This window comes from Dreissena polymorpha, chromosome 12 (genome assembly GCF_020536995.1).
Source record: "Dreissena polymorpha isolate Duluth1 chromosome 12, UMN_Dpol_1.0, whole genome shotgun sequence".
Classification (NCBI taxonomy): Eukaryota; Metazoa; Mollusca; class Bivalvia; order Myida; family Dreissenidae; genus Dreissena; species Dreissena polymorpha.
In genome coordinates, this window is record NC_068366.1 from 45,447,696 (window position 1) to 45,519,784 (window position 72,089).

Consider the following 72,089-nt stretch of genomic DNA (forward strand, 5'->3'; position numbering starts at 1 on the left):
TCGTTAAAGTTACTGTCGCCAGTTCTTACACTTAAGCATTTATCTTTGTTAGGTTCGAAGTGTTAGAGTTGTGACAAAGTTTTGTGTGTTGTGTTTGCGATTAAAAAATACAAGTTAATATATATTTTACATTTTGAACATTGACTTTTGATTGGACAGTTTTAATTGGACGGTGAATAATTGGACGGTGAATAAAATTAACTTGTGTTATGTCTCCACCTTGAAAAATACCATTGTTGAAAATTGAAACATAAAATATCAAACCTTGTTTATTTGAACGGACATTATTTAATGTGTATGTTTAAACCATAACTGCCAAACGAAAATTATCAGCTAACTCAACACGTGCATCATGTCTGGTCATGGATATAATTGGCGGTATTTCCCTTCCATATAATATGCTTACATAAGATATGGCTTTGAAGTGTATAATTTTGCTTCTTTTTGTTCGTCATGTTTGAATAATAGCATTTCCTCGAGCGATTATAAAACGCCAAAAAGGGAAACGGCATCTTAACAGTGCACGTACCAACATTGTCACAGTAACCGAAAGATGTTTTTATTAACTTTCAAATGTATTGATACATCTAAAGTGATTGAGTTGATTTAATAACGTTGTATTTTTCAAATATGCATACATGTTTATTGTTAATGCAATACATATAGCATACGCGTATACAAGTCACAAACTCTAACACAAAAATACTGGCTATAACATTATGCTATGTTGCTAATATGTGTACCAAAGATAGACAAGTTGTTATATGTAAGATTAAATATTTAGACAGGAAAAACACATGAAATTACAGATATCGTAAACAACCACTGAACAATCGCGTACAACATTTAATGCTATTCCACACGCAAATGGTAAGTGCACATTATGACACAACTGCAAGGTTATCTGTTACATACATTGTTAGCAAAAGAGCACATGACCTGAATTTCTATATATTTATAGATTCTAAAGTCGTGTGTTCGATTGATTTCGGACGATTCTGGACACATATAAAATATAATCATGTACACATATGCATGTATTTTTCTGACAATATGTTTGCACAATATTTAATAGTTATGTCGAAACGATATTATGTTACCGATATAATATAAGTAACGCACATGAATTAAAAAATAACGTTATATGACTTTTTTCAATAAGAACCGTTTGAAAATACATGAAACAACAAAAATTTGAGTCAATCTTCTTCGTAGAATCTATACACATAACATCTAAAAATCAAAGGTTGGTATTGTCTTAAGTTTTACTCAAGATGACGTGTCCAACAAATTATTTCAATTTACAATAATACTTTTTTTATTGAACCCTGCTTTTATTTAATCTGGATGTTTTTACGCTACCAAACATAATTGCACATCATACGCAATTCCGTTAAAAGTATTATTTTCAAACAATATTCGCACCTAAATCAACGTATCTGCGAACTGTTATCTTGCTGATATTCATGAAATAACTGAAATCAGCTTTATCGCTAGGTAGTGGTTCCTTTTGTTTGAATATGTCTATTGTATGTAATTTTATTGTATTCGTTATCCGTTTTAATATTATGCCAATACTAACACAGCAATAAACATAGAGATCAACCCATACTTAATATGCCCACGTAACAACACAGAGTAACAATGAACTAATTTGTACATCGAGTCTATCTATTTCTGCCGGGCATTAAATATATGTTAATATATAGCTTTAAATATAAATGACATTATCTGCACTCTAACAACAATTTTACTCGAGTTACAAACACAACAATATAAATAATTGAAAAGGGTACCAAACAGCACACAACACAAGATTTTATGTTTAAACATGAGCAAAAAAAGAAAGCTTGATATGACTCAAACTGCACATTCAATTACACCCCCCCCCCACATTTAACACTTAAACAAAGTTAAGTTGTAGTTAACGGTTCCATTTTAGCTACGCTGTATAATGTCATTAGTAGAAGGTTTGTTAACTTATGTGAGTTATTTAAAAATGTCAACAAAACAATCGAATGAGGACCCATTTGATATAAGTATTCTTACGGATACTAACTCCGCATCAAAATCCGTGGTATTTGTGCCCACAAATTGTTGTCTTTTCAATTTTATTATTTTTTGGAAAACACGTCGCAGTAACGATTTCATCTGCTGAAGTGTGGTTGATCTGTGTGTCGTTTGCAGTTCAAGACAATGCAGATATATTATATCGCCGGTTATGTAACGCATAACCATACACATCGTCGTCAGAATGATCGCCATGGCTAAATATAAAATAAGTCAGATATATGTGAAGCAAATACACCAACATATTTACTAATGCAAATAAGTGTTAACTGAAAACCAATGTTAAACTATTTTTGACATTTAATTCTAATTTAGCCTTACATAACAATCGACAGCTTAGTCAAGTTTGGAATTTTAAAGAGAAGCATCGACGTAAACTGCACACGAACCTTAAGTTTGTCAATTTATGCGAATTCGAAAACTCTTTAAGCGTTGCTAAATTACGCTTTCTGACTACATACCATTGGTGTTGGCACGAGGTATCACCATTTATAAATAGCAAACAGTGCGGACAATGACATTGGAACATCAAGACAATATGTGTTAATTTTATATTTTGTCTGAATAAAATCCTATACATTTATCAAAACGAAACTTGCGTTCGTCTAAATCGCCCGCATACGGTGTTTTTGTTGCATATTACATGCCTAAAATGTAGTACAAAATTAGCACTACTTAGTTATTCGTGCTTGCCAATAGCGTAATAACTTCTTTACATCAATACATCACTCCTTTGGATCGAAATCCATGTCCACAATGTTAAAAGCCATGACCAGTCCATTATATTTGCCATAAGTGTGAACTATTTGCGTAAAGAAAAGAGATGTTCATAGATAATTATAAAAAATCATTACCCAAAGACCAGAGAAAATCCACTGAGGGTGCAATAATCTATGAAAACCACATTCAACCACCGAAACGTATAATACCATATTTGACAGTTTAGAACGAAAAGCATACACATTTAACATACACGTTTAAAAAATAAACATACTCATTAATTACATGCAGAAAATGTATCAATACAATTTCCAGCGCATTAACATAGCAAATAAGATTTTTTAAAATCAATTTCAGATACCAGAGATGATCATTAGTAGACTAGTTGTGTGTTGTTGTTTAATATTGCTTGAACAGGCAAAAATATATACAAGAAATAAACTTTACATTTTTAAACCAATATTAGCACAATTAGTTCATTTAATGTAACTTACAATTATCCAACTATTACACAATAGCAGTAAATAACACAATTAAAAACGTCAAGTAAAGACTAAACATACCTTCCTTATGCAAGTCTGTTAATGAAATTGTATAATATCGAGTACCGAAGAAATTTATATCGGTAAGCATATATTGGTTTTGACAAGCGTACTGTTATGTCCAATAACCTCGATGAATGTCATGAAGTAAAATACATAAATGGCAGAGTTTACAAAGATCAATAATTAAATATATGCATTATAAGGCCCATTCCCATGTCACAAATATATATTAATCTATTCATCCGCATCGACATACATTTCAAAAGCAACGTTATTATGTATGTTTCGAATGTATCCGTAGCTTCACATAATAAAAGTGGGGAGGGAATGCTTTCAATTGTTAGCAATAGAATTTCAAAAACCATCCAAATATTAAGTTTTGTATTAACATTTAAATAAAAATATAGCGTGTGTATTAACAAAGCATTTGAACCGATAGTACAACATGTATTCTAGTGGATATTGGCTTTCTGATGTAAACGACTTGAATTAATATGTTTATCGTTGTCGAACAATAAAAATCTGTTTTGGTTCAATTCACACGAAGTGAAGCACACATTAAAAGCCAATTAACGAGGTACATATAACAGAATCAAATTGAATGAAGACAAATATAATACTTAATGTCATCTTAACATGAAGCTATAAAGAAATTATTATATTATTGAAATGTGAATTACAAGCACATATCTCATTACCCAAAGAAGGATATAAATTATTGCTTACTGTTTTATTGTAAAAATACACCATCTTATCGTTTGAAATGATAAATATTTGAATATTATACTTTAAGAAGATAACGCATCCCTTGCGGCTCAGTTTGATGTATGAATACCTGTAAATTAAGATGATAAATACCGTGAATTATTGATGCGGATAATTGACTTGGACCTGTACTCGTGTATATGCACATGCACGGCGGTCATAACTCATTTATTCGACTGTCTAATGGCAACAATGCAGAGACAATATTATATGGCTGTCTTGTTCTTAACTCAAATTCGACAGTTCCTCAATATGGTAATGTTCCCATTCGATAATTAATTGTTCATTGATTGGAAGATTTGACACAAACCCTAGTGAGACGAGCATTCGTATATCGAGACCACATGCAGGAGTTGCATAATCACCATGATCATATATACATATGAATGCAAATTAGTAAATGTGTTACTAGTATCACCATAATATACATTGTAAAATATAAATAAAATACAATAAACAGATATAATAAGATTACAAATTAATGCATCAGATCTGTCACCAAGAGTAACAGACGTATTGTTAAAATAACCAAAACATAACAACACCAAACTCAAACAAAATAAACAACCGAATAATAAATCTGAGTCAAAACGATGACATAAGGTGGTAAATATGTTATCAAAACCTATACTGATCCGCTTGTGAGGTGTCTGATATGCAACTGTTTAGCGCCTTTACAGAAGCAAATCGTGTCATTGTTTGTCGTTATTTTTCATCCGGACATTGTCGAAAGATAAGCGAATATTAATGAGAACCATGATAAAACTATCATATAATAATCATCGAGCGAAATCGGAAAACATAATTTTTAAGCGCGTTAACGCTTATCATCCAAAATTAGGGTAAAACACAATGTTATCAATTACTTAAAATTAAAAATAACCGGGTATATCATCAGTCTGGGTGGTACAGTGGTAGCGAGCTAGGTGCCGGGTTCAAATGCCGTCGTAGGGCTGGTTAATTTTTCAAAAATGTTATCGTTTGCTTGTATATGCCGTCATTTTTCAAGATTAAAAAGTAAGTGAGTAAGTCGCTTCAATCAAAACATGTATTATATACTATCGAATTGAAGTAATCGACAATTATGAAAATCGGATATGCATTTTTTTATCGCTGATGTTTCGTTTTGAAATAAATTTATACTAAGGTAATTGCAATTCAAGGCAACTTCCTTATTGCACATCGTCATTTCATCCACTTGCACGTTTAATTAAAAACATTATTTAAAGTTCACGCAACATGGTATTATATACATGTACTATAAAAGCCATGCAAACTTAATTTGAGGAATGTACAAAACGCCATATATACATAGCTGGAGAAGCGCTTCGTAATTTTGTGTTTTTTACCGCTTTCACGTGTACCGAAGAGTTTATGCTAATTATTCAATGCCTTTACGTTTCATATGTACACGAATCCTGTCACATAATGCATAATGATTGCAAATACATAACGCAAAGTTTGCTGATTAATTGACAACTAACGTGTACTCTTATAATCGTTTCCTTGCATTACTTCTACACTTTGTTTCCTTTTTATTGAAAGTCCACATTATAATTTGCTTCGTTTCTACGTTGTTACCAAGTATAGAATCAATATGAAAACAAAACCAGTAAGTATTTTATGTCTGTTTTCTGTTTGCTTTAAAAATAAACCAAGTATAGGATCATACTTCATCATATCTTCACAGTTTCATAAAGATTGTTAACATACTATTAATTATAATACGTTTCATGATTTATATGAACGAATAAGAAGCAGTTGTAATATGCAGAATATAAGATTCAAATTAGTGAATAATAAACGCAATCCTGGCTATAAACTTTCACATCCACTGCATTTACCGAAGCTACCGATGCTCTAATTCTGGATGATTCATAAAGATTTGTAAATTGTTAATTATATAAATCCTATTTTTGTCAGCGTAACTCGCTGATCAATGTTTACCTTTTTCTGAAACACACTCGAGTTGTGGTGCGGTAGTCGTGTGGTAACACTCCGGTCTACCATTCCAGAGGTCCCCGGTTCAATTCCTTGCCGGGGAACTGGAAATTTCAGAAATGCTTCAAGTGTTTCCCACCCAACTAGAGATGTACTGGTATGAAACCCAGGTAATTCTCGCGTGTATCGGTGCTATACATTGAGCACGTACAAGAACCAATGGATCTATCGGCAAAGGGCAAGGGTATCGCACCCGGATTCCTTGTATCTTAATACTGTCTCTTCTGCTTGCTGTCTCTTCAGGAAAACCAAAGGATCCAATTAGAAATAAGTGCTTCTCTTTTATGGGTTATCCTTGACTGCAAGGTCGAAAGAAATACATGCATACATACATAAACTATTTAAATGGTTTATTTTACCTTATTCCTTGATTTTTTGTATATTTTATATACGTAATTACGTCATTGTACGTCCTTTGAAAATATAGTGTTTAATTATATGGTTTAATCGTTTTGACAATTTATTAACGCTCCCTGAGACTGAGTAAAAATCCAATTATTTTTTGTCGAAAGTTTCATTTATTTGAGCCTGTTTGAAAGATCAACAACGGCGGAAAGAAATTAAAAGAAAATAATTAAATTTAAGGCCAGAAATAATGTACATGAAGAAGTTCAGACTGATATTTGCGTTTTCGTTTATTGAAGTTATTGACAAAAAGCGAATCTCATTATGTACAGCTTGATGTTCAGACATTACTATGACTATACTATGTAGGTAAGCAAATAACACGCGCTTCAATCTTATCGTAATTAAGAAACACACAACCTAAAACCGATTTGCAAAGGATTATTGTTTGATTAGGAATATTCATGTATGTATTAATGCTCAGTCTGTTTAAACACATATTATTAAAATGCATGATATTTCGTGTTTAAATAGTTTGCATTCACACTGTTTATGACTCTTTCGTCTTATTCGCCGCAATTAAAACAATAATTCCATTTACAGATGTTCTGGTTCAGGTACCTTGTTCGATTGTTAAACGTGCATGTTTCCAGTTCTTTATCTGTTGTTTTGATGTAAGAGGTTGTATTTTCTGGGAGTTTATGATACAATTTATAATGAGCAATAATATGTTTCAATAAAATGAATAATTTGCTTTTACTTCGTGGACTTTTTAAGTAATTTCATTTAATAAAAAATAATGTTTTACTGTAATTGTTCCAGCTGCCATTAAGTAAGTGTAGCCGTGTTAAGAATGGTATGATTTTGCGTTCAGTGAATGGACTGGAATTGGATCACTCACTCACCAAATCACTTACTCACTCACTTTTTAACTCCCGCACTCACAAACCCGCTTAAATTAGTTTAAACATAAATCGTTTGCATAAGACGGATAATTTTCTTCTTTTCATCGCAGATTGCGTAGTATAAACAATTACCCTGCTGGTAATATGGCCATTTCCGTGGTTAAATTGTTTTTCTAAGATTTGACCTGATTATTCAGTGTTTAGACACGCCTAACCGTATTCAAACTTAATACGTCGTGAGCGTTTGCGGTTTTAATAAATCATACTATTACAAAGACACGAATTGAAATTCTAGATAAACATCAGGACACATCAGATCAAGATTAGATTGATGACTGCCCGATCGCCGCACGTTCGGTGAGATGTTGAATATTTATTTACGACGACCATGAACATATTCCATTACAGCCAACGGCAACTGAAAGAGTTCACTTAATTGTTTGAAAAAAACTGCTTGTTTTGAACATTCAACATAGAATAATTGTGCATATGGGGAACTTGGAACAACACCCTTGATAATTAAAAGAGCCATTAATGTAATTCTTTATTGGTTGAAAATTATACAGTTAGAAGATCATAAGTGTGTTTATGGTATTTATAGCCAAATTTGTAAGGATTTAATAATTAAACCAAATACACATTTTGGGCAAAATCTGTTTGTAATCTGTTGCAGACCTTAGGCTTTCAAAATGCATGGCTCGACCAATGTGTAGGTGATGAAAAGTGTTTTCTTATCCTTGGTAAAGTCTAGATTTAATGATACAATTATCCAATATTGGATGTCAGAACTTATTTTTCAAGCGCAAAAAGTTTCAGGCAGTTTTGAAAATTTGAATTGCAACCTTCCTTAAAAGGATGGCATATACCTGAAGCCACATATTTTTAAGATATAAAATGTCAACATTGCAATGTTCTTAAGGGTGAACATCACCTTTTTTTGAAATTTCCTTATTTGATGATATAAGAAATTGTATATAAATAAATATTACTAGAAAAGACAGAACATGAAAAAAATATTGAAATAATGCAATCGGATAATACAAGTGCCAACAGGAACTTATTATGTATGTACATAAAGCAGTTCGTCAAAGAAACCTGTATGAATATTATTATGATTAATTGTATATAATTCAATACTCAAACTTGACTTTTCGCCGTCTTGTAGATTCTTCTTCGTTGTGTTTGATGTTACCGTTACAGCATTAATTGTTAAATAGATTCTAAATGTTGTAATCCAAAGAACATCATGCATTGATACTTTTTTTAACAACTTACGAAAGTTTATACTGATCGCATGTCATGCCTTTTTAAACCATAGTTAAACCATCACACGCGTATAGTAACTATATTGGCACATATACAAGCCATTGTTAGTCGAAGGTCATCGACTAAGTTCCAACCGCATTAAAAAACTAAACCTATGGTTGATCAACCCAGTACAAAGAATCATTGTCTTAGACACAAACAATTGTCCACGAATCGTTACCGACTGCATGGCGTGTGCTTGATGATTGGCGTTAAATGACTGACGACGGGTGGGCACGTGATTTGCTTATTTAAGGAGATTGATGGGCGTTTAATAAGGGTGTAAATGGCGACAGGTAAGCCAGTGATTGGCGACTGGTGAGCCAATTATTGACGACAAGTTGGAGAGTAATTGACGTTCGTTAGTCGAGGCGAGGGTTTGACCTCCCTTAGTGGATTGATAGACGGCTGGTAGGCAAGTTATTGGCGACATAATGAGGATGGTTATATATCAATCTTCGATTGACTTCCGACCATCATAAATCATGCATGACAAGCTTGCAACTAGATGTCGCATAGCCGACTATTTTATTATTTTTAAATGGTATACTTTTATTTTATTATAAAGACTTTTTATAGTATATGTTTTACAGATGTTCTACAGAAGAAGAGAATGAGTGAGTGAATGGCGGCTTTCGAAAACTTGATTGGCATATTTATGAAGCATTACCCGGATAGTTACCAGAGAGTGAAACCGAGATATCGGTAAGTATCCCGGGTTTTTAAAAACAGCCACCTTAAACACTTTGCAAACCCGAAAAAAATTAGCATGTTCAAATATAGTGTTTCTTTTAGATATGCGTATTTAAGATACATAAAGTGGGAAAGACATTGAAAAAACAAGACGTCCTATGGAAAAACAATAATCGAAAAATTAAACAAGCCCATGTTTACATTTTGAACATACGTGTGATACTGAAAACAAATGCATTTTTAAGCCGAAAAAATCAATTATTGTTCCAAAATAAGCAATGTAACACATACTTTTATCGAACAACATTTCAAAGAAACATCGTACTTAACTTTGCGACAATGCGGTCGTTTAAATTAAATTCGAATTATTATGATCTCTGTTGATTGATGATTGGATGGTGTGTTGCCACGGTTGGTAGGTGATCACAATAAGTGTTATTGTCGATGGTCAGTAATCGATCGACGACCATTGCTTCATATATCATGCGGCGCACAAAGATTTTATTGAGTCTGAGCGTAGTTGTCACCCTATGGTGCTGATGGTCTTTAAGTATTGTTCATATCACAACATGATTAAATAGTTAGCTTCTACTTTCAACATATTAAACTGATCTTTTTAAAATTGAATAAGAGACAGTTACACACCGATACACAAGACAAGACATGAACGGATTTTCCATCATATGAATTACGTATTTTTTGTTAACATCGGATTTTCTATGAATTTGGTGATATCTTTATTTGCAAAATGTTTATGTGACAACAAGTAATACATAAGGGTATATAACGGCAAGGAATATATAGGCATAAACACTGGTTAAATTATTAAAAGCTTTGTAATCAGGTCATGCATTAGTATCTAAGTATATAACATACAAAGTAAGCGTGCATGCCTTTTAGCGTATATAATTACATCATGCGTGTATGTAAAAAAACGTCTTAGTTAAATCTCTCAATTGCATGAAATGGACAACTAAATTCCACACGCTTCGAAGCTGCACTTGCTGGCTTACGTTATATTTGGCTTACGTGAATATTTCATAAGAAATACTTGTTAAATCCAACTTGATAAAGTTATGCATTTTGTTACCCAGCAATCGATGCAAAGTAAAATGTTTCTTTCTTTTTCAACCAATAACGTGTCATAACATATATAGATTATTGTTAAAGTATGTTGCGTGTTTAAGTAAGTACATGTATGTTTCTTTTATGTTATTGGACATTGTATTGTAAAGGTAGTTCTTTTCCAATTAGATAGTCGGTAAATTTAGGCAAGTTTATTAAAAATATAAATAACTGTGTTAGTGTTTTGTTGATCGATAAACGGTCGTAACAACTGAACTTCTATAAAATAAAACCCCGCGTAGTTTGACTCGTTTATAAAAATACTAGAACATAACACTACAGGTATATCATAGACATTTATTAAACACACTTCCATTAGGTAAAACATAGTATTGAATGGTTTTTATGTTTTACGCACAGGCACTCGGCATTAGATTCCTAAACCCTGACTGCTACCCTCTAGCTGTTACCAACTCCCCTCACCAATTGTCCATTTGTGATACTTAATAAGGAACGAAAACACTTTAGTCGAATAAATTATAACAAAGTATGTCACTTAACCCCCTGAAATGCTTATTCCGGCACAGCAGCCGACGACTGGAGCCAACTGCTACATCCGTTTTGAACCGATATGCAAAACCTTGGTTCAAACAACGCAGAAGACTTCGTTTAAAAATAATTCATCGATGACTGTTCGCTGAGGTCTATCGTAAAGCGGTCATCATAGAGCAAACTTGCAACAGCCTTCACTATACTCGATATGGCTACAACGAAAATACAACGCTATCATGGATTATTAGGTTGGACAGTAATTCGAACTGTAGTAACACCTGCCATACATGCACACACAATCAAAATTAAACTAACTTAATATTGTGTAACATATTTACCCTTTGAAACCCAATATGTTGCAAGAATCAGCTGTCCAACTATTATTTGACTCGGAAGTATGTATATATATATATATATATATATATTGTTTGGAAAACTTAAGTTCTCACATCATATTTGATTTGGAGTTATATATGTGTTAGTACCTGTTGACTTAGTGTAATTTTGATGACACATGTAATCAAATAGTAATCACGGTCAAGCCGATGTGTGCATGTGCGCAATGTTTTTTTCGTGGTAGCCAATTGGATTCTAGTTCTAGTATTTGTTCGAGTTTTAGGTGTGTTTATTCCTTTAGTACGAAGTATTCTGCCTTGTTTTGACAACTGAACAGGTCGTATATGTAGATAATAAACACATAGATGGCTGATTTTGTAAAAGATATATGTTAATGTTTCATGTGAATATTATTACTATATGGAGAGATTTATATAGGTATTTTCTTGGCCGTTACGTTAATCTCCCTACCACAGTGAGATGTAAACATTGCATCTTCTTTTACTATGATGAATAGTGGTCCTGACACGATTGACTCATAATTATCAAACAATTTTCCGGTCAAATTGCAACTTATAGATTTGGTCAATAATAAACATTGTCTTATCAAGGTTGTCAAATCTTGTTCAAATATGGTGTTTTGTTGACCATGAAACATCGTTAATCTTAAATATGTAACAAAAGTACGATAACAAAAGTAATCAGCTATTAAGTTTACGTTTACTCCTAAGTGCATGTGCAACCGTACGTTATTTGCGTGATGTTTGATGTGAAAAATATACCATTTTCAAGATGGTTTATGATTGATGAAGCAAAGACATCACTTGAACATATTTGGAAATTATAACAGCTTTTTCATATTATGAATCAACCGCCCAGATCATTTTTTCATAGATTTGACACAAAAAAGAGTACTAATAGTTACAGAGTTAGTTACTGACCCGATACGGGATATACGGTTCTGTTTTCGGTCTCGCCCAGATATGGTTTTCCACAGAACCGTATATCCCGTATCGGGTCAGTAACTTACCTTGTAACGATTATATCACGCCAACTACTTTCCATCTCAATTTTCTGCTTTAAAGTTTAGCCACAATTTGTGGGGGTTAATGTTATGAGCTGGGGGCCGTTCCATGATCGATCGTACGACAATTTTAACTTACGAGATAATTTTGTAATCTTAATAAGTAGGCAAACTAGCTCGGCATGCTCGTGAAAAATATACGGCGCTTGAGATGCCAATTTAATTAATTAAGTACCGAACATTTATAATAATATTATATGGACTTTAGCAATTATGTATCTTCGAAAAATGTACTGCATCGTAAATGTGTCGTACGATGTATATTGAAACGGTCCCGAGGAGTTTAAGTTCAAAATACTATTTACCTTTTAAAGACATGTGTTTACAGTGACGTTCTTTTGGTCTGGTGTTTTAACAAACATAATATGCAGAATATGCATATGAATCTTATCAAACGCGGATCCACTATCATATAAATCAAACCATGCTTGTTATTTACCATTTTTGACCAAGAATCCTGTCACTGTTCTTTCTTGTAATTGTAATTCTTGTAGAAATATAGCAAACGTTCAATTTCAACCATATAAGAATGATGTAATATTAAAAAATACAGATTAATCTGATCAAGGTTACGATTATCGGCTCATAGATTAAGCATAGCAAGTGGATATATACTATATTAGTCTAAACGTAATCCTACACCTGTTGAGCAAAGGAAAAGTATTACCTGTAACCGTCTAGAAGACGAATGTCATGCTGTGCTTGAATACAACTTATGCTCAAATTTAAGAAACAGACCAAACATGCAACAATTATAGAACGCATGTCTTCCGATAGTAAATTTGTGTTAAGAAAACGTAGTGTCTTTGTTCATGCCGCATTTTGAGTATTACTAAGATGAACAAGCATGTGTCGATACATTTGATAAAAATGTAACCATTTAACTTATTGCACGCATGTCGTCTATCTATTCATTTAATTGACTTATTTCATTAGCTAAAATATGTAAATTGCTTGTGTTGTTGTTTTGTATGGTAATGAAAATGTACATATTTTTTATAAGTTATCAAAATGTTACGTGAATAGTGCTTATTAAATTAATCAAACAATTGAAACTTAATGTGTGTCTTTATGAATTTGTATTATGTGATGTACACTTTACATGTTGTCTACCATATGTTTCGTTGCGAAATAAACACGTCATTCGTTCTGTTATTAGAATGCAACAACGTTCATACTTAATCTCCTTTATTGCATTTTCTATAATTGTTATTGTTTAATGAATACAATGCATTAATATATTTGTATTACTCATTTTTTCTGTATTTTCAGTTGCTTTGTGTTACTTCTTGCTATAGTCTCACTATGATTGTGTGCGACAAGTAAATGCATGTTTTATTAACTGCAGATAATTATTGATTGATATTATGTATGCATGTAAAAAGGATAATGTTCAACAAGCTATTTTACTAATTACTTAATACTTATCAGAAATATGTTTATAGCATCATGTTGTTATCAATTTAATGTAATAAAATGTGCCCACCCGGGCTAATGGCCTTCTTGAAATAGTGTAAATAAAATACTTAATCTTTCATATATACATATAATACAAGATATACATATTATATCATTTTGATGAATGCAATTTGCTGTAGAAAATAATTGACTGAACATGAATAATTGTCAGTTGCAATGGACAAAAACTTAACTTATACATTATTAATGTATATATAAGTTTCGTTTGTGCAAACAATCTATTTCTTTAAGCAATACAATTTTATGTCTTTAAATCATAAACCTCAACATCACTCATATTCAGAAATTGTTTATATCACGTGTTGCATAAACTGTTCATGATTGAAAGTTTACCTACCTGTTCACGTTGTTTTTTTAATTGGTATATAAACAAACAGTCCTGCGAGAGAAAATGTAATATTACTGTAAGTATTGCATGTTTTCGATAATAAATAGTAATTAATTTAAAGCAATGAGGGATAACAATTATTTTGAAAATACAATTGTTCGTACTATCACCTACTACTCTACTTACCACCAACACTCTGACTAATACTATACTACTACTACGCTACTACACTACTACGACACTACTTTCGACGAGACGACTACTACTACACTAGGAACTACGGACTGCTACTACTACACAACACGACTACTACTAATTCTACTACGACTACACTACGACGACGACCAACGACGACTACTACTACGACTACTACGACACATACACTACGACTACTACATACGACTACTACGACTACTACTTACGACTACTACTACTACACTACTACTACTACTACGACTACGATACTACTACTACTACGACTACTACTACTACTACGACTACTACTACTACGACTACTACGATACTACTACTAACTACATACTACTACTACTAAGACTACTACTACTACTACTCCACTATACGACTACTACTACTACTACTACAACTACTACTACTACTACGACGACGACTACTACGACGACTACTACGACTACGACTACTACGACGACTACGACTACTACTACGACTACGACTACGACTACGACTACTACTACTACTACTACTACTACTACTACTACTACTACTACTACTACTACTACTACTACTACTACTACTACTACTACTACTACTACTACTACTACTACGACTACTACTACTACTACTACTACTACTACTACTACTACTACTACTACTACTACTACTACTACTACTACTACTACTACTACTACTACTACTACTACTACTACTACTACTACTACTACTACTACTACTACTACTACTACTACTACTACTACTACTACTACTACTACTACTACTACTACTACTACTACTACTACTACTACTACTACTACGACGACGACGACGACGACTACTACTACTACTACTACTACTACTACTGCTACTTCTATTAATAAAAATAATAATAATAATAATAATAATAATAATAATAATAAATAATAATAATAATAATAATAATAATAATAGTAACAATAATAATAATAATATTATTATTATTATTAATAATCATAATAATAATAATAATAATAATATATTATTATTATTATTATTATTTTTATTTTTTTTTTTTTTTATTAATAGTATTAACACTAATAATAATAATAATAATAATGCGAAGTGAAAATAATGAACGTTTTTTTGTCACACTTGTTATTAAGTTAATGAAGATAATCATCATCATCATAATCATCTTCATCACCGTCGCTTTCATTAATTTGTGTCATACTTCATAAGTTTTACCAACATAGTCCTGAAATATTCACCATCATCATGATCATTGTAACCATTACCATTATTAATTGCTGTATTGTGAGCATATAGCCCATCATAAAGGATCATCACCCAAATTATCATTTTTATCAACAACATCACGAGCTGCATGATTATCATTATCGTCATCATTAAAACATTTACCAGTATAGGCATTATCATAAGCGTTTACATTATCCAATGTCATAGATTTGTTTTTTGTTTATTGACATATACAGTGTTATGTGCGCTTTGAACAATATTGTGCAATCAATGCGGTCATTTGAACACTTTTTACAAAGTTAGTTAATTTTGCGATGACAAGTTACTAATTATGGTCATATTAATTATGGTCAAACAGTACTATTTTTTTATCACACTGAAACCTTCTCAACCGTGATCTTTAAAAAGGCACATTTAATCACGGATTTTGTATAAGATATCTATTCTAAAACATGGTTATTTTAAGGTAACCTGTTAAAGAAGAATTTTAGTATGTATGTGTCTGTATATTTTCTGTGTGTAAATGCTTAGTCTAAATATTCTGCGCCCCTATATTTCAGATGAATTTATGTGTATTGTACTACATCAGATATCCATTTATGATAAAGTTTGTGTTCACTTATATTAATAAACATACATAGCAATACAATATTATAACTGCACGCTATTCGCATCATACGCAAAATAAATGGTCAGTGTACATTATAACAGCCGGTACTTAAAGTGAACATAAGGTTTTAATTATTCAAAACTTGGTATGTCAAGGGACATACTTTTTGGCGAAGCGCACCTTAAAAAAGACAATTACAGGTTTTATCATAACGAGGACAAATGTAATACATAGAAAACAAAAGAACCATTTAAATAGTTTACATTTACTTGTTACGTTATCAATTTTACAATTACAAAGACACTTACACGACAAGCACCGTTGATGGCTAATAAAATCCAAAGCCAGGCAAAGCTCAATATAATGTTAGTAAACACATGTCAAAAAAAAAAATATTATAAACATGCTTCAATTAAAAACAATAAGGCATCATATAATTCGCGATCCTTTGTTAAGATTAAAAAATTAGTATAAAACTGTCTAAGTTTGATATATGTAACTGTACACGTTGTTTACATTTTTGAACCATACGCTCAGGTTTTAACGCGTACAATTACACCACATGGTTGCGGATTATAAATATACTCAATTTACAAAGAGAATCGTACGTATTTCAAATGATCAGATTTTTCAGTTCTATTAATAAAGTGTCTTAAGTTTATTCATGATGAAATGATAAATATAACAGATGCCGCGTTCAGACTACGTCGCTTTGTAATGCCAATTTCATTTCATTTTACCAACTGTACTTTACAGGTCTTGTTATCAACGCCGTATATATTCAGTTCCTTTCGTTTTGTGGAATATTAAAGTTTCTTCTTTAAAACCCTTAAACACAATTTAATACAGTTACGATATATATTAAGTAGTTTGCGCTGAAGTTTGTGTCATAAAGAACAAAATTAATGTTTTGTTTGTAGTATTGTCGGGTTCTGGTTCATATTAAGCTAAATTGAATACAAGTATTGCTTATCTTAAAGAGGTAGTTCCAGAAACTTTGGTTTGGCTCTTTCCCAAAAGCTCATGGTTCATGCAGAGACTGTTCCTTTTAGAAGCAGCATGCTCGGTTGATAATATTAAAGGTTTGTAAACATGAATATACATGATGTTTATAGCAAGTCGAATCAAAATTGCTGTATTTGCTATTACAATAATCATAAGAGGAGTAAATACAAAATAAACATTATGAACATAAAACCAAACAGTTGGAATAAACTTGGTGATGTAACGCCCTGTGTATGTTTCCGACTGAGATTTGTCCACATAAAATCCCAACAAATAAAGGGTCGTAAATGCAACTACCAAAATACAAAAACAAACAATAAATTGTATAACTCTGCAAATAACAATCACAATAAAAACTGTTAATCGGAACCAAACAACACACAATCGTTTTATTGTATAACACATCAAAATATAATTTGAAAACGCCAACGTTGAGCCGATCAAGAACTGGAAAACTCGACATGAACTCGTCGTCCAATTATACAACATAGATTGGAGACGTAAATTTGTCAATTGCGACACGCATATTATGGAATGATTCACGCTTAAATAAAGAATATACGAAGACGTTTTGTGTAAAGGTTTGCCGTTCAAACTAAATGACAATGTTCTTGGATTTTTTATAAAGCACAGGATTTTGGTAAAATTATAATAATCATCGATAAGTATTAAGCACATTTTTGCTTCCAAAATATTAAAAAATAGTGATCCAGCTGAATGTAAAGTTTCTGTCTCCGGCAGATACGTGTATGTGCAATTTTCTATGGTGTCCGTGAATAGTATTTGGAGTACATCACACCGAGATTGATATGCTTGACTAGGTTGTAAGTCGGTCGATCCGATGTTGTTTGGTCTCATGTTTTCAACGTTTACTGGCGTAGAAATTACTGTCGTTGAATGCGCATGGTTTGCTGTGCTTGCCAGCATGCTTACGAGGGCACACCACATCAACGATACAAACTTCGCCATACCTAAATACACAGAAAAGGAACCGTATGTGTATACTTTAAAAAATATTATATATACTAATAAAGACAAGACTTCAAGTCAATATAATATTTGTTTTGATCATAAATATGTCTTTTTTCAAAGAATCAAACATTTATTCAAGGACAGTAAGGTGAGCTGTATATTTATAATTTGGTTTTCATAGATACTTTAATACATATACAACTGAGATGTATTCCCATCTCTATCGAACCCATTTACAATCGCCTGACTTTTATTACAGAATGCCCAACCGGCCCTAGTTTTAAATCTTACTTACAGTAAATGCATATGTAGGGTTCACCAGATATAAGCATGTTAACAGATATACATGTTTTAACGCTTGCATCTATTAACTTTTGAGAGCAATTTAGTTTGGGTAGGGGCTGTATCACAAGGTTTGTTAAAGCTGCATCAAACGAAATATGGAAGATTAAAGACATGAATAATGGCATTTCAAAATCATAAAAAATAATAAGCTATTTATTAGAACCGATTAAAATAACACGATTGAAGATAATGCCATGTCAAAGGGTCTTGGTTTATCATTTTCATTCATTATTTAATGTCATTTAAAAAAGCTTTTAATACATTTGTTGTTGATGTTGTTTAATATATCCACGTGGTATAAAAACAAACATTTCGTTTCTCCTAATGAGTCCCCTAAATAAAACTACAACAATAGGTGCGAAATAACAAGCTCGCTATCTTGTGAATGACTGAAAGATAGCGCTTAGAGCATCCGTTTCTTACGTGGAAAATCCGGGCTCACTAATTGTTATGTACTTCTTTCGTAATGGATATAGTTTATTTTTTAATATGATCAGTAGATAAACACTAGATAATTCCGAAATGAGCTAGTTACATGTAAATCCCTTTATGCAAACATACATTTTAGTAGTCAAGCTATCATACCATACGAAGTGTTTGTATATGGTGGATTTATCGGGTCATATGTATTTTAACCAGTGGATGTCGGACAATGTTCAATGATCGTATACAATCCTGTCGTACGGTATTTAATTTGAAGCCTTTACTTTGACTGTTGTATAAAAATAAGTAAAATTATTTAATAACATACATTAGTTGAGCAAATACATGTTTTGTATTGCAATACTAGTTTAAGGCACGATCGTTATAATGTTAACATCTTGTAATTTATACATTACATATGCAATTGCATAAATTATATGGAATCATATGTATCAAAACCGTAAATACTTACCTGAAATAATTCCCTTTAAAAGATAGGTTATTACTGATAGCAAAACATGTAAGTATCTATGGTCTGCACTTATCGACTTTTTGTCACGTGTTGATGTGCCGCCTCGTTTTCCAATAGACTATATACGCGAGCCACTGGATCAGTCGTTAATTATAAAATTAATTAATAACAAATTAAGCAATAAATATTAACTATATTTTTTTTTCAAAGTGCATGTTATAGGTGCTATGCAGTTCATCAAATCCTTCGGCTTGAAGATTTGATCGCAAATACTTATCATCACTCGCTAAAGACAGACACACTCTTATTTGAGAATACAATCTATAAATAGAAAAATAAACAACGTATATATTTCAATTCATTAGTGTATATTACTTGAATGTTAAATAAATCAGTTTTATAAATGGACAATGTTCCAATCATATAACATGAACACTGGCACGGTATCAAGAAACCACAATGAGAACTTCTGGTCAACTATTCACACTAAAAGAGGAGGCAATATTAGTCGAACACTTGCAACTTATGGAGGATTTTTGGTTCGGTTTCACAATACAATTGCCAGTTAAATAATTAAAGGGTCTGCGCAACAGGTAGAAACGAGGTATGATCAAAACCATGATATTCAGTATTCGAAACTTCATCCACTGTAAAATTAGAGACAAAGTTTTCTAATATGGAACTGTTTAAGTAAACAAATGTATTTTTCAGAGCGTCATTTTCATTCTTTATTCCTTACGGACAATGACAAATGATATGCGAAATGAATTCCTTATCAATTCCATCCTGTAATAGTCATCAATTAAAATCGACAACGAACTAGTTGAGAGTGTAAACGCTTTCAATTGATTAATCGTAAAAAACGTGAATCACTTTAAAGCATTTTAAATAACCGATTATATAAACAGCCTGTTTTGTGCAGAGGTAGCGAGGAAGTATGTGTTCATAAAACTATACAAATTGCAGTTTGACAGTATATGCTTTTTATAACAAAAGTTTTTTTTCCAAAAGAACGAAAATCGGTGAACACGTTCCGTTATCCAACTAGTTTATTATTTAACTGAAGTAAACAAGGATTACGAGACCTGATATGCTTTTTTCATCGTTGACCGTTTGACAGAAATAGTCTACACTTGATTAATTGCAATGTATTGAAGCTTGTTTAATGCAATTACGAATTGTAGGCTCTTAGCGATTTAACAAAGACGTTGTTATTAGTACACGCAAAATTGTATGATATACGCTAAAAGCCATGCAAACTGATTATGTACAAGATACACATTTACACGCCAAATTAACTATTACTGTTTCGTTCACGACATGTGTTGCTAGGTTGTTACTAACATAATGTTTAATGTATCAAAGGTGGAATGTAATTGGAATGCTTTCAGCTTTTGTTTTAATTAATGAGTTCGCTCACTAAAAGCATATTGACAGAAAATACATCAAACAAAGGCCGTCTTAAAATTGCCAACAAAACAACAAAACATTACTCTGTAGATCGCTCATTTGTGTTTATAGGCATAAAAGCAAAAACGTTGCATAGAATAATGTATACATTTTATAAACCTTATTGAAAAACACACAGAGAAACACATTCAACATTATTATGCACTACTTCAATACACATTACATCATACATACACAAGAAAATATAATACGTTGTTTAGGGAGAATTAATTCATAACGTAAATAACATATTTACGACAATATTTAGAAATATTTCTGTTTTAATTTCGACTTGGATAACATGGGGTAAATAAACATATTAATATAATGCTTAAATATATTAGTAAAGTCGATTTTTATAATAAAATGTCTTTGAAATTACAACCTAAACATGATGTTCAGATTTACCAGCCTTAGATGAACTGTCAACTCTATTATTTCGTTCAATATTTCTTTAACCCGCAATTTTTCAACCAACTATGGCGACAAATACAGCAACATTATCCTTGATAAAAGCCTGCATATGAGCGTATGACTCTGATTTAATGTTCGACTGAGTAAAACAACTTGCACATGAACTTCTTATAAAACATGTTGTTGTTGTTTTAACTTAATTGTAGGTTCTTTATAAAACAAGTAAAGGAATTGCATGTGAAAATGAATCATCATCATCATCATCATCATCAATAACAAGAACAACATCATTATATCTCATGATATCCCTTTTCATCAGCATTCATATTTATTGTTTATCGTATCATCTTAATCATATGTCAAGTGTATGAATGAACATACCACTTTCATTTTGTTGAATATAACACGTGTCTGAAATGGTGTGTGTTATTTAAGGTTACATTGAGTATTGCTTTTTGTAATTTTATTAGCAAATATCCTTGGTAGCGGTAAATATGATTGTAATGGCTGTTTGCGTTCGCCCTTTACCAAGAGCTATGACAAACACGTCGCCAAATACAATAGGTTATACAATGGCATTCAAAAGTAACTGACATATTTACGCTGTTCACTTAGGTCAAGCATAGGATTGATCATGGTCGTGCAAGCGTCATTTAATTAATTAATTAAAGATCCAAATGCACTCAAATTGGTAATATAAAGTTAACCCATACAAAATAAGTGTTCTTTAGAGAAATAACTAAAACTGCAACGCTAGATATAGTCTTGATACTTTTATATAACAAGATGATCTTTTTGTTATGGGACAATATATTGCATTTGAATTTACCGCGACGATATCCGAACATTTACGAGCGAACGCACAAGCTTCGGACAGCGTCAGAAGCATGACTTAGTTTTTATAAATAATGTTAACACTAAGAGGAGATCAAGCGAGGACGTTCTGCTCGTAGCGACTAAGCAAGAAAGTCATCGTGTTCAAATGAAAGTGTATGTGTGGAAATAAATAACTGAATCGAACTGCGTAAATGAAATAATGTGTTTTCCATGAGTTTGAACTTGCCCTTTAACTTTCAACATTGCAATCTAAAAGAAAGCACAGTCAGGTGCGCTCCAAATAATGCACATTAACGCAAACCGAATGAATCCGATCTTGCCTCGAAATCATCCGTAAAACAAGACATGAGGATACCGTGAAACGATTTGTAATTGCAAAAAGTTGCAGAATGTTTGTATTTTAGCGTGTTTACACTATTGTTACTTGTTTTAGGGTCTTTTTACTGTAATAAACCTTCGTATGGTACTTTTTGTTGGTACACAAGACTGATTTTCGTTGACGACGTCACATATTATGTGTTTGGTTGTACACATATGCGGTTATTCAAATCAGTATTAATGTTAAATTTGTATAATGTCTACGCTCGCCAAAACACATTTTACCATTAGAGCGCGAAATTTAAGTGTTAAGTGATTGTGAAATATCTAGATCTAAAAACGTGCAGATGCGTGATTATATGTCGACAATGAAAAATACTTAAAATTAACGTTTGCCATTAAATTTCATGTTGCAATTGTCATGAACATGTATTAATATTAATTGAACTAACAGATGACTAACAGTATATAAAGAAAATTACGTCAATCAACATTGGTTGCATACGAATGATTTGACATGCGAATTATTATCTAATACTTATTTGTTTAGCAAAACATTTTATTAAACGCAACTTTAGTTTCTTTGAGGTATTTATTCAAACATATTTCTTACCATTCGTATTGACATATCGTATAAAGTGGACTCATTAAAGAATAAAGAGTGCATTTTACAACTGTATTATATATTGTATCAATACTTTTTTAATCAAAACAAATCGACAGTAGGGAACAATTTTGAAGACTTCACAATTTTGTTTAATATGATGTTAATTTTCAAAACACGTTGAAGTAGAAATTATATTAATAACCTTTTTTCTGTTCTGCCATTGATTAAATTTGCTTGAAAACCAACCGTAAAACAAGTCAAACTATAATTTTCATACTTAATTGAAACAGACACCATATGAGCAAAACACATATAAATTATCACATTTTGACATGCAAACACTGTCATATATTTATAAAGTTTTTTTTAAAGAGAAAGGCATTAGTGATATTACTATTGCACACGCAAAACTTAATGGAATAACTTAAATAAAAAGTTATAAATCTCAATTTATAAGACCTGTACCCAGCCCGTGACCCATACATCTTTCAATATTTCAAAAATTGAATTCTCACACACGATTTACTGGAACTTGCGTGCACTAATTTTTAGTTATATGGTCATGTGGTAATTTATTCAATTAAAAATACTCCTTTGTAAATAACAATATATATCAAGATAAAAGTGAAAAGGTAATTGCAATCTTCCTGTTTCCATGGTGAATGAACCATATTGCACATAAACAGACCATTATCAGTAACTAAATGCATATGTAAAAGAGATTTAGTTCAAATAGACACACACACATCTTAATACATGTGATATGGTTTCGATGTACAAATTTGTGGATTCAGTTATGTTTCAAGTATTAGAAGTATACAATAACAACGTAGAGTGGTACCATACTATATCTAATTGTACAGTACAATATAATTACAAAAAATAAATACATTTTTGGAACATTAGCATATGTCAATATTTATTTCTTTTCCTGCAAATAACATAAGATTTTTAAGGGCAATATTGTTTGTCGAGTCCAGTCTCGGATAGATAGCTACGTATAAGTGCAAACATAACCCTTTATTGCGACGTTGGTTATTTAACAATTATATATACATAGTATAAATAGCAATTAATCGTATTTTAGCGCCACTGCTCACCAAGTGAGGTATTTTGAACGCCATCGTTCGTCGTCGAGCGGTGTCCGATGCCCAGTGTGCAGTGTGTGATGTCGGTCGTCAAAGTTAAGATTGTAATCACTTTCTATCTAAAAACTTGGTGAACACGCCGAGAGTTATTACAACAATATGTTAGCGCGCTAGAGGCCTCAAGTATGACTCAATCTTGTTGAAATCAGTTCATGTCTTTATCTTGACCATAATTAGTTTAAACCTATTTATTTTAGCTCGATTGCATCGAAAGCCCTAGGCTAATATAAACGCTCTCGAGTCCGTTTCATGGGCCTAGAACCAGTACTTGGTGTCTTTGGGGGAGATCTAAAGAACGCTCCCACGGCGGGGATCGAACCCGTGACCTCCCGGTCGCTAGGCGGACACAATATCCATTACACCACAGCGACCATAATTAGGCCAAATTTCAAATTTTGATGAGGAACGTTCCAAACCTAGGTCACTAGGTCAACTTATTTTTTTACACACGTACAATTAATTAAGCGCATGCAACAACTTGAACAACACTTATTTATACTAGATATCGAATGTAACCAGTTACTCATTTAGACTTATAAGTTATTCATAAAAGTTCGGATTACTTGTATGTTTGGTGTTGTTGTTTTTGAAGTTTTATTAACGTCACACCTTTTGTTGATTATCAAGCCTACATTAAAAATTAAATATTAAAGTTATCGATATGTGTAGATTTGAATGTCAAATATCAAAATTGCATTTCTACTACTATTACTATAACTACTACTAGTACTACTACTACTACTACTACTACTACTATTACTACTACTACTACTACTACTACTACTACTACTACTACTACTACTACTACTACTACTACTACTTCTACTACTACTACTACTACTACTACTACTACTACTATTACTACTACTACTACTTCCACTACTACTTCTCCTACTACTACTACTACTACTACTACTATTACTACTACTACTAGTACTACTACTACTACTACTACTACTACTACTACTACTACTACTACTACTACTACTACTACTACTACTACTACTACTACTACTACTACTACTACTACTACTACTACTTCTACTACTACCAGTACTTCTACTACTACTACTACTACTACTACTACTACTACTACTACTACTACTACTACTACTACTACTACTACTACTACTACTTCTACTACTACTACTACTACTACTACTACTACTACTACTACTACTACTACTACTACTACTACTACTACTGCTGCTGCTGCTGCTGCTGCTGCTGCTGCTGCTACTACTACTACTACTACTACTACTACTACTACTACTACTACTACTACTACTACTACTACTACTACTATTACTACTACTACTACTACTACTACTACTACTACTACTACTACTACTACTGCTACTACTACTACTACTACTACTACTACTACTACGACTACTACTACTACTATTACTACTACTACTACTACTACTACTACTACTACTACTACTACTACTTCTACTACTACTACTACTACTACTACTACTACTACTACTACTACTACTACTACTACTACTACTACTACTACTACTACTACTACTACTACTACTTCTAATACTAAAACTAATACTACTACTAATACTAGCACTACTAATACTAATACTGTACATAATTCTACTATAATATGTTCATTCCTTAGTACTGTAATGAAGCAGTCACACACAGTTCGCAATAGAATGTTTTAGTATATCCCGGCATTGTATCGGTGTATGAAACATCGTTGTGTCAGAAAATTTGCCGTTACTTTGCAGACAGTTCATACATCGATAAAATGCTGAAAAATACTTTTAATGTTTTAGAAATCATAGTTCAAAAAGTGATAATAATATAAACGCGCTGCTGTCGTTGTTATTTTTAAAAGAATTACAAGGAAACAATTATAATTGTGGTTTATTGTGCATAACGGTGTTATGTTAGGGTTTGGTAGTGACAATCGTAATTGCAACATACATGTATAAGCAAATAATTTTAGCGTAGCTTATGTATGGGTGTTTTTTCGTTACGCGGTATCAACAAACACGAGAAGAAACTCAATTTGGTATAAATATCAATTAGTCCTTAGTGCTGTCCCTTTCTTATTTCATCGATGAGACAAACACCCACAAAACAGCGTTGTTGAAAACATCTTTGTTTATAAAAAGTATAAATATTTTGTAGGAAATAATATTAAACAAAAAATGACGTGCCCGTTTGCACATGTATAAAATAATGTTATTCAATACATGAGATGCTACAAACTAAACATGATTTATATAAACACAAACTTTATGCAAACATACAAGATATTAAGCAAACATGTTTATTACAACGTTGTGATGTGAAAAGTTAATGTGCAAATGTAAACGGACGCACACCTACATTAAGGTATGAGTTTGCCAGTTGTTACAGCCATTTTTTGTATGTTTGTCTTTAGTCTGATTAACTATCCTTTTTTGTATTTTTTCTATCACTTGTGATACACACTTTGGACAAACTATTTCTTTAATCTTTAAAATGTCCTTTTAAAAAGAAATCTTGCTTGTATCGAATGTTATTGTAATGACATTTGCGATTGTAACAGAAGACGTTTACACATGTGTATACGTACACAATACGTTAAACGATTGAACAAGATTTCGATGATACAGATTTTCTGACTAATAATTCATATCAGCAAAGCCGGGCGATTGGTTGGTTTACTCCAAAATTAAGACTGATTTACTAGTCATGTTGTATTTATCTGAAATATTACCACAGGCGACAACTAACAAAAACTTAAGATTGCTGAGCTACCCCCCCCCCCCTTTTCATCAAATCGTTCACGAAGAAATACGACCAATGCAAGGAGCATAAATACAAGCAAGTATTATATAAAATGGCGTTTATTAAGTTGGTACCAGACAAAACAAATATGAATAAGGAACTATTGCCAAATAAACTTTATCATAAACATATCGCTGTACGGTTATGGTGTTAAAATTGTGACTCAGGAGAGTAAAATTGGAAGAAACCCTTTGCTTTGTTATTAAGATAAATTTCAGGTTAACATATTGAATTTCAAGCACATCTCTTATCTTATCATCAAAGTTTGGCTTGCAAGTAGGTCTACGTACACATACTTTTCTCACCACAAAGGTACGTTTTACTGAACCTAACTGAACAGGGGGAGTGTCTATATTTATTGTAATTTTTTACATGTTAACTGTATGTGAGCACTATTTAACGCACTTGGGAGGATTTACATGTACGTTTAATATTACATTTGAGTGCGTTAACGTTAGAACTTAAGCATATAAATGTAAACACAGAGTCTTAACATGTGCACCTCAGTGTGTTTTCGTGCCGAAAGTAGAATCACATGTACGTATTTTTTACTTTAATCAGAAATTAATTGTGTACGTCATCGTATGGTATATCTATATACATACATGTACATCGATTTCTCGTATTCTGATATAAAGAGAATGCACGCCGATGTTTAAACCATTCTCTGTGGAAACGCTGTAGGACAAGTAATCCGGTAAGTCATTTGTGAAAACTTTAATAATGAATTAAGTGCAACTTAACTGTTTAATAAAAACATTCATCATTATAAGGATGAGAAAACTTTTGATTTGAGTTACATTTGAAAAAATATTATACATCATAATCTAAATATGAATGCATGTAAACATTTATATAAGACATATAAGTAAATATATTTTTTCAACGTATTTCCGGAATTCTTAATTTCATTAAGCCATTCTAATAGATTTACACCACATGTTTAATCAGCATATCTCCATTAAAACCCAATCACACAGAAAACCTTCAATCGTGTGGAATGTGTATATGTGTATGCATTTTATAGTTTGCAAAATCATTTTATGACATTATTTAACTTGGGACAAACTTTGGTTATATATCACGACCGTTAATCACGGGCGCCACCTCTTTTCACAGATGCATTAATACATGAGCAAATGCTACTTCCGAGGTGGCGCTAAGGATCGGATGCCATGATATATATACTTATATAACGGTGTTTATAGACCAATAAATAAAGAATGGTTTCGATATCCGATGATTCAAAGTGGCGCACCATAATCATTTGCAAATTAACTGTTGGGCTTTGGGTATTATTTACATCTAACACGATTTGCTGTTTTGTTTCAATTTTAATGCGCATTAACCTGTTCAGGATCAGGTGTTTTCTATTAATTTATTGTTCATCAGAACAATTAATAGAAACATCATCTAGGATAATGTGAAAATATCGACATTATGTGCGATTGAACAGCACATTTAAGCATTAACGACTACATGTATTGCAAATTTTTAAGACATTGATTCAAATTTGTTCATAGGCACTATTAGGATACATGAGCTTTCAAAGTGAAAATCTGTGTACCAGTATGGTTTATCGCGTGACTTGTATTTATTTATGGTGACGATTAAGTACATAGTCCTTTGGTATGAGGTAATATATACGACAGTAGTAAGATAGCTGTTGATTAGACGAATAATTTACGTGTTCAATTTATCTGGAATATAACGGCCAATCTTCGTTTATCGCACAATGTTGCATGATACATTTTGGAATGTCTCATTTGTATCATTTCAGAAATGGGTTAAGCCATATTTGAAGTGTATCATAGTGCTTTCACTTATTTGTACACAATCATCTGGGGGAAGTTTGTACGATAGTGAGCAATCATCGCAAATTCAGGACGGTGTTCACACGACAATACCCTACAACGAACTACACAAACACAGTACGGCAAATAGCAACGATACATTTCACAGATGTCCATGTCAACACCATTCGACAACCTGCTCGGTTGGGCATTGCACCAATAACTCGAATAAAAAAAACGTTCACTTTTTCACTAGATAGTATGTATATGCTGAGTGTCTACATGTTTTCTTTTATATTTCTAATATACCTGGATAGTGTTCACAACCGTTGACGTTTGCAATAGTGTATAACATGCAATATTTTTTAAATTACAATCAAAGTTTCCTAAAGCGCTATTGACGTGTGTGTTTGTTGATTGTGGTAAACCTAAAATCTTGACAAAATGAGCCATGATTAAACTATAAACAATTTACAGTATGTTTTATTTTTGGACAAATACATCATTGGTGTTACCCAGACAGAGCACGTATACTATCGTACAGTCTTAATTGCTATATAAACATTTTAATCCACACCAATATAGAATTCACAATAATGGATAGTTATTACAGAACAGTACACTAATGAAAGCATGCTGATATTATGAGCATTGCATCTGACAATACAGGATTTATGTACATAATACACAGACATATACTTCGTGTAAAAATGTGTAAACTGTGGCTTTATGTGAATGGATGTGTGTTTATTAAATTATTGTATCAGTATCTATGCGTTTTCAATTAACTATATGTCGTTGTATCAGTGTTGTAAAACAATTAAAACACAATGCACATTGCTTTTATCACTAATAGATTTGACGCTGGTTATGATGCAGTGAATAAAAAAAGTATATATTAGCAGATCTTGTATAACATGTTTGAACATTATTGCTGCTACATGGTATCACTTTGTTGTATGATGATCATACACATGTATACATTGTATGTCTTTTATTGAATAAATAATGATGCAATGAATACAACTGATTTCAATGATATGTAACTTATATTAAAAAATGAAATTTTGTTTTTAAACCTATGTTATACATTATTCTTGATTATGTTTATCTTTGGAAGTTTTAATTTTATATCTCTTTATGTAATTGTAAATATTTTAAACGCTATATATATATATATATATATATATATATATATATATATATATATATATATATATATATATATATATATATATATATATAAATACTTAATTTACAACGCATTATTATTAAAATGTTACAACGCAATCAGCATGTAGTTAGTATCATGGTCAGTTCATGTTTGAGTCATTATCCCGTTCAACAATAATGCATTTTTTGTTAACTCACTGAACGCATGTTCTTGTCATATACATTCTTAAAACAGCCTACCGATTATTTACATGTAATAGTTTTCGTAAAAACCGTGTTTAATATGAAAGCCAACACGCGTGGCATGTTATATGTTACTTAAATTGTCCTTTCAAACAGCATAATTTTGTCGACGTAAGACGTAGTGTCAGAGGCATACGATGTATAGATGCCTGCATCCCTTTCTCCCGTTGTAGTACAACAAGATAAGCCATATTATTTAAAAACACAAACAAAATAACTTCGCGTGAATGTAGAAACCAGCAAACAAGGATTTTTGCAGTAAACAATCAAATAAGGTTAGTAACCATTATAAACTCATCACAAAGTAAATTGTTATGTGTAAGTCTTGAATAAAATGCACCGTAATGTAACAAAGGCAAATTTAGGATATATAAAATATCCACAAACGTCACGCATGTATTGCTTTTAGGTAACACTTCTTGCGAGCATTGATTGAGGGTAATGTAACATTCATCTCAGAATGTGCTGAAGATTCAGCATTGTTATCAAGGATGCCTATGAATGATACGGCGAGGCAACTTTAAGGCTACAGCTTATATGATATAAAGAAGTGAAACTCCAGCTGCTGGAGCAGTATTAAATTTTCATTAAAAACAATTAGTTGGTCCTTTATTTAAGGCAAGTGACCGATTGCCAAAACAGTACAAAACAGCACAATACATCACAATACAAACCAATATAAACACAAAATATGAATAAAGCTGGGGTCACCGCATTGGAACGGTCAATGCAAAGCATTGGGGGTTTAAACCGGTTATAGAGCGCTCAACCTCACACTTGGCCCAACAATATTCATAATACATTTAAGTGTAAATAAAATTTAACGTCATAGCATTGTTACTCAAATCAAACAATAATAAAAGGGAATTAAAACGCATTCATTTTAATTACAATTTAATTACTCAATGGTATTGAATATATCAGAGCAACAGAGTTACAACTTTTTGACGAACGATAAAATGAAACTACAAACAAGTGTCAACTACATTCCTTCTTTATAGAAAAAGATTTTAAAATATAGCGTCATTAAGTTAATAGTTCAGATAATCATCGCGCAAATACAGGAAGAAGCAGCAATAATGGGTGTAAAAATTCCATATAACATTGCTTGGTTGTTTATGTGACTGCTAAAAATTAAATTAATAATACTTAAATAAAAAAAGAAACGCCTATCGGAGAGAAAATATAAATATAATTTAACGTTATAAACCCAATGACCTATGCATGTAGCTTACATGTACCCAGGAACAGAGAAAGAGTTATGACGTAATTGACAGGCGAAGATACAATGACGTGAAAAAAATCCAGGGGCGGTACTGTATAGTAATAATAAAACTATTAATGGGGGGCTACTGCAAGATTGTACTACTAATAAAACAGAGTTTAGTTGATTAAATATTAAGAATCAAATATATAAAAATAGTAATTCCATTAAAGCGACATTATTGGAATCAAACAGTATATAGGTGTTTTGACAACTGACGACAGAAATGATTTGATGTACGATTTGAGTCCAAAAGTAGTTTTCATGCAGATTTGTTCATACGACACAAAGACACAATTTTGTTCAACAGTGAAAAATGCCCTAATAAAACAAGTTTAGTTGATTAAATATTAAGAATCAAATATATAAAAATAGTAACTTCCATTAAAGCGACATTATTGGAATCAAACAATATATATAGGTGTTTTGAAAACTGACGACAGAAATGATTTGATGTACGATTTGAGTCCAAATGTAGTTTTCATGCATATTTGTTCATACGACACAAAGACACAATTTTGTTCAACAGTGAAAAATGCCTATAATATCACTAATGATTCCAAATTTTAAGATAAGAAAGATATAGTGAATCGAAAACCATCAAACACGTGTTTTTAAGTACATAAGCATCGTATCCTTTTGATAAAAACAAGTTAATTAAATTGAAAAGTTTAATATGAACATTTGGTTTAACATGCGGACACGCTTCAAAACATCCCCGTAAAATGATGGATGGGAGATTCCATTATTTTAATGCCATTTTAAATAAACATTATATTTTGAAATTAAATCACCATACTTAGAGTAAAATCTAGCAACTTTACTTCTTAGGTTAAGATACAAAAAGCCTTGTTTAAGCAATTTTTTTGTTAATATTAGATTACGATCATTAAAATCTTTAATACACGAACATGCTCTGGCATAATGTACCAACTGCGAAATGTAAATACCATAGGAAGGTCCTTTAGGGATGTTGCCATCTAGGAACGGAAAATTCACAATTTCAAAGTTAAAATCGTCCCGTTTGTCGTATAAACTAGTTTTGATCAAATTATTATTAATAGTTAAATGTAAGTCTAAATACGCAGCGTCTGTATTGTATATACACGATCTATTTAAGACTAGTTCTTTTGGGTAGATTTTGTGAATATATTGTTCAAATAATGGATTATCTAAATTAAGTATGTCATCAATGTACCAACTAGTAAGGTTAAAACAATTAATCAAATCTACTTGCTTAGTTTTAGATAATTCTAACATAAATTCATTTTCATAACAATATAAAAAAAGGTCAGCTATAAGTGGCGCACAATTAGTACCCATAGGAACGCCCATAATTTGTTTAAATATTTTACCATTAAATTCAACAAACAAGTTATCCAGAAGAAAAGTATGTGCTGCACAAAAGTCAAGACCAGTCCAAATGATGTAATTATCTAATATCTGATTAGTAAAAAAGCGGTTTTAGTGTTTAAAGCTAGATACAAACACTTCTCTCTAGCAAAAGTTTTTTTCAATCAAAGAAACAAGTTTGGATTTTATTAAAGCGTGAGGAAGCGTTGTATATAGTGTAGAAAAATCATAAGTACTTACCTGTGACACCTTATATTTTTTATTTTCAATTTTATCAATAACTTCTAAGGTGTTTTTAATTGACCAAAATAGGTTAATATTACTATTTTCATAAACTTTATTACAAAATTTAGCTATTTGATATCTAATAGCACTCAATGCAGATGTAAGATACACTGATAATTGTTTGGTGGTACAAGACACTGAATTAGCGATAAAACGACTTTTATATGGCGTCATATGTAATTTAGGTATCCAGTAAAGTGATGGCAATTTCTTGTCAGTAATATTGACTATTACATTTAATTTTATGCATTGGGCAATATGGTCGGTAATAATTTCATTAGGTTGCTTATTGTACTCACAATATGATGTAGTTTGTGAAAGTTCTTGTGAAATAGTTTGAACATAAAACAATCGTCATATTATTATAACATTATTAGCAGCCTTATCAGCAGGAACTAAGACGAATTTAGATTTTAAGTCTTCAAGCAATTTACAGAGATTTTGTTTATTAAATTTAGGTGAATGTGGTAGGGCCAAAGGATGAGTATCATAAAAACATATTTTATTCATGGCCATACTTAGTACCTTTGTTTTCCATTCATTGAGTGCAGTAATTTCAGCATTTTCCTTCCTGCACCATTTAGTGCAATAATCGTGTAAGGATGTTACGATTTTCTTAATGCAGTTATCAAAATCAACAGGAATAGGCAGTCTATACTTAGGGCCTCTGCGTAGTAAATTTGTTAGATTCACAAAGTAATTCATTCAAACGGGTAAGTATCTACATACATTAAAACCTGATTTCATAAACACTTTTGCCGCGTCAATATATGGGAGTCAACGAAATATCACGATAAACGATTGGTTTTGAGGAATCGTGTGTGGTATCCACCAACGCATGATCCATGCTATGTGAACAACGTAATCTTGTGTTGTCATTAACCGCGACTGTGTGCACGACCTTTAGTGACGTACATGGTTCTGTGTGAATAAGTTATGCACGGAATAAAATTACACTTCAGCGTTTTGTCTGAATTAGATTAGGAAATATGGACATGGCTGGTGTTTTTTAGGAGCAGTTGTTTGTATTTTAGTCGAATAGGGCTGCTTATCTACATCATTTGTTAGATCTTGCTTTTATGAGCGTTTAACAGTAACACAACGCTCACGCCCACAGTATGAACATGCACGTTAGATAAAAACACACACTTTAAAACAACAGAAAAACACGAATGTAAAGCACTGCGTGTTCGTCGGCATTTTTGCATCGATGCGCGATGATAGAAGACTCGTTAAAGGGCACACTAGTGAATAGCAAGGAGACCTGGCTGCACCATTTTGATCATGCGATAAAAGCATATTATGGCGTTTGAAATGCATCATTGGCCACAATACTTTTAGAGACATGTAAGTGTGCTAAAATGAATATTTGTGTGGGAATTATCATCGATTGAAATACTTTTATAAAATAATAAAGCTTAAACATGACTTGATGATGACTTATATGCAGTGATGTTGCTGTTTTAATTTATATGTTTGTCGAACACGTGGAACTCTCGCATAAGATTAAATATGCGTAATTATTATTTTGATTGCCTACCCTCTGATAACTTAAAATAGATATATGGTTACGTTTACTATCAAGGTATTTTCTTTGAAATTACAGGCTGTAACATAAACTTGATAAGCAGTTATTGTTTGGCGTCCATTGGCCAATCTGTATTGTGTATTCGACATTCATGTCTTGAATGAACAATTTTTATACTGATAATTGAGGCGAATATTAATAATTATCAAATACTGGATCGTCCACTATTGATTATATATTAATTCCCTTAACTAAATTGTTCAATAATATAATAATATAATTGAATACCTCCAAGCCGCTAATGTTCCTAATGCGTACATATTAATCGATGTTGTTATCTGTCGCAATGTCATAACTAATAAATATTACAAGTTGCGGAATTGACGGTACAGTGAGGTCGTCAGTTCCAACAACTCTCCAGTTCCGAAACAAATCGAAATTAATTTAACATTTACACACAAAAAACTTAACGCTTTTAACTAAAGAAATTATTCAGTCATGAACAATAACATTTGATGTTGTTTTTATCCTCAAAAACCGGAAGTAAACAAACAACTCTAAACATTAACCATCAATGAAACGCTCGCAGAAATTCTTTCGAATGGAGCGAATACTCTGTCTGCGGGCATGGTGATGCTTGAGAAAGAAACGATTATTTTCTTAATCCATTGTCAAACGTACATGTGGGTGCTCGTGGTATCGATTTCAAGGATATTAATCAGAGAATCAGAAAACAACTACATGTGTACATTTACAGTTGAACTGTTGATTAAAACACGTGAAACAGAGAGTCTGGTACAGGTGCCAGTTTCGAAATACCCGTTTCGCGTAACGGGGGTTGTCTCAAATTTATTTATTAACTTTCACACAGCTATTTAAACTGGTCAGTGTAACTGACATTTGAATTATTTGCTTAAATAAAGTACACGAACAGTTTGAATTGCATACAAAGTTTCAATTAGTTATTTTAATTGAAACTAAACGATAGTTGAATTGTATAATATCGTGTCAACGAAAAGGTAAGACATCAATCACATATCAAATATGTTTGCAGTTAATGTACATGGAATAAAACAACTCAAAATGGGAATATCCTGTCTGCATTCTTCATGAATATGCATATCTGTATCATTTTTGTGAAAAAATAAGAAATTGTATTACTTCATACTACTTGAAAATTGAAAATAGCTAAAGTTTATCTAAAACTGACAAAATGCTGAATCAAATATATGTGTTCATTATTAGGAAAGTGTGCAGGTGATTGGAGTCGGGCTTCAGTGCATAGCGGGACCTCTCACCCAAACGTCACGTCATTGGCGTCCACAGCCATCTCTTATTCCACAGTCCGAGGTACATTTCTTTAAACTTTCTAACTTTAATATATGCTCATTAACAATAGTAGACACACTGCAAAATTCAGTCATAAATTGATAGACGGTTTTGTATTGGGTTTGTAGTTATATTCCAATATTGTATAACTTTATCTTTGAAACCTATACAAAAAACTGAACCATATAAATGTGTTAATATCACAAAGGCTAGGTGGGACAGGCGATTGGAGACAGGACCTCTTGCTCAGTCATTACGTTCCTGTCGTCCACGCGGCTGCTGTTGATTTGTGGTAGAAGTGGACTTCCTCTTCCTGTTCCTGTATTCCACTGTCCCAGGTACATAAATTATACTTGCTTTGTATTTATGCAAAGAAACACTCACATTATTACCTTTGGCATTTTTTCATTTACCGGCAATATAGACCCACAATATTGTGGGATTGCAAATAGAAAAAAAGATTAATAGTCAAACTATTGCAGGCATATAATATCTATTTTTGTAGATGTGTTAAAATTTTGAATATTGAGTAGGTACACTCGTTGTTCAACAATAGTATGTGGAGTCAGTTTATGTATTTTTCCCACCGAAAAATATTGGAGGTATCAACACTCAAATGGAATGAGTATACTTAAATATGATATATTACTTTAACAGACTGCAACCCTATGCATATACTATTCATGTCTAAATATGTACTTTTTAAAGAGAAAATAGAGTCTCTGATTTGCATTTATGTGTGTCTCCATCAATTTTGCTGCATATTAGTACCCTTTTATTAACTAAATAGGTGAAAATTGTAATTTGTTGTGTAACCCATTTTGACCATTGCACAATCTGTATGGGGTAGTGCTAGATTAATGGTAAATGATTAACAATAAGCATGAATGATATGTTAGTTCTATAGGCTTGGCAGATTAATTGGCATGCATCGATCACAGTAAAAGAAACCTCTGTTTTTATTTCAGGATATCGGTCCAAGAAAGAGACCTTCACATGTGAGCAGTCCTGCTCAATCAGAGGCAAAGAAAATATCGTGGGAACCTAATGAGTCCCGGGAAAAAATAACGAGTGAGGAGGGCTCTGTACAGTCTGAGTGTAAGTAAAGATGTGTCGTTGAGGAAAGCTGAAATGGATAATGATATGTCTTATTCAATGTTAAACAGACGATGGAAAGGAGAAGTTGACGTTTTTAAATTAAATGGATCGAGCTCAATTTTGAATGAAGTTGAAGAAGAGAGTTGGCTAAGCGAAGTTGCACAGAGAGGGATTGGCCTTCAAATGGTTGAATTCTTGACTTTGTAGAAGATGTTGTTAAGAAAGAAAAGCGAAAAACTCCCTACAAAGATGGACGACTCGGCAAAACCTGGTATTACGCATTTATGCGTAGAAATGCCCACGTCATTAGTTCACGCATTGAGACACAGTTAGAACTAAAGAGATCTAAACTAACGAAGGAAAAACAGATTTGTGGTACAACAGTTTTAGAGACTTTCTCATTGATAAGAACTTAATTGATAAACCACGTAGAATATGGAACGCTGATGAGACAGGATTCAACATAGGAAGCAACACGTCAAAAGAAATTGGACCTGATAAAAGAGACCTGTCTGTACCACACATAACCAGTGGGAAGCAGCGCTTGACTGTGATGTTCTGTGGAAGTGCAACAGGTCAAATGATGCCACCCTTTTTTGGTTTACCCGGAGCAAAAACCAAGAGGTTACAATCCATTAAATGGATCAATAGAAGGGAGTGACGTTGCATTCACAAAAAAGGATGGATGGATTTTGATACCTTTTCAAAATTCATTGACCACTTTGATAAGTTTGCGGGAACTGACCGTCCAGTTGTGTTATTAATGGACGGTGTTAGCAGCCATGTAGCTCACTCAGTTTTCATGAAAGCAATAGCCAGGGGCATTGAATTGTACCGTTTGGTTCCTAATGCAACACACCTGATGCAACCCCTGGATAAGGGAGTATTTGGACCATTAATGTCAACATGGCACATGGTATCCAGGAAGTATATGAGAGAAAATCCCGGAAAATGTATTGGCAAAGAGGTTTTCGCGCATAAATTGACAAAGGCCTACCTTCAGTTCTACAAGCCTCTTACAGTCATAAACTCATTTAAATCCTCTGGCATATATCCAGTTGATAGCTCTGTTATCACGAGTGAATTGCTAAAACCGGGAATTGACCTTCTCCGGTCCAGAATCTGTGGCAGACCAACATGTTGCCACTGATGACTGTCAAGTTTTAGCAGAACTGACGAAAGCAAAAGGAGCTCTAGAAGTCTTTGAAGAAACACTTTCTACACCGTTTCGTGACCGTTACAGGAACAAAATACAAAAAGGTTATAACATTGAAGGGCAGTCTCCATGCTTTGATGTTTACCAAAAAAATTATCACAGAGCAAACCCAACAATGGAGACATCAACATCTACCTTAGAAGAACAGAGTTCCAACTTCACTGGATTGGATATATTGGCACATGCAGTTGTAACTGTGACTACTGCTAGTGTAGCAACAAGTCAACCATCACCAATCAACTAAGAAAAATCGACAGAAAATTCAACTGAAAAAACGGTTATATCGCCTGAGTTTTCCAAAGGATAGTGAGGCTGCAAAGCCAATGAAACAGACAGTTTTAAACAGTTTACCAGACAATCTAACAACACCTGAATGTATAAGAAAAACGTCCTTAAAACAACTTTAAAAAGTCAGAAGCTATGCCCAAAAAGAACACAGAGCTAAACTTTCTTTTCTCAAGAAAAAGAATACAAGCACAAAACCAGAAAAAAAGAGGAAACAACCAGAGCCGAATTCAAAAAGAGGGAAAAGGCCTATAATTGGAAGAAGACGAGCATTTCTTTTGTCCTGATTTCCTGTAGATACACAATTATTTCATCAGGTCTGAATATTATGGTTGATGAATATTTGTATTATACATGCCACATAAAAGTCATTCATTAAATGACATTTGAAGCCATCTCAATAACTTTTAATACGTACTTGATGTCTTTCGTGAGAATTCTCCCGCAGTGGGGATCAAACACGTGTCATAAGAACAAAGTGACACAAATATATTACTTGTTACTATAACATGCATTTTTTATCCCCCCAAAGGTAGGGCATATAGTGATTGCATTTCCGTCCGTCTTTCTGTCTGTCTGTCCGTCACACTTGCGTTTAGGTTTCGAAAAAAGCTCATAACTGTTATGTAGCTTCAAATGTAACCTTTATATTTGGTATGCATGTGTATATGGACAAGGCTGTTCCATACACATACACATTTTGACCCCTTTGCCCTTGACCTTGAACTTAAGGTTCACGTTTAGGTTTTAAAATCACGTTTAGGTTTCGAAATCGCGTTTTGTTTTTTGGGGCATATGTCTTCCTATGGAGACGGCTCTTGTTCATTTGTGTGTATGTCATCCTCATTTAATCAGCAGTTAGAATTCTTTTATCTTCAGCCCGACATCGATACGCCTTCAACATCGGGTAACATTAGTGGAACAATTATCAATGAGAACAGGACTACAGACTGTTACCCTACCCCCAACATAACAAGTTTTGACTCAAACAAAATGACACTGAAGAACTGTGTGATAAAAGGTTACCATGTGTTTAAGGTTAGACCATTCATCTCTAGTCCACCAACACAGTTGATTGTTGACAGAGAATATAGAAATAAAAAGGATCCAGATGCATGTTTGGTTTGGTTGCCAACGTTGGAAACATTTCCTTAAAGTGTCTATGATACAGTTACAGATGAAAAGCGCCAGCTGAAATTATCAGATGTAGCAGGCCACCCAATAGGACATGTTCCTGAAATCTTGTCAATTTTCTGTTCTTCAATTATGAACGAGGTTGGAACCATAACAGCAGAGGTAACGGGGGAGCCAGTGCCAAGTTTTCAACCATGGCCAGCCCCAAATGAAGAAGGGGGTGGTGTTGTGTTTCCTTGTCATTATGTGATAAATCAGTCTGATATCAAGGCTAGCTTTAGCAAGCTGTGTTTGCTTCTGGAAAAATCACCCGAAGGTTTTGCTATGGATCTGTCAATTGAAACCACACCAAAAGCATAAATTAAAAGCATGGGTGATTTTGCTTGCCTACTATTGTTTATAAAATACACTTTGTTTCATGGTCATAATATCAGGTCATATGCCCAACCCTGTAACTGATCAAAAATTTATCTGAACAACTAGCATGAGCCTCTTTTTACTTTGACTTTGTAAGTTTTTTTATTTTGGTGCTCACTTGAAACTTAACTAATATATTTAGGGTTATCATGTTAGATTCTATGCATGACTCTGACCAGTATTTTTGCCAAATGATGTCCTCTTTTGAAGTTGGACAATTATTTATTGACATGGAACCAAATATAACATCAGCCTGTGCAGTCCAGAAAGGCTTAATCCATTACCATTTCTTTGTATTTTCTGTGTTAATGTATTTTTTTAAATTGAAACATTCATCACATATCAGCCTGTGTGGATTGCAGATGCACAGGTTGATCTGAGATTACAATATATGCACTGCACTGGGTTTTCTTGAAAGGGCCCGTTTGTTATTGTTTTCTTTATTGTGTATGTTTGTTTTCTTTATTGTTATTGTTATAACAAGTTCTGTGATTTATACATTCCAATCAGGTTATGTTGCTGATATTTAAAGAATGATAAATAAACGATTTGACAGTTGAAGTTTGTTTTGAGACAACCCCTGTAATGAAAATGCACCTGCTGTCACGTGATTCGCTATTGGAGAATATTAACCGGAAATGGAGAAATTGTACGATCGTACGATCGAGGAAAACCATAAACACACATTTATATTTAGAAACTTCACGAAAATCAAGGTGAGCACAGGATCGAGGTTGAAATGATTTGACACAATCCCTAAATTCGAAATCTTTGTCGGTTGCTGTTTTAAAGTATACATTGATAATTTCGTTAGTGATTCGGAACTGACGACCTTACTGTATGCCTTCCGAATTAAAAAAAATACTGATGACAATATAGATCCACTTGTTTTACTCGTTAACACTATATTTTCGCCTGGTATATTCCCACAAACATTTAATGTAATATGCCAAATCCATAACTCTTGCCCGATTACCGATCGAGGGAATTACCGAGGTACCTCAATTTCAAATACAATGTAAGCTACACAAATACAAACACATCTACGATTTGGCGGAAGCCTATAATACAATTGATGCATTGTAGGTAAGGTTTCGCCATGAATATTTAGAAGTTGACAATATTTTTGACTTGAGGCGATGGTATCTAAATATCTAACCAGGGGCTATTAAGGCTTTTGATTCAATGAATTACATTGAATTATTAAAATCTCGTGAAGGAAAGGGTGAAGTTAACAAGTTATTCTACATGTTTAAATCAATGTATAACAACTTGCAGTCATGTGCAAAGATTCATTTTTCAAGACGGGGAGGGTAATGTATTCTTATTCAAATACAACAGAGTGGTTCCCCAGCAACGTTGGTACCAGACAGGGAGACAACACAAATTCCATAATCTTATATTTGTTAATTGATTAATTATCTGCCCTTTAAAAAAATGTTGATCTTATATTTGTATTAATCATCAGTTACCTGATGACAATGTTTAATGTTTGCATATAATATAACAAGCTGTGCAAAAACTGTTTAAACGTTAAAAAGTTACATCATTAAATAAATGTAATCAATATGAATACAAGTCAGTTTTAATACAACCAAAAACAGATCATATTGAAGACAACCTATGTGTATTTCATACTATATTAACTCAATAAGCAACAGTTGCAATTGCTGCTAAAGCTCAGTAATGATCTTTATTTTAGAAACTGTTACTTAATTCTTGTATCATTGGACAATATCGGAAGGAACGGTTGGGCCACTCAAATACAAATTATTATGTTTACATAAGAAGTTGGGCATGCCTTGAAACATCAAGAAATAGACGCTTACAATTTATTTATTATAATATTCAAACAACATATTATTGACTCTCATTCAGACAAATACCACGACTCAATTAAACACTCAAGTCGTTAATATCATTATAAATGCTATAAAACGCATCTGGATCTCGATGTATATATTTTCCTGAATAACGAAAGACAATAAAGTTGCGTTTGCAAGATTTCGTAGTGGTAACCGTAAACTGAATGTTTTCATTAAGATAATTATCGTGATTTAAGGAATTCATATTTACATTCGTGGTACTTTGGAGAAACTTAAACCGATTGTTTTCAACTTAATGTCTTCGAATAGTGACAACAGTATAAGGGCATTAATTTGTTAACTATTCTATCTTTTACACTCGTAAGAAGTATATGTTTACATTTAAAGAAACATAGAACAAACATTGAAATTGTATTAGATCGTGCTGTTGTGTTATATATTATGGGCCGGTGATCTTGATGTATTCAATTAAATGTTCAGTTCAATAACATATAAATGAACTGATCACCAGGGGTGAAGGTCGATAGCCGGTTTATATTGCCGTCTCCAGATAACATTCCGTAGGGACCAACATAAAGAACACATACTTTAGTTAAAACCACTGTTGAGTTGTTGTACTTTAACTTTACAGCAGTCTTGTCCATACAGTCACGATATTTATACCTCATACAATGGCCAAAAATATATAAACAAGTTCCTGTAAAATAACAGGAAAAGAAATAAGCATAGTCGAATACCTGTATCATATCCTCTAAATCCTCATGCATCCAATATACGTGTTATACTGGTTACTTATACACTTTGATTGATTGGCGTCGCACTGAAGTGCGGCGACTAGTACGTAATACGTTTTTTTTTCGCTTATGGGAGCAGAAGTTATTTTACGGATCAATGTATATATTTGTGTTGTCAGAATATCTTGCATAGTGGTGATTTTTTGTGTAAATTAGTGTTAATAAGTACTACATTTGTGCATATTACATTTACTACAACATTTTTTGCCAAAAATGCAAAGGTAATTGTTTTAATTAATAACTGATCACATGGACTGGGTAATAATAAAATATCACAGGGACTGGGCAAATACGCGAATCGGTGAAACTTTCTGGTTTTGTATAAAAACAAAACTTCTTTGTTCCACTATCCTAGCAACCACCTAGTAACTTATAAAGGCGCTATAGAGCGCGAAGCGCGACATGTATTATTAATTGTAATAATGAGTTTTGATACAGGAAGCAGCCGCTTATCAATGAGGAACACCATCACAGCACCCAAGTCTCATTACTATCAAGTCCTCCTACAGGTTATTTTTTAAGAACCACATATAGAAGGCCGCAGGCCTGATCCGTATCTTGCCAGTGGTAAAGACCCTTTGGTATGGACCTTTAACCCCGGTCACTATCCAGCGTTTAAACTTCCGGGTTTACATTTAAACCGACTATTAATAGTTTATTAATATCTTAGTTAGAAGGTGATTTTTCAAGCGGTTCCTTAGTGTAGTGGTTAAACGCTCGCTTCACATGTGAGAGGCCCCAGGTTCGAGCCCCAGTAGAATCAAATAATTTTATTTATGTTCTATGTTAACTTTTTGTTTTGATGTAGACATTTTAGTTTAAATAAATATGCTGTTTTATTGTAACCATTTTTTGTTTTTATTATGCACATGAAATATACGTGTTAGAGGGTGCGGTGGGGGGGTGGCGGGTCGTAAACACATTAAAACTTGTGCAATGTTTTCATATCAATGAGTACTTAACCACTATCGTAAATTAGCAACGTAAGAATAAGTTCAGAATAATCTCCCCTTGAAGTTGAGAAAAATATGAAATTACGCTTACAAGATGAAGCAGATTTTTTTAAACCTACACAGTTCTGTTCCATTAATGAAAACTGCAAACGGATGCCAGTAAAAAAAGGAAACCAATGTAAATTAAATGAACTATGAAATATTTGGGGGTTACAACACAAAATAATAGATAATGGTTATTTGGGGGTTATAACACAACATCATGGATAATGGTTATTTGGGAGTTATAACACAAAATCATAGATAATGATAATACCAGTATCTTTTTCTATTTTGTTTTAAAATAATCGGCAAATATAGTTATATTTACAGTAGAAACAAAATCGTTCCATGAAACTTCATTGAGTGCTTTTTACTCTGAAATTACCTACGCTTTTTGATGCTTTGCATCAATCATTATCTCGTTTTGCATTGATATAATGCATTTGCATCAGCAATAATATCATACAGAACACATGTTGTTAGCATATACACCGGAAGACGTATGGTATCAGTAAATACCATTCATATGTGTCGTAGGAGACAGGTCATGAGATACAAGGGTATGCGCAATCCATTTTATCTTCGAAACGATGAGAAGCAGCTAACGTATTATACAGACAGGTGGTTTGTGTTATGGGTGCTCGTTTTAACAAGATAAATGTAAAAATAACAATATATTAAACACATGTCCATGTACCAATTAAGTGTTTGTGTGTCGTATGAATAGATAGTGTTGCGGGAAATTAAAATGGAATAAAGGGATCCACACAAAATTAACAAGAGTTCCGCGGTCGGAGATGACCGCATTGAAGCCGGATTTTTGATTTAAATGACAGGAAAGTACCTTTCGTGTTTTTGTCAATGCAATACTTAAATTACTGAAATATTGTTCAAAGGTCAAAATGAAATGTAAGTACTTTTCAAGGCATGAGCAAACCAAGCATACCAAAGTTACAACAATTTTAACATTTTAACATTTAAGTTCACAGTGACCTTGACCTTCAAATGAATGACATTGAAATGAATGACCTTGAAATGACCAGTGGTCATCTAAGTGTGCTTGCAAACCTTTACGTCAAGTTTGAGATTCTAGGTCCAAGCATACCAAAGTTATAACAATTTTAACATTTTAACATTGAAGGTCACAGTGACCTTGACCTTCAAATGAATGACATTGAAATGAGCAGTGGTGATCTTCTAGTACTGGCCAACCTTTATGTCAAGTTTGAAGACTCTAGGTACAAGCATACCAAAGTTATAACATGGAATAAGAACTTTAACATTTTTACCTACCAAAGTTATAAGAACTTTAACATTTTTACATTCAAGGTCACAGTGACCTTGACCTTAGAATGAATGACCTTGAAATGACCAGTGGTCATCTAAGTGTGCTTGCAAACCTTCATGTCAAGTTTGAAGACTCTATGTCCAAGCATACCAAAGTTATAACAATTTTAACATTTTAACATTTAAGGTCACAGTGACCTTGACCTTCAAATGAATGACATTGAAATGACCAGTGGTCATCTTCTAGTACTGGCCAATCTTTATTTCAAGTTTGAAGACTCTAGGTACAAGCATACCAAAGTTATAACATGTAATAAGAACTTTAACATTTTTACATTCAAGGTCACAGTGACCTTGACCTTCAAATGAATGACCTTGAAATGTCCAGTGGTTACTTACTAGTTCTGGCCAACCTTCATGTCAAGTTTCAAGACTCTAGGTCCAAGAATACCAAAGTTATAACAACTTTAACATTTTTACATTCAAGGTCACAGTGACCTTGCCCTTCAAATGAATGACCTTGAAATGTCCAGTGGTTACTTACTAGTTCTGGCCAACCTTCATGTCAAGTTTCAAGACTCTAGGTCCAAGCATACCAAAGTTATAACAACTTTAACATTTTTATATTGAAGGTCACAGTGACCTTCACCTTCAAATGAATGACCTTGAAATGACCAGTGGTCATCTGTTAATCCTGGCCAACCTTCATGTCAAGTTTGAAGACTCTAGGTCCAAGCATACCAAAGTTATACCATGAAATAAGAACTTTAACATTTTTACATTCAAGGTCACAGTGACCTTGACCTTCAAATGAATGACCTTGAAATGACCAGTGGTTACTAACTAGTTATGGCCAACCTTCATGTCAAGTTTCAAGACTCTAGGTCCAAGCATACCAAAGTTATAACAACTTTAACATTTTTTATATTGAAGGTCACAGTGACCTTGACCTTCAAATGAATGACCTTGAAATGACCAGTGGTCATCTGTTAATCCTGGCCAACCTTCATGTCAAGTTTGAAGACTCTAGGTCCAAGCATACCAAAGTTATACCATGAAATAAGAACTTTAACATTTTCGAGCACGCCGCCACCCCGCCCGCCCGCCCGCCCCCCCGCCCGCCCGCCCCCCCCGCCCGCCCGACAACATCAATCTATAAGCCGAGATTTTTTCGAAAAAAATCCGGCTAAAAACGAATATTCTGTATCTCTTTGAAAATATGTTTCCATACCACATTTAGCGTTGATATATTGGCTATTGCTATAAGAAACGTGGATATTGTATATTTTATATTTATTGTTTCGAAATATTATACGAAATATTCGTTGCTTTTGAGTATTTATGTTACTTTAAACTGATGCTTCAGAAACATGCGTTATTCGTGTGCGTTATCTTTACATAAATGAGTGTCACAACCGCATGACTGTCCTTGATACAGTAACACGTGGCATTTTACCGAACCATGTTGGTATTATTAATGCAGTTAAAACAATGTTCATCACTTCTCATTTTAAGACTAATACAATGACATATTGTAACTAACATTTACATCCATAACTCACACTTTTATTTTTATTTGCCATCCTAATAAGGAGATTACTTCAAGTATGCAGCTAACATGCTTAACGACTATGAACTTAAATAACATTTGGCATTATCTGATAGAAAACTAAATTGTTCAAATCGTAAGTAAGTCCGTATAAAGTGTTCCAAATAAACCACCTTAAGTATTATAGCTCGTAGAGGCACAGTTTCTTCCATCTTGCATGGAAACCGACATGATGGTACCGATATTCCTACAGAAACGTATGCAGTATCATTTACACATACGCCAGATTAATACCCTCAATGTCATGTCCGTTCAACAAAATGTCGAAGACAGAAACAAGCGGAAGCAATGTGCATTTTATTTTGTGTGCGAGTACTGTCCCAATATAATGTAAACCAATAATGTGCCATCAAGATAAGAATCATCATGATTATCATAATTGTTATCAGCAGATGCAGCATTATCATCTTCATCATTTCACTTAGTAAATTCTTTGGACTTTTCTGAAAGAGACTAGAGTCTAGTCGAAGCGAGTAGTCATTGAGGTCGCTACATTTGTCAGGTCATCAGTGCGGCACTCCCTGTCAGGAGGTTCCCGTCAGCGTCTGCTATAACAATGGTCTTGAGCTTACTGGGAGCTGTGGGCCTTCTTACTGATGCGTGCTGTCATCTCTTTTTTTTGCAATGTTTTAGCATTGCTCATCAACCTAATACTCCTTGGTATCTTTCATATTATTCCTCATCTTACTGTTAGCTTTCAGTATTCTGTTCTTATTTCCTGCTTGTTGTGTTTATTATGCATCAGCTTTCTTTTTTTGTCACATATGAGCATGAGTGTGCATGTCATTCATGGCTGGTTCTTCCTTCGCCCTCTCCCAAGAAATACCTTAGCCGATGACAGCAGGGTTTCCTTCTGTAGATGAAAGTGTTACTGTTCTTGGTTTCGAACATATCTTAGCTGTACATGCCTGTTTTGTCTCTGGATCTTCCAGCTTCTCAAAGTCAAGGGTTCTTTGTGATACTTTTTGTCTTTAACTTCAGGTTAATGATGGTGCGCACTAAGTCGTGATCATTTTCGATGTCTGCGCACCCTTGTGTTCCCTTGATGATGCAGAACTTTAACCGTCGCGGCGCCAGTATCAATCGATATAGTTGTGTAATTTCCAGTTTTGAGCATGCAATGTTGCTGATCTGAACGGCTTGTGTGGAAGCGGCGTGTTTGCCAGAGTCAGTTGGTGGCTTATGATGAACTTATAAGTCTTAGCCCTCTATCATTGATCTCCCCTAAGCCATATCAACCGCCTGTCCCTTACCAGTCTTGATAGGCATTTGGTCCAAACTTAGCGTTCAAGTCGCTATGAACGATAGTGTGTCTTTCTTCGGGACCTTGACTATGATTCGATCTAACTAGTTGTAGCAGTGTTTAATCTTTTCGTCTTCGTTAATGCCTATACCTGGATGTTGGTGGTGTTTCAATGTTTATCTTAGATGCTGAGTGAGAAGTGCCATCTGGAGACTGGTCTGCAACTGATGACACTAACGACTACTTAATTTCTTACGATGAAAGCAATCTGGTGGTAATGTTTTGAATCATCCCTCTGAATCACATCGTTTGCCCTGTGTCTGTTGATTTTTCTCTCTAGCCACGTGAACTCGACTATCTGGATGATTTTCTAGTGAAAACGATTCAGCGCCTGACGATGCATTGTGTTATATTGACATAGAACGTTGAAACTCGCATATATTGTTGTTAATAGTGTTTGAATAATTATGGCATGGGATATTTCATTTTATCGTATGGCACATTGTTTGGAACAACAGTGTTAGCTTTGTTTATTTCATGATCAATTTACTTCCAATCGCCATGAGCTTGATAAGTAACTTTGAAGGCTGACTGTTTTAATCATGTTGAAATGAAGACAAATATAGAAATAAATTATAACTCACTATGCAATTAATAGCCAACAAAACAATCGGGATTTGTATGACCAAGGTTTTCTCATCATGTAGTACGAATGATCTTATATAAGTACACATTAATTGGACGTCCAGAGAAGTATTAAACCCAATAAACCTTAAGCCCTTTAATACGAACAACATTTTACTGTTATAAACATGGGTGTCACGTGCATCTTTGCGTATTGACACAACATTTCAGGTGACCGTGATTTGAATGCCAGTACGTAATTCTGTAGTGTTAAATAATTTTATTTGTAACTTATGTAAATTAGTAGAAAACCCCATGATTCTGACTGCTGAATGAAAAATTAGTCATACAATGTAAACAAAACACTAAAAATACAATTCGTTTGCTTTTAAAAGATCAGCATCTGTGAAACAGGATCACTACGTACACCGCTTTTTATTCTTCACAGATATCCAACACATTTGTTTGCTGAAATACTATCGAAAACGAATATGTCTAATCACGAAGACAATCGCGATCATTAAAAAAGCATAAATAATAAATCCGGCAGATTATTAATGGTCACATGACCACATAAAGTATGCAAAATATGTCATATTCTATGCCGAAAGGCACGTATTCAAATCACTATACACTTGGTTTTCTTTTCATATTTTTTGTTTTACAATTCTCCTTATTCGCAACTCAACAAATTACTAGTTAGAAGCAATTTTAATGTAACATGAACTTTTGACTCAAGATTATTCGCAAATTTACCTAAGATTTGAAGTTACTCCAAATAAAAAACAATACAATACTTTATGCATAAGGAACTGTTTTATATTGAAATAAAAAAATGAGTACGCACGGTTTTGCTGATTTTTAAATATTCGAACATTACGAAACTATTGTTTTTCAAAGGGCAAAAATATGTGAATAACTGCTTTCATAACGGGCCTTTAGGGTTTTAGTAAAATCGGTTTGAACTCCAATTGCTATATTAATCGTCCATTCAAAGGCTTTAACCATGTTCATATTTAATGTTCATATATATGTATTGGCATGTTCTACATATATCCATTCGTTTTGCCACAAATATAATAAAATATTTATGTAGTTTTTTCCGATAATCTTATAAAAGTAGGTTTGCAGGAATGCAATGAAGTTTTCGATGAAATCATGTTCACAATTAGACCCCAGTCGAATAATAGTTAATTTTCTAAAACATATCGCATTCATTTTGTAATGAGAGGAGTAACATCTTTGTTATTTCAATATTACTTGTCTGTTTTGTCGCCCATAGCATTTTACGTATAAAGGACTTTGCTGTTAAAGGGACTGTCAACCACGACGAAGAAAAAAAGAAAAGACAAATATCGATAGAATTAGAAATTGTCTTTAAATGATCGTGAACTCAAATATTTGGTTAATATGCGAATAGTATTGTGCCCAAAGTTCATACTTTAACTTAAACGTGTTTGTACATAGCTATTAGATGAGTTAACAAATAAGGCCAATTTCAAACTGTAAAGTATGGTAAATGTCATGTCACCAATAATATGCCCCCTGTATTTATAAACTAGTTTTGTATTGAAAATAGACGTGTTTAAAGGGACCGTCAACAAATCAACAAATACTAGTAACTATAACAAGTCAGAATGATTATGATATGTTGAACGTAAAGATGAAAGTTTTTGCTAAAACACATTTATATTAAAATGTGTGCATGTCTTTTTACAACCGTCTCAGCTCTGATACCATGGAGGGCTGCATTTTCAGATTTGAGTCTTGTCGACTAGATCTACAGATAATTATTATATGTATTTTGATAGGTTATGCACGATACTGATTGATTACTTGTAGTTTAGAATTTGATTTCTTAAGAATCTAAATAATAAAATATACAATCGTTTTTTTATGAGAGGGAGGTGTGTCAAATAATGCCTAAGATATATTTATAAGAATAGTATTAATCTATATTTGTTTTGCATCAAGTTCAATATCGTGTATACTTAAATTGAAATGCAAACAGACACCACAAAGCCAGATAACCAGAACATATTGTAACTGCTAATTATAGATGTAACTCAGCTAGTTAATGAATGAACGGATACCAGATGGCTAGTAAAGATCACCGGGGATGAACAACTTTTGTAACGTGACCGCAAAAGTCAACGCCGGTTGCAGAAACAGATTGTAATCTTGTACATTAAGGTAAGTTTTGTTGTTTTTTCATATAATCAAAATTTCAGTTTTTAACAAGTGATAGCCTATGACACAGTATACTAAATAAACTTTTATTTGAAATGATTCCATTGCCTTTACTGTTTCCACTTTCCGAGAACACTTCGACACAAAATTCTGAAATGCATTGCAAACGCTGTTTGTTTATGTGGTGTTGATGATTTTCTTTCAACAATATTGGTTTAACGACTGAATTAGTATGATTTTACACTTCATTTTAATATATTTAATAAGATTCATGACAAAAATAGCGGTGCAAATTGAAAAATATCTTATTTTTTTGTTTTGTTTTGTTTTGCAAACGCAGGTTGGTATTTCTTGAGCAATAGGAAATGGCAAACGCAGGTTGCGAGAATATTCAAAGGATAATGAAACGCACACTGTACACATTTTTGAAAGTCTTCTAAAATATGATATGGTTACAAATACGAAAATATTAACTATTCAACACAATATATGACTACGGAACTTCAATTGAGGACATTTAAACAGAGCGGAAATATGCTTATCAACACATTAAGTACTGTTACAAGTATATTGAACCACAACGTGCGTTGCCTCCTTTAAGCGGACCTCGAATGACGCTAAACGCGCCAAAACTCACGAAAATCCCGTGCATTAGTAAACACGCATGTTTATTGAACTGTGACGAAAAGAATAGCAGATAGTGTGTCACATCCAATCACTTGCGTTTCATATCTCTTTTGGTGTAGTCTTTAAAACTTTATAAAAACATTTTAGAAATATATTTTAACAAAAAGTAATTCTTTCATTACAGAAACATGACGCTCGTGTGTGAAATCTGTGGAAAGACATTTAAATCGAAGTGGGGGTTAAAGCTTCATGATAAGCGCCACAGAGGGACTGGACGATTCGCCTGTTGTGGAAAAACATTTTACACAAAACAGGCGTTCAACAGACACAGGTTTGTATTTTTTTTGTTTTTAGTACAATGCTAGGTTCTGTCGGTTTAAAAATCAAGATACAATTCAACATAGGTCATTGCATTCTGAGCGAAAGTATGTTTTTATAACCTAGTTGCAAAGCACTATTTAAAATGTTTTGAATGGTGTTTTCGAAAAAAGCCGGCTTTAAAACACTTAACACATTATTACTAGTGTGGTGCATATTGGTGTGCTCATTATAGTATTTAGTTTTTAACGACCATAATTGTCCAGATAAATTTCAATGCAAATTGTCACTGAACAATTGGAATTTACACCGTATAAATCCAGAATGTACGCGTTCCGATACTTCACGTATGTAATTGGACCCTTAAACATATTATTTAATGCGTATTTTGGATTTTGAAATGCGTAAATACGCGTTAACGCGCCTTATCTGGAGCGCTTCTGACGACCATCATTTTGTTAAGTTCCACATTGTTATGGATAATATTCTGTGTGTATTTTTCTGTATTGAATAATAATTCAACAGTTCCATTTGTTTTTGTTATATAGATGCAGCATTCATGGTGTTGAAAAGCCGTTCCCCTGTGAACAATGCGGCAAAAAGTTTTCAACCAAAGATGACCTGAATCGTCACGTCCGGAGGGAGGTTGCTGCAAAGCAATTTACCTGCTTAATTTGCAATGCAACGCTCCGGGAGAAAATTGACCTTCAGGCCCACCTTGCCACCCACAATGGAGAGAAAAACTTTGCTTGTGATATGTGTGAAAAGAGGTACAGGCACCGCAGTAGTCTATCAAAGCACAGATCTGCAAAGCACCGGGCCTAGTCATCTGTTGCATGACGATGATAAGACCAAGAATTATTTTTAATTCTTACCAATGTGCCGTGGTTATTTTCTTAATTATTGAAAATACAGACTGTCATACAATAATATATAGTATTACGCGTGTTTTTGCGTCTTAAACATTGTGTTTCATATCGTTTATCTTGTGTTGTTTTGTTTGATATTCCTGTTTTTAATAAGATTATTGTTGTAACATTTATCATTCTAATTTAAAATGATTATGATAATGGTTGATCTCATACAAATTATTGTGTTCATTATTGCTCATCTGTGATTACTGTTGATCTCAGCCCATGAATTGTGATTTATATTGATTATCTGTGATTATTGTTGATCTTATCAAAATAATTGTAATTTATGTTGATTATCTGTGAATTTTTTATCTTAACCTATTAATAGTGATTTATATTATCTGTGATTATTGTTGATCTTATCAAAATCATTGTGATTTATGTTGATTATCTGTGATTATTGTTGATCTCAACCGATTAATTGTGATTTATATAACCAGTGATTATTGTTGATCTTTTCAAAATCATTGTAATTTATGTTGATTATCTGTGATTATTGTTGATCTTTTCGAAATCATTGTAATTTATGTTGATTATCTGTGATTATTGTTGATCTTTTCAAAATCATTGTAATCTATGTTGATTATCTGTGATTATTGTTGATCTTTTCAAAATCATTGTAATTAATGTTGATTATCTGTGATTATTGTTGATCTTTTCAAAATCATTGTAATTTATGTTGATTATCTGTGATTATTGTTGATCTCACCATATCCGCTGGAATATACATTTGAGCCGCGCTCTGTGAAAAGGGGGTTTAATGCATGTGCGTAAAGTGCAGTCCACATAGGCTAATCAGGGACGGCACTTTCCGCTTTTATGATATGTTTTGTTAAAAGAAAGTCTCTTCTGAGCAAAAATCGAGTTTATCGGAAAGGTTTGTCCCTAATTAGCCTGTACGGAATGCACAGGCTAATATGTGACGACACCTTACGCACATGCATTAAACCCCCTTTTCACAGAGCGAGACTCATTTGTAATCTGCGATTTTTGTTTATCTATTTCGAATCAATATGATTAAAATATATTTTTGGTGAGTTAGCTTTTTGTCTCATTGGAATCATTGTGCGAATTGTCAACAATTACATGTAAATCTGTAATTCCTTCTCAAGTTGCACATAGGCCAGTTTAATGTTTTGCGTATAAGCTATTATTGCGATACGGGATATTCTTTGCAGCAATAAAACAATTAATCTGCATATGTTTGGTTCGTTTTGTTGTTAAAGACACTGATCTTGTTTGCGTTCAACCGCTGGGTTTTTCAATGTTTTTCACAGTATAGTTAGACTTATCTCGGTGAAGTGTACTTTGTCATGGATGTAGTATGCCTTCAGCTTTATTTTAAGTATTATCTCCAACAATCATATTGTAAGATTGTCAGGATTCTCACGTAACACATAAAGACATTATATTGTATGACCAATATGAAGACACTAGTGATTTGCAAGGCGCCCATGTAAAGGTCAATAGTTATTATTATATTTAAAGTTTCGGATCAAAAGATAATGGTATACACCTAAAATGAAAACTATGTCTTGCAGAATAAGAGGAATCGATTGTTTTATTTGCTTCATGATACCTCTCTCCTTATAGGTCCACAGTATTTATCATTATGCAACTAAAAGAAAGATACCTTTTTTTTAATTAACAAGATACAAGATACATGGCATTTTTTAGAAACTGTAATTTTAAAACTTGAAACAAATAACAGCAAACAAAATAAAGTTAGATCCAATATGTCTGTTGTTGTTTCAAATCCCCCAAAAAGGTTGAATATACCGGTAGGCCTCGTTAAATGAAGCATCCCACAGCGTCAATATAGGCAGCATATTATACGGCCCCAATATTGGTAGCTCCTCAATGCATAAACATAGAAAGAGCAACACAAAATCAAATTCAGTAGCATTACACGGAATCAATATAGGTAACGTTGGTTAACGAATATCAAAAATGACAGCTGTCTTTTAAAGAACTACAAACTGTCGTATGATATTATGATTTCCTTTTACGGGTCAATGTCAATTCCCATTTTTGATGTTAGAAGCATTTTGCTGTCATTTCGTCTTGCCCTCTCCCATCGGACACCCAACGTTCCCTTCTGGAGAGCGTTTCTGCTTGTTGACACGGTGTCAAATTTTCGTTTAGGTTCCTTCCGTTTTGGAATGTCAAATTCGTGGTCCCTGAAACATGATATTTGTTATCGAAAACTATTTATTTTACAACATTTACCATCTTATTTACTGAGAGCGAGTTTTTCAGCTTGACATCATCCGAAGCAAAGACAATAAAATGTAATCACATTTTATGTCGAATCATGAATTATTAACAGTACTGAGTATCATTTTCAGGCAATTATGACCCCTGTACTCGTCGACGGTTCGAACCCGTGTCCTAGACTCTTAGTGAATACATGAAATTGATCTTCTTCAACTTGGCAATTAACCTTTTTGACGACAGATGCAAATTAATCCTGTTGAATATTACGTATTGATAAGTTTATATAACGAATTTCACATTTTAGGAAACATCTGCATTAGACACATATAATCCTCTTCATTACAATGCATTTTCTGAGCACGTGCCTCAGTGTACAAAGCATACCTTTAAAATAAAATAAATGTTGACTGTCTCCTGGCAATTAAATAATGATTCATTTTAAAAAGACTTTTGTTGTAGACATCTCTAAACCTAAAACATTTTTAAATAATTTTAAATCACAGGATCTTGGCTTACTTTAATCTTATTTTTCGAATGATGTCATTCTGCTGTTGCGTATTGCATCCGTCACTGTTGGTCGGCTGTGCAGTGCTGCTCTCAGTTGATCCAGTCAAGCCATACACATGGGAGCGACTAGTACGGTAAAAAAACTTCCTGAAATCATAAAATTTGATTTAGATTATTTTCTGAAAGCCAATGTGAACACAATCGGTTTGAATTATAACGCCCATTTTAGACGGAAAGTGGCGTACCTGATTAGCCTGTGCGGACTGCAAATGCTAATATGGGACAACACTTAACGCACATGCTTTCAACCCCCTTTTCACAGAGCGAGGCTCAGTTCAATTTTGCTATTATATTAAATTTATACTGGTACGTTGCTAACGGAGACGCCGTGCTACAACCTGTAACTCGAGCCCATTGTCGTAAAGTGTCTCAACATTCAGGTGTTCAATACGTTTTCCCAAACACCGTATATTTTGTTTTTATTAACTTTCAACATTTTTGTAAAATGCTCGTGTGCCGAAAATATAGTATTATGAATTGCGGAACAGTAGCAACACTGTAGAGATGATTCTCACAGTTCTTCTATAAATTGTTCCCTCAATCTTCACAGCTGAGCAAAACATATGCATACAATTGTGTTCATTCAAATTGCATTCTTTAACTACCAAATCTTAATATTAAGATAATATTTAATATTAAATATATTTGGACAACTAACAAAACAGCATGAGAAAAATAACATTCCGACAAATTATTTTTCAATTCTTTTGAGATCTTCATTTTACAATACTCCGCTCCGAATCGCGATTTATTTTATGATGATAATGGCGATGAAGATGGAGATGATGATGATGAAGATGTTGATGATGATTTGATTTGAACAGTACATATCGAGTATCGCTTCGTGTGTCGTGTGTCGCGGTCTGAAATTAGACCGCGTTACACGAAATTCGGATAATATGGGCGATATTTGAATAATAAAATATCGCGCGTCGCCGCGACTGTCGCGCAAAATATCGTGTATCGCTTCGTGTGTCGTGTGTCGCCCTTGATGAAAGAAGGGCAAGAATATAGATGTCACTATCCGGATTCCGTAATCTTAACCAACCTGCGTTTGCCATAATCCAGCTTCAGCAAACTGCGTTTGCTCAACCAACCCGCGTTTGTAAATTTTTGAAATAGCAAGAACTGCCCAAATTAAATATAACAACAACAACTTATATCGCAAATACAATAAATCATCAAAAATTAAGCATCGTGTGCTCTCATTTTTCTAGAAATATGATTTATTCGTGAATGGAAAGTAAAAAAATATAAAATCAAACTGCGTTTGCATCGAAAATCTAAAGTTTGTGTCGAAGTGTTCTTAAAAACTGCAAAGCTTCGAAACAAGTGCAATGCGTCTTAATATGCGAAAAGGTATGAAGCATGTCATAAGCTTTGTATTGTCCAGAAATTTTAACATATTCTCTATAAAAAGATGAAAATTACCTGACGGAGCGGGATTCCTGATGTAATTCAACAACCTGCGTTGACTTTTGTGGTCACGTGACAAAAGTTGTTCATCCCCGGTGAAGATGGTATCTTCTAAATAACGTCCTACTAGACGAGAAGAACGTATTAAGGTTATAACGTTTTGCTTATCTCGCTTATTAGTCATGTCTTGGGTATGCATGCGGCCAATTGACTGTTGTATGATTTGTGTAAATGGCGGGCTGACATCCATATACGTCCGTTGCATATGTCATGTTACGTCGCTACCTTTGGGGACGTGGTTGTGCACGCATTCTCGTCGGACATTGTACATTGTACACGTCATCATTGGGTGTTCCAATCTATATTATTTTATTGTTTTCCAGTAGAGGGAGATGTACCGCCACGCGGCCGGATATTACACTCACACAATTTGTTCTTGTCATGGGGCAGAAAGGCCGCTACATTTAACTTGTAGTTCAGACTATTTTACGAACATAGAAAAACTTTGTGTTAGAATAAAATCAATACAAATAATTCGAAATTTACACTCAAATGGAGTTGTGTACGTTTATTATGTTTTAAAGGATACGTGACACTTGATATCACTAATATCGGCCCTTTTGAACGGGTGTTGGCCCTAGGTAACATCTGTCAATGGGGACGTGATTCTATGCCACAGCAAAGCTGGCAAAACGCTGACGTGTAAGTTCTGTTCTGTTCTATCCCACATCCCATTCGCCCAGAAACATGCGCGACACAAAAACATCAAGCATTTGACAAAGCATTGTGTCGCTTCTTGAATGCGAATGCCACTCTAGTGCATGTATTTATTGCGTGATGGGTATTGTAGAATGGTAATCTGAAAACATCGGAACTATCAGTGTTAATTGTTAAAGCTACGAAATTAAATGTTTATGTTTTTGGTCATTGTGTTTATAGCGTTCTATTTTCATTTTATTTTCTCTCTTTCTCTCGTTTCTTGATTTATTTATTTATTTGTTTTTTGTTTTGCAGTCACATAAACAACCAAGCAATGTAATATGGAACTTTTACACCCATTATTGCTGCTTCTTCCTGTATTTGCGCGATGATAATCTGAATTATCTTTATGATGCTATATTCCTAAATCTTTTTCTATAAAGAAGGAATGTAGTTGACAAGTGTTCGTAATTTTATTTCATCGTTCCTCAAAAATGTGTTGCTCTGTTGATCTTGTTTCTTTCCTACCATTGAGTAATTAAATGGTAATAAATTGAATGCGTTTTAATTCCCTTTTATTATTGTTAAATTTGAGTTACAGTGCTATGGGGTTAAATTTTATTTACACTTAAATGTATCATGAATATTGCTTGGCCAAGTGTGAGGTTGAGCGCTCTAAAACCGGTTTAAACCCTCAACGCTTTGCATTGACCGTTCCAAGGCGGTGAACCCAGCTTTATTCATTTATGTGTTATGTAACTTGCCTTGCCTTAAATAAAGGACCAACTAATTGTGTATAATAAGAATTCAATGCTGCTCCAGCAGCTGGAGTTTCACTTCTTTATATTTAATACTTCTTGTACTTTCACGTTATTTCCAGCTAACATTCGAAGTGAGCTCCACGTAAAATACCTTCATCAGCTTTAAACTAAATGTTGTTTACATAGCTCGGATCATTTGTCGGTACATACCATACGTCAATTTAACACGAATCATCTCTCGTGATATTTCGTTGGACCCTTATGAATTGTTGATCATTTTTACAATTGTAAATATCGATCATTGTAGAATATTAACTCAGACAAAAGGGCTAGGAAAGGAGGTTCCCATTGTTTTTAAGAATTAACCCCTTTGAATATATTGATATGTGAAGCAAAATCATATAGTTTATCTGTGGCGAGTATTTTGTACAGCACTTAATTTGAATGTCTGCAAAGTTTTAATTGGTAATAGTATGGTTGTAAAGAGGGCGGGGAGCTTGACTTTACCCGACGAGTTGAAAAAGGTTTACACGGCGAGGCGTTTCGGGCTGAAACGAGTCGAATAAATATATGCACACAATTGAATTAACAAACTTTTATATACATCCTACAATATTGTCGAAATTTATTTTTGTATTGATGTATTATTATTCAGTTAATTAATTGAAATGACTAAATCTAACGTTGCGTAATAACAATAAAATTGTGAGTGATCTTCCTCGTTTTCTCGACATTAAATAGTCCTAACGAATTTAACGCAAAAACATAGTAGCTATGAAACATATAAATGCCTCGATTCAAATGTAATCGTCATATCAAATGTCACACACTCAAGTAGAACACACATGGTTTTTATCGAATGCAATTAATTTGTTTACTAAAGCAAAACGTCAACAATGTGAAACGCGACGTCAAGCATGATGCAGCTTTTTCCGGTCGATATTGTTAATTTTAGTCAATAAACACTTCGCATTTTCACACATATTTTACTTACTGCCATAAACAGTTAAACATCTACTAGCTCTTGGTCTTTTCACCAAAGTTTTGTTATAACCACGTTTAAGTTCTTCAAGTTCTGTTTGCTTCCATGACTGTGTTGAAATGTTGCAAACGACATAGACAAATATATGTGTTAATCGCCATCCTTCTTTTTAGATTGGTGTAAGTAGGCATTTTTTCGGTAAAAATTATTTGATCAACTAAGAAAAATTAGCGACTTATTCAGTAACGACTACATAAAATCAACATTGACGATTTACAAGAACAATTTACTGAAACTGTTCTAAATCAGTCAATTGTAAACATAGCAATATGCGAGTACATTCACATAAAAAAATAAAAAAGTCAGTTTCAGCGGCTTCATTCGAGTCCTTTAGTGAAATAAACGTTGTTTGAAAAGTGTGATAGCGAATATTGTGATAAAAGGTGTTTTTGGATAGATTTGGACTACTCAGAGGTGAAAACTTTTTGTTTTTGTGACTTTGATAAAGGTTTATACAAGTTTACCTGTTGTATAGTTGTGGCTATTTTTAGTAACAGATTAGTAACTCAGTCGATTTTTACGTGCATTGATAAAAAGGCTTAGTATGAAAATCTATTTAACTGGCGATTCGTCACGCTTGACTGGAGCGCATGCGTATTGTTGATACAAGAGCGCTGTGTGGACTTTTTCGCACGATTTGAAGAGGCTTTGTGTGAGTTTGACAATTGACAAGTACATCTCCCGGAGCACAATGGGTATTTCGGTGCAGCAATGGCGTGCAAAAATCGGAACATTTAGCCAGCCTGTCAAATGTAAACAAACATTGCAGACATTAAAACCAATGGGACTGTCTTTGGCAATTAAGGCTGTGTTATTTTATTTGCTGCTAGCGCAGTGCGTCGAATCAAACCCAGGCCCTCCAAAAGCAGGTCGTAACAGCGGCACAATACGCGGACGCAGCGACGCACCCGCGTCTTCGTCATCCGGACAGGAAGCAGACGTCGCAGCATCGTTGACACGGCCGCCACGCGCATGTTCATCATGGCGGTCGACCAGTCAGATATCTATTACAGACATGCTACACTCCCGGGACCCAAGAGCGATCTCGGAAACGGATACAGGAGATACCGTCACGGACGGCGTTGATCAACTAGATTGCCAAAATCTCGACTTTGGCCTTATTCTTCTGGAAATACGAAAGGACGTAAAAGGAATTGATATCATGGAACATACAGCAAATCAACTTAAAGTAGATAACGAAGAGCTGAAAAAACAAAATAAAAATCTCGTGCAAACAGTCAATGACCTATCAGAACGTCTGAAGCATGTTGAATCTGTCTCTGAAATTAGTCAAAACAAACATGAAAAAATTGACACCCAAATGAAACGTAACAACCTTAAGTTTCATAATGTTCCCGAACAGCAAAATGAAACGAGACCGATGTTAATTGACACTATAAAACAGCTTCTAACGGAGAAACTTAGCATTAATTGTGATTCAATTCCGATCGACGACGTTTTCCGCCTACCGTCGCGAGCCGGCAACAGGCCGATTCTTGTTCGATTCGCCCTTCTTCACGATCGGGACCACATTCTGACGGCTTTCCGGGGGAAGCGGAAGGAAGGCGATCCCGGATTACGAATAGGAGAAGATCTTTCTCCGAGAATCGGAAGGGCTAGATCGGGTTATTTCCTCTATTTCAGCAGTGTATCGCCGAGAATAAGCGTGTACATTTCAAGTTCGACAAACTTATTGTTGAAAATACAACTTACGCATACGACGAACTACAGAAAAAGCCCGTTCGCGTTGATGAATAGGGGTGTGGCCAAGGCTCGGAATACAAACCTGTTGAAACTACTATAAAACTATGTTCCCTGAATGTTAGAGGGTTAGCGAAATTCACAAATGACATAGATTTTTCTTAATTATGTAAAACAATTTGATTTAATAGCTTTATATGAAACTTGGCAATCGCGTTTGTGTGAATATGGTGATGTTTTCAGTGATTATACTCCTTTTGAAAATATAAGATCCCAGAGAAAAAGCAGTATTCGTAATTCAGGCGGTGTATTAGTGTTAATAAGATAATCTTTTTGTCGATACGGCATGATAACAAGAATATATAATCAGTTTACGGATTGTATTGTATTATATGTAACAAAGGAAATGCTTTCTTTACCAAAAGATCTGATTATGTATTTTACATATGTATCACCAGAAGGGTCTGTTATATATGACGCGGAGGAAACCGACGGCATAAGTTTATTAAATGACAAATTAACTATTATAAAATCAGATTTCCCAGATACCTCGTTTCTCATAGCCGGGGACTTGAACGCTCGTGTGAAAGATATGCTTGACTACATCCCCCAAGACGTTGTTGATTTTATTTATAGTACAGAAACCGACTACCCAGGTGATAATTTTTGCCTTCAGCGTAATTCGAAAGACTTAACGATAAATAAGTTTGGTTATTCTCTAATCGAACTATGTTGTATGCATGATATACATATGCTAAATGGTCGTATGTTCGATGACAAAAGACGGCAATTTTACATGTGTAGCAAATGACGGCCATAGTACTGTTGATTATGTCTTAGCTTCAACTGATATTTTTCATATTATTTCCTCTTTTGGTGTTGATTGTATTGATTTTTCAGATCATTTTCCATTGTACTGTACTTTGTATTGTAATGGCAATGTTAATCATATGCGTACTGAAGAGAATGATATGTCTGCTAAACATGCATGTATAAAATATAAATGGCGTGAGGAGGGTAAAGAAGAATTTGTGAATAATTTTGAGAGATTATATGAATCTTTCAGCAATACAGTAACCACAACGAACACCGTCGAAAAACTGAATGACTTTATCACTATATTCAAAACTGCGGGCTCAAAAATGCGGGTAAGTCAAAATAGGTGTAGAGCAAGGCAATCTGCGGGTAAACAGTCGGATTGGTGGTGCCGTGAATGCGAGGTGGCAAAGCAAAATAAATATAAACTATTACGTCGGTTTCGAATAACAGACACTCGAGAAGATCTACAGGATTATATTCATGCAAGAAACGAGCTCAAAAACTTATGTAGAAAGAAAAAAGAATGTTTAGAAAAAAGTAGACGAGACGACCTGGTAAAGGCCCGTACTAGCCCAAAGGAATTTTGGAGGAAAATAAAAAACTCGAATGGTGATCATACTACAAAACAAGGTATCTACAGTATTTCTGCAAGTTCATGGGTGGACTACTTCGAAAACCTTTACTTGGCAGACAATACATCCCGTTTCGTTAACCAGAACGAGTTTACAGAACTGGCCACCCACATAAACGCAGACGTTCTGGACCGTGAGATATCTGCCGACGAAATTGAAGCAAGCATTCGTTCGTTGAAAGATAACTGTAACCCAGGCGTAGATGGATTATGTATTGAGATGTTCAAACATACCTACCAAATCAGTGTGCCTTATTTGAAAGACTTATTTAATACTATTTACGAGGAAGGTAGTTTTCCCGCGGAATGGAGCGAAAGTATAATAGTACCGTTGCACAAAAAGGGAAGTAGAGACGAGCCTAATAATTATAGAGCCATATAGCTCATAAGTAGTATAAGTAAAATATTTACAAATATATTAAGTAAAAGGCTGACTAGTTGGTGCGAAGAAAATGATGTAATTATTGAATCTCAAGCTGGTTTTCGTAGAAATTATTCTACGGTGGACAATATATTTAATTTGCAGGCTGTTATTCAAAAATACTTGTGTAAGAAAAGGGGGAGAATGTACGTGTTCTTTATTGACTTCTTTAAAGCATTTGATTCGTGTGTCCATGACAATTTATGGCGTTGTTTGATCAGGAAAGGTATCAAAGATGACAGCAAGTTTTTGAATATATTTAAATCTATGTATAGCAACTTAAGGTCGTGTAATAAAGTTAAAGATGGCTTAACAAGATTCTTTAATTGCTCGATCAGAACGAAACAGGGCTGTGTCAGCTCGCCTCTGATTTTTTCACTTTTATTAATGATCTAGCAGACTTTTGAAGCTGAAGTGCGAAAATGGAGTCTTTATTAACGATAACACTGATGACATATATGCCTTCCTATTTGCTGACGATATAGCCAGCATGGCCGACACAAAACAAAACCTACAAAGACAAATAAACTGTATTGAACAATACTGCTCCCTAACCGGGATGAAAATAAATGTTGAAAAGTCAAAAATTATGGTGTTTCGCAACGGAGGCGCGCTAAGATCCTATGAAAAGTGGTTTTATAACGGTAAACAAATTGAAGTTGTGCAGAATTATAAATACATGGGAGCTTTTTTTACGCCAACCCTGTCATGGACCAAAACCCAGGAAATATTAAGTCTACAAGCTTCGGACGCGGTGGATAACATATACAGATTTCAAAAACGATTTGGATACTTCCAACCTAATGATGCGTTCAAACTATTCGATGCAATGGTGACCCCAATTTTATGCTACTCCTCAGAGATATGGGGATTTCGATACAATGAAACTATTGAGCGTGTACACTCCCGGTTTTGCAAATACGTGGCGTGTTTAAATCGAAATGTACCAAACTTTCTCGCTCTGAGTGAATGTGGACGGCACCCATTAAATGTTACTTATATGTCGCGTTGCGTTAAGTATTGGACAAAGCTGACTCGAATGGAAGACCAAAGGTATCCGAAAAACTGTTACCTGATGCTACGTAATTTAGACACCGACGGCAAGACAACGTGGGCCACTGGAGTTAAACAACTACTGTTTGAAAATGGCTTCGGGTTTGCTTGGATAGCCGGTGAAATTGGAAACGTCAGTTCTTTTATGAATCTCTATAAAAGAAGACTTAAAGATTGTTCGATTCAAAGGATGCAGGATTTTATTAATACTTCTCCAAAAGCACTACATTATAAATACTTCAAAACTCTCCTGAATACAGAGAGATACCTAAGCATGGATCTACCTTATATTTTAAAAAGGACGTTATCGAATCTTCGTTGTTCAAGTCACGAACTACAAATTGAAAAAGGCCGACATATGAATATAGATAGAGAATATAGATATTGTTACTTCTGTTTAAAACGCAATGTATGTGTAACTGAAGACGAATTCCATTTTGTTTTAGTGTGCCCATTATATGATGAGTTAAGACATAAATATTTAATGGACATTATTGGAAACCAGTATGTAACTTTAAATCTGTTTTATACAATGATGTCGGAATATGACAGAAAGAGTGTAATTGCTATTGCAAAATATATGCACGATGCGTTTACTACTCGGAAGACGTTTTTGCTTGATACTTAATTGAATATAAAAGAGTTTCTTGACGTTATAATTACTTTCAGTATGAAACATATAACTTGAATTACTTACTTGTCAAATTTATGATATGATATGTTTATATATTGCATGCTTATGTCTTTGTGGTACATGTTCTGCTCGTTTATAATATAATTATTAATTAACATATCTCTCTCACCACCATTGGATGATTATTGAACAATTGTATTTTGGGCCGGAGGCCTTGCATTACAATAAACCATATGTTATGCTATGTTTAGTCCAATTTGTATTAATCCGCATAAACACATAAAATCGTTATAATTAATGTGACTACGTTCCAAATGCAAAGACACTCGTGTCCTTGATCTGAATGATGCAATCAAGGGAATTTCTTTAATATTTATTTCGAGCGTTTTATATAGCAATTTTGAATAAACAATGGATATTTATCAATAAGTATTTTATCAGTGACCATACATGCTAGCCTCTTGCTATACGGAATGCTAGTTAATTTAGGTATACTATTTGAGGCCAAGTTTATAAAAAGATAATCTGAAACAAAAGTAGAATGTGCTTTCAAATAAGATATGGTATTCTGTTTTAACCTGGTTTGTTTTTTTATACAGTACGTACAGTCTTTCTACGACAATTTCTCACTATGTCATTGATAATCCGTTATCGAAAGTAGTACCACTTTTGAGCAATAAATAACTTGCAGGTGTGACGTTTGTCATTATTTCCTATATCATGCACGCGTCTTAGTAACAGTTCGGGGCATTTCATTGCTGATGTAGAGGGAAAAATAACTTTGTAAGGCGTTTAATTGGTATTACACATGTTTTTAAATTTCAATACCATAACACTTGTTGTTCGGTGTCCACATGCATTCGGGTAAACTTTCTTTAAAGTAAAAACGGCATATATTTTGTATTGTAAATTTAGGACGAGACGCATCCATCTTGAATTGAGTCCAGACAGACCAGCACAATATAACAAAACCATTTTAACTTTTCCGATTTTTTTGGACTCTTAAGAAGTTTTATGTCGTGGAGATATACCTAAAATGTTGGAACATCCCGAATAATGTTGATTTTTATCAAACGACCCTATGAATAAAATGTATTGTTTAAAGTTATCAATACTTTCGATGGACAAGTAAAATCCTGTGTGAACTTTACAATAACGTGTCAATAGCTAATGTTTGCAATGCATAAGACACTTAAATGTTTCCTTTTTAGCACACATGAATAAAATAATAATAATTACAAAGCATTACATAACAAAATTCTACATATTCTACAAATTCAAATTCAGTCATTGTCGGTCAGTATAATGACCTCAACTTCATGACAACTGATTGAATCTTAATTTTGTTTAAAAACAAAATAACATCAGACTATCCAGCAGGAAGATTTAAAGTAAGACAGAGTCTCTGTGCAAAAGAGATCAATGAATATATGATGTTTTTAAGAAGAATTTTAATAATTTACTGTATACCTACAGGACATACTTAGCCTCTCTGCTCAATACCTGTGATATAAAATGTTAGAATCAGAATGCAGTTCCCGTCTATCCTACTTGCAGATGTAACAGTGCCAACAATATGTGGTTAATAACAGCTCATAATAAAGCCCACATGAGGGAAGCCCGTAGTATTATTTGTATTTCTTTATTTTTTATATATATGCTATGTAGAAATAAGGAGTGCGACTTCATTTGCCGTAAAACTACACCATCTTTACTGTAAACCATGTAAACCTGTAAATAATAATTTTATTAGCTTTCGATAACAACCGGTGTGTAGATGACTCGTTGAAAATTGTTCGAGTTACATGGTTTACAGTTAAGATGGTGTAGTTTTTCGGCAAATGAAGTTGCACTCCTTGTTTCTATTATAACATATATATATATATAAATAATAATAATAATAATAATAATAATATGGGTTTCCCTCCTGTGAAACAGCCAGTTGCGGTAACATATTAAAATCATGAGCAGTCTATGATAATGTTCTATTACCATGATTTAATAGTTAAATGCCGCAATATATATATTTATATATAGAATACGTTTATACTTATTTTATTATGCAGTTTTATTTTGATATAAATATTCAATTCTGCAAAATGAACTTTAAAAATCTGCATTATTGTTTTTAATTTTAAATGGTTACCATGGTAAACACAAAGCTTTAATAATGGGCATATAACTACCTATTTAATATTTATGATTCCTGAATACATTGTTGTTATATAGGTTTTAAAGGGAGTCTCAACCACGACGACGAAGAAAAGTTATACAATACCGTATTATTTTACAATTATTAGTTAATAGTGATTAAAATATCACGGCTGGTATATTAGATAACTTCAATTTTTTTTATAAGTTTTCATATTTTCAGTATATTCGGTAATACATTTTACTGGGTATGTCTACCAGGTAACTACCAGTTAACTATAAATAACGCCAGTAGATTGACCATCATCGTCACGTGGTATATATATATATAACCAATACGATTATTCTATTTTCCATATCATACAACCTTTTAGGAGGCCGTATGCGGGTGCACTTTTTAGTTAAATGCTGCATGTGGTAACAGTTACCCTCGGAAGAAGATACGCATAATCTGACATGATACAAGAGTGTCCAGGAATGTTATCAAAACATTAGTTTTCGTCCAATATTATCGCAGAATACACCAAACTTGATGTTTTTTGTGTTTCAATCGGCGTTTCGCGTTAGATTTACATTTTCTAATTAATGCATCAACATAAAATTGGTGTAAGGTACACATCTAATGGAAATGAAAGACTCGTCGTTGTTATGAGCAATGTCTATCTTAATGGGGAAATATCGTTGATATGCTCCTCTGAACAAATATTACCAAATATTAGCATATTACCTTCATTGTTGTTGTTGTGGCGGTCTTCTATCAGGTACCTCACCCCATGTGTGTTCTTTGTCCTCTGATAGGTGTTGGAAATCAAAACGCTGTGTAACACCATGAGCAAATGCCTTATCCTCAAAGCCTTCTTTTCTTTTCTTCAATATATCTTCTGATATTTTTTTGAAAATCCGTCCTGTTTACTGGCGTCGTTATGTTGTTGTAGCGACATCTTTGACCTTGATTTTGACTCAACGTTTACTTTTCTTTTCTGGTCGTTTGAAGACCGTTATTTATACGTAGCATGGAAAAATATTCATTAAATATAACGTGTAAATTATACATTATACAAGTACAACTAAACATTATGACACATACATGAAATGGCTTTAAATTCAATTCAATTCAAGAAACCATTAAAGAAATGCAACCAGTTTTTCAGTATATAAAAATAATGTGAAATACGAGTATGCTTGCAATTCTCATCTGTTCACGTTTTGTCAAACTTAAAACTGCTATGTTTTTCTTGGTTAAAATATTCGTCACTGTTTACATTAATAATGTAGTATCTTACCTATAAATATGGCGACATTTTTACGGTAATACTAACGTAGGGTTATTATCTAATCTACAAGTGTTAATTTTTGGGTCTCTTATTAAATTGAACTCTTTTATGATCTACATAGAGGCATTTTTAAGTTTCCATTTAAGACGTATACTCATTTTTAAGTCCCGCATACATTGTATAGGTCTCACCTATAAACAATATTATAGATATTAATATTTTACACAATGCGTCAATGTCATTATGTATGAACAAAATAAGCAAATGGGTGTCAGTCACACCTTACGCAGTGAAAGGTTGCATGAATTCTTTATTTACACATATCATGATGGTGATTTGGTTTAAATCATATATGCATGAACAGAAATTCTATATCCATATCTGTTTCTTTCATAAATGTAAGCGTGATTATAAACTTTCATGCATAATTTACTTAGTTTTAACATTTTTTGGTTTTGAGGTACAAAATTGTATCTATATGAGAAATAATAACTGAGGGACCTTAGCTTATCATGAAATAACACTCGACAACAATAATATGCTGTTGCTGGAATACAACACAAACATGTTGGGCATAAGCGACGTCTGGATTCATAAATAATAAAACTATGGGAACATTATCAGTAGAGACATTCTTGCTTTCATTCGCTGGTCTTTTTTGAAGTCAAAATATGCTTGTCTATTCAATAAATTACAATAAAAACACTAGTACATTAAACATAAAATATAATTGAAGTTGGACGGATGGCTTTTGAACGGTTAATATAAACCATAGGAGGTTTTACCGATAGGAAAGCATGAGGTCATATGATTCAGACATATCAAAGATTGTGGCAATAGAAGTTATTTAATATAAAAATTTAAACAATTAAGAAACTCAGGATTAAATTTTAATATATATTACAAACCGTTTTAAGAAAGCAATTTCAAAGCAAAGAATGCATACCCTTTTTAATTGCGACACGAGTAAAGAGAAGAGCAATTTTGATCATAATATCAATTATATTAAAACAAATTTTAAGGAGACTATATTGTTTCCGCTGTATATTGTTGGCATCGAATTTAATTTGCAGAATGGAATGAACTCCGGTATTACATTTGATTAAATATCGATCTTTCTATGATAATTATTCGCTGACGACATGGTCTTATTTTCTAAAACACAGGAGCGTCTTCAAGAATCATTAAACAATTAAGAAACCTACTGCGATAAAGTTAATTGAGAATAATGAAAATACCAAGATCAAGGTATTGCGTGAAGGTGGTACAGTAAGTAAAACGTTAAAATGGTCTTGTGAAGGTCAATTACTAGAAATTGTGAATAATTTTAAACATTTTTTTTAAACATGTTGCAATAGTTCTGAGATTAGCCGATTGGCCATCCATCGAAAGTATTGGATATTCTTTACAAAACCGCTTTAACCGGTGTATGGCTATTCCCTGAATCTATAAACACTGATAACTTATTAAAAAAAGAACACGAGACAAGTTTAATTTAATTGTATTCATTGTTTTACCCTTTAAAATACATAGAAAACACATACCTTATGATATTTATCGCATGTTTTCCCGGCAAAAATAATGCAATCAATATAATTACACAGTTGAACAGTTATTTTATGTAAACATGGTCCCTAAAGACCCGCCCTCTGTTTGTTTTTTAAGATAAGATTTAACTGTTTCAAATTTTCATAAGATGCCATTATGAAACTGCCGCATTTCAAAGATTGTGTTTGTTCTCTATGTATAAAAATGTGCAAGCCTGTCATGATTAAAAAATACTGATCTGTCCTCTCCGCAAAAAATTGCAATTAAAAAATACCTTCTCCCTACGTCTAAAAAAGTAAAATCCGCCCAATTGCAAGCAACCTCGACAAACAGTGTTTTGGCAGTGATCCTTGAACAAAAGCACTGTACTTAAAAACGCACTTAAAACGTTCATATTTCAACTAAATCCCCAAATGAAATGCACCGAAATGTTACAGACAGACATCGATTACAGAAAATAACCATTACAGCATGGATTCTATTTGAAAATTGCTTTAAAACCAGAAAAGAAAATGATCTCTTTAGAAATAAGCACTGCTATTGAATTGTTCAGGGAAGTCTTCACACTGATAAAGTGGAATGTAGTCTCGACATTGTACTGTTTTCATTATGTGTTGTTGACGATATACATTGTAGAAGACAAAATAAACTGTCTGTCTGTCTGTCTAAAAGGAAACGCAAAATAATGAGGTCATGGAAAACGCATCTACATCAATTTTTTTTTACATATTTGTTCCATACATAGAAAGTGTCAGGTCGATCTTACTTGTTGAAATGATATCATAATTACGACTAATAATATCGTAATCGTATACGACTTAAATGCATATCATAGTAACAAAAGTACAAAATACGAGTAACACAATCGTAATAACGAAATAAAGGGGTAAACAAATTCGTAAACTATCGTGTCGTAATTAGTAATTACGTGACAATTTTCGTATTAGCAATAAATTTAGTCGAAATTACAACTAACTTAGTCATTATTACGATATAACAAGTGGTAATGGAGAGAAACTCAGTCATATTGACGATATACATAGTCGCAACTACCAGATACTTAATTGAAACCAGTAGATTTGTTTCTTTAAAAATTAGTTCATTATGTTTGTTTTTAAATTACGCCTAACACAGGACGTTTCCATACACAGATATTACTCTGTTCCTGTATGTGTGTAATCACATCATAAAAAGATAAATACACACACCTTTTTTAGAAAAATAACTTTATTATTTTATATAACACATAGACTGTGACTAATTTATAACGGCGTTAATAAATCCATTTGTAAAATTCATTGACTAGCATGTTATAAGAATACTATTTAATACGAATATATATACTTCCTGTTTATGTTCTAAAGCATACATGCACCCAAATAGTTTTGTTTATAAGCATTATTTTTGTTTCATTTTGTATTTTTTCATTATGGCTACAAATAGTCAATATTTTATGTAATTTGTTCTTGTATAATCGTATGCAAATGGAATAAATAAATAACTCTTACTTACAATAGCCATATCATCAGCAAACAATAACGATATCATCACAGTATCATCATTTTTCCAATAGTAGACGACTTTTGTCGCAGTGAAGATAAACTTCGAGATGTTTGATTAATATTCAAAACATCAGATGCGAAAATTCCACTCATTGACGCAAACAAACCGCGTATAAAATTATGTTAGTGGCGAGAACCTTCGATACATTGTTTATACAATTTCAACCAAAGTCCATTTCTTACTAAGGATTCAACGCACTTCATCATATCGACGTATATATCATTGATTAAATAATGACCACTTAATTATGAGCCTGCAGTGGGAGCGTATTGTTTTAAATTCTGATCTGCGCGTCAAAAAATGGTGTTAGAGATGGAGCAATATTTTTGAAGCCGTTTATTTCGTTTCGTAGTAAACAATTTGACTTACAGCTGACTAGTGGTATTCACCGATAATAGTTTACATGTTCTGGTGCAGTCTTTTTATTAAGGGTTTTACAACGCCCTCTGTACATTTCTTCATGAATTGACCAGACTTTAACATACCCCTTAAAGTGTTCTACAAATCAGACGTTAAAATATCAACACAATAGAATATTTGTGAAACCTAATCACTACCAAGAGAATGGATACGCTTAAACGATTTAACAGCACACCGTATGTTACTCACTGTGGAATGCTGATTAAGTTCCGAACAAATACTGTTCATAATCGTGAGGCTACAAAATGAAATATCATCTTGTTGTTTTCAAACTGTTAAAATAACAAATACTGGAAGTAAAAGAAGAACATTTCTTACAGAGCGCACACCGTGTAAGCTTTTTGTTTCAGCATGAAACATTAACACGCTGCGTGAATAATCATACATACTCATCTTTACAATATTACCGGGTTGTTTAAGGCTTATATATAGACTTTTAAAAGCTGTGTTGTAAAGCTATCAATTGATCATATGAATGGTGAAATAAGTAAGCTGAATACGTATTACCAGGTATTAAGACAGGTTTCACGAAGAAGATCAAGTAAATCATCGTTAACAACAGTATTTACTGCACATATTACCAAAAAGTTATTATTTAGACAGTTAT

At 33.4% G+C, this 72,089-nt stretch overlaps 1 protein-coding gene and 2 long non-coding RNA genes across 4 annotated transcripts; 2 read left to right on the forward strand and 1 right to left on the reverse strand.

Moving 5' to 3' along the window:
• Positions 1-35,902: 35,902 nt before the first annotated feature.
• On the forward strand, positions 35,903-40,381 carry LOC127854024 (uncharacterized). Its single transcript, XR_008036877.1, has 4 exons — positions 35,903-36,009; positions 36,197-36,326; positions 36,957-37,086; positions 39,467-40,381. It is a non-coding gene; the product is annotated as an uncharacterized LOC127854024 (long non-coding RNA).
• Positions 40,382-50,652: 10,271 nt separating this feature from the next.
• LOC127853750 (gastrula zinc finger protein XlCGF26.1-like) lies at positions 50,653-52,681 on the forward strand. Of its 2 annotated transcripts, XM_052388517.1 has the most exons (3): positions 50,653-50,709; positions 51,518-51,664; positions 52,200-52,681. In XM_052388517.1, exons 2-3 carry the CDS (start codon positions 51,522-51,524, stop codon positions 52,474-52,476), a joined length of 420 nt encoding a protein of 139 aa, XP_052244477.1. In that variant the 5' UTR covers positions 50,653-50,709; positions 51,518-51,521; the 3' UTR covers positions 52,477-52,681. The 2 variants fall into 2 exon arrangements, with proteins under 2 accessions (XP_052244477.1, XP_052244476.1); XM_052388516.1 differs by lacking the exon at positions 50,653-50,709 and having other exon boundaries at positions 50,772-51,664.
• Positions 52,682-54,190: 1,509 nt separating this feature from the next.
• LOC127853751 (uncharacterized) lies at positions 54,191-56,867 on the reverse strand. The gene is made up of 3 exons (XR_008036737.1): positions 56,781-56,867; positions 55,299-55,436; positions 54,191-54,745 (listed from the first exon to the last, which is right to left on the reverse strand). It is a non-coding gene; the product is annotated as an uncharacterized LOC127853751 (long non-coding RNA).
• Positions 56,868-72,089: the final 15,222 nt, after the last annotated feature.

Bases quoted from the DNA above. Each gene is read 5' to 3' on its own strand.
- LOC127853750 (XM_052388517.1), top strand. From the start codon at position 51,522: ATGACGCTCGTGTGTGAAATCTGTGGAAAGACATTTAAATCGAAGTGG. The intron at 51,665-52,199 runs GTTTGTATTTTT...TTTGTTATATAG, and splicing joins CAGGCGTTCAACAGACACAG to ATGCAGCATTCATGGTGTTG.